This window comes from Equus caballus, chromosome 20 (genome assembly GCF_041296265.1).
Source record: "Equus caballus isolate H_3958 breed thoroughbred chromosome 20, TB-T2T, whole genome shotgun sequence".
Lineage (NCBI taxonomy): Eukaryota > Metazoa > Chordata > Mammalia > Perissodactyla > Equidae > Equus > Equus caballus.
In genome coordinates this window covers 10,257-82,345 of record NC_091703.1, presented here as the reverse complement: position 1 = coordinate 82,345, position 72,089 = coordinate 10,257, and positions in this window count along the sequence as shown.

Below are 72,089 nucleotides of genomic sequence, written 5' to 3'. Positions count from 1 at the left end.
GCCTCCCAAGTTATCACAAGGGACAGTGTGACCAAATGTTTGCTGCTGCCCACCAGGGAGAACCATGCCAGTGGCCTCTGACAGCAGTTTCCAGGCGCCTCATCTTCCAACTGCTAAGCTAATGCTGCATATTTTCAGTTGTTGTTATAAAATCACCCCACTCCTGGTACTAATTTCTGTGTTGCAAAGAGAGCTAGGCTATGTTGTAATAACAAACGAATCCTCAGGTGTCAACTGTCTAATGCAGACAATGCCTACTTCTTGCTCATGCCACGTGCCCAGTGTTGGCTGGCAGGAGCTGTGCTCTGCCCCCACCTCAGGGAGGCTCCACCAGAAAGTGCTTACGGTCCTCTCAGCACATGGCTTCTGGGTGGATGGTGGCTGAGTGACAGTGGGGAGATCACGTGGGCTACTCCCTGCCTCAGCCTGCCTCTGAGCCAGGACTAATGTCCCGGCCCTGTCTACCTGCAGGAAAACGGGACAGAGTCCCCTTGGATGCCCAAAGGGAGGACCAGATATGAGTGAGTACCACAAGTTTCTACCACATTTACTTAATATCGTCTTTCAATTGAATGACTTTTACATAAAAAGCTCTCATTTAAATTAGAACTTGTACTTCTTGAGAGAAATTATATGTAAAAGGAAACTTAACATAACTGGTATCATTTGCCAAAAATAGATGGTAAGCTCAAATATATCAGAAACAGAAACGAAGTACACTTTAAAATTTTACGTAGATATTGTCGATAAAGGGTCCAAGTCGAAAACCACTCTTTCTTTATAAAAAACAAGGAGGTAAGCTAACGATAGAGAGGTGTTAAAGGTACACTAGCCCCAAACTCAGACACTCTCCTTGGCAAAATCAGACAGAAAGAGAAGTAAAATGTGAGTAACATCCTAATTATCCTAATTATGTGACTCGGTGTTATTTAATGCCCTGTCCACGTAGCTTCTAGAATGATGTAGTATATACCAGCCGTACTCACACCTGTGAGCTACTCTGACCTAGAGCATGTCTAGGTGAACAGAATCAGATATTTGGGGCCTGGTCTGACCGCCACATTTGTAGACAGATTCCTATATCCTTACCTATAAGGACGGCCTCATCAGAGTTGCTGTGTTCGCAGGAGCAAGACAGCGTGTGAGAGGGCAAAATCAGTCTGTTCATATTTTGGTAACAGTCGCACCACCTCCCACCACAGTTGTGACAACCAAAAACATCTCTCCTACCTGACAATGTCCCTGGGTGGGATTCCAAGAACTCTTAGCTGAGAAATGTTGGTTTAACTTAAATCCAAAAAATTGGAGAGGCAGCTTGAGGAGTAAGGAATTTGGCCTCTAGAGAGAGGTCTGACCTTTGTCCTCACTCTTGGGAGAATTTCCTGAGTGACTGGAATGTCTCTGTTATTCATGAGGGGCCACACCCGAATAGTTTATGCTAATGAAGTTCCTCAAAGGGGGCCCAGAGATAGTTTATAAACTGTTACCCAACCGCCTGAGAGGGGGCTGGCCCTGCCCGGACCACAAAGACCAACCCTGTGCTCAGAGGCTTTGAGCTTCGCAGCAGCAGCCTGACGTGGGTGGAGGGGAGGAGGGCTGGAGATGGAGCTCAACCACATGGGCAATCATTCAATCAGTCATGCCGAAGTCATGGAGCCTCAATGAAAACTCTGGACAACAAAGCTTGGAGGAACGTCCTGCCTTGGCAATACCACATGGAAAGGCCACACTTGATGTCCGGAGGATGAGGCATCTCTGAGGAGGACAGAAGCTCTGCATTTGGAACTGCCTGCCTGATTCTGCCCTAGACGCCTCTTCCTTTGGCTGGTTCTGATGTCTATCTTTTTGCTTTAATAAAGCACAATCATAAGTATAGCACTTTCTTGAGCTCTTAGAGTCATTCTAGTGAAATATTGCACCCGAGGGTACTTGTGGGAACCCCAAAATTTGTAATCAGCTGGTCTGAAGTGAGAGTGGCCCTGAGGATCCCTGAACTTGTGGCTGGAGTCAGAAATCTTGGGCAGACTGGGCATTTAGAAGACTATATCCTTAACCTCCTGTTTGGCTAACTCCAAGTACAGGTGTAATAGGGTCATCTATTTTTAACCATCAATTTTATTAATTTTGTCTTAAAAATCTTTTCTCTGGTGGCTCAGCATAGCTCCTTTGGGGGAAGGGCTGTGTTCAAGAGCTTTAGCTCACTGTAACAGCCAGGAGTAGTTTCCAACACATTAAGTCACATTGGTGTGGTGGAAATAGCCCGGACCTTGGAATCATGACTATAAATCCTAATTCTGTCCCTTTGCTTATATATAGTGGGCAAGTGACTTCACCTTTTTGAGACATGCTGTCCTCATGTGTAAAATGGTGATGACAGAACTTTCATTCGTCCATTCACTAAGTATTCAGGGAGTGCCCACCATGTGCCAGGCACTGAACTGGCCCCCAGGGTACAGCAGTGAACAACACGAGGTCCCTGCCCTCAGGGAGTTCACATTCCAGTAGGAGAGATGGACCACAAATGAACAACTTCAGATGATGAAAAGTGCCACCAAGGAAATGAAGCAGGTAAGAGAAGAGAAAGGGACAGTAGGAGTGGATGTTCTTTTCAACAGAGCCCTTCAAGAACACCTGAGGAGAAGCATTTGTGCAAAGGTCCTGAGGTAGGAACAAGTTTGGCATATTTGAAGTACAGAAAAACACAGTCATCAAGGATTAAAGAAAATTAAGCCTACAAAATTAATGAACTCAGTACCTGGCACTTAAATGAAAATTCAAGGATCTTTTAGGTATCTGCATAAATGTGTGTTGAATGTTACCAGAAAACACCCCAGGAATAATACTGATTGAATTCTATTGTGTGCTTCCCATAGATTTAATATCAACTAATGTATGTGATGCCCACAACAACCTCCTGAGGGAGATAATGTTCTCTTCACCATTTTGATAGAAGAGGAAACTGAGGCAAGTGTCTTAAGTGAATTGCCCAAATTCACACAGCTTTTAAGTGGTAAAACTAGGAATAGGAACTGGGCAGTTGGCTCTCGATGACCGTGCCCCCGACCACTCTGCTGAACTGCCCGTTTTAACAATAGCTCCAATCTAAGATCTGGTCTCTTTGTTGCGACCTCTCCAAACACACTTGGGCTTTTACTGTGAATTTCTTATTTAATAAATTTATTTATTCAACAAGCATTGATCAAACACCTGCCAGGTTCCCGGCCCTCGAACAGGCACAGGGAATATAAAGAATGTGGCCCAGCCTCTATACCTCCTGGAGTGCAGGGGTAGAGACAAGGGCAAAATTATAATGTACTATTTCAAGCCTCGAAATGCCATTTAACTGTCTCATGCTTTTCAGCTTGTCTTCCCAACAGGGACATGTCAGCCGAGGCTGTGATGTACAAAATTTATTGCTAGGGTACCTGGACATTTTCATAAACAATGGAAAAAATATTAGTGGCTTCTGAGAAACAAAAAGCTATGGTAGTGTAATTACAAATTTCAGGAAATCTCCAATAGCGCTTAGAAAAGATTCCGCTAACCAGGTTTTCTCAGCTGCCTGAATCTTGATTTTCTTCTCCCTGGAGCTTTCTTTATTAGATTTGGCTCATTGGATGAGGAAAAAACCTTCCATTCTTTTTAGTGTTCTTGCATATCATTTCTCCTCTCCCTGCTCCTCAAACTCATACACTTTGACAGGAAAATGCTGAGTCCTTTCCGCAGATGCCACGTGAGAGGAGTTAAGATGTGAATCTGTGTCTTCCTGTTTGACGGTAAAATGGGCTTGTCTGCAAGCCACTCTCTGCTGGCTTATCTGCTGAGACACAGGCCCTGTTGCCTTGGTTAATTAATCCTTGAGACTGACTTGGAACTTGTACATATCTCCTTCACAATCATCAAAAAGGCATTAACTGATTATTCAGGTCTAGAATCTACTCTGTTCTCCAACTTTACAGCCCTCTCAATCTCTTCCAGAAACTCCAAAGGCTCTTTGACCCTGGCCCGGCTTTCATTAATTTTGGTTTGAATAACATATGGGAAGGGAAGCCTGGAATCTATAGATTTCATATCCTCACTTCTGTAACTCAGATCTCAACCTCATATAGCCCTTGTAATTTTGCCTCCCTTTCTATTATAATCCCTCGCATTGTCTCCAGTCCAAGCCCGTTTTCTGCATGCACACGCACACAAGCACACACACTCATGACCACACACATACCTGTTATCAGGCTGTTATTGGCAGTCCACCAGCCAAACCCAGCCTGAAGTCATGATTTATTGTACCTGCTCGTATGTTTTAAACAGTTAAATTTCAATGTTTTTAGGCAATAGGTGGACTCTCCAGTTTGCCATAGTCTCTACCCATCTTTATTCTCTGGTTTCACTTGTTGATCTTACCTGCCTGGCCCCTGGAGGAATTTGAGTTAGCAATCCATAGCTCTAGTCACATTGAACTACTTCCACTTTCCTAACCATGCCAAGCTGTGTCTTAGCTTTCTGCCACTGCACACGTACCTCTATACTTGGACTCTTTTTTCCTTCTCAAGCTGTTAATGATAGCTGCGAATGTGGTATGTGTGCTAACCGTTCTCACAACAGGGAGTGTTGTCATGTCCATTCTTACAGAAGAGAAACCCGGGTTTAGAGAGATTAAGAGAATTGTTTAATATCATGTAGCTGATCAATGGCAAATCCCAGACTAGGAATCAGCTATCAGCTCCAAAACATACTCTCTCTTCTAACAAGTTATCTAGTCATTCTGCCTTCTTCTTCAATACCCAGTTCAGACAATCTCTCCTCTCTGAAGGCTTCTTTCACTTCCCACAGGCAGAATCAGTCATTCCCTCTTGAGTATTCCCTCAGCACTATACATAATGTGTCTTTGTGAAGTCATCAGACTTTGTTGCATTTATTTGATTCCATGTAAATATCCCCCTAGACGAATACTTCTCAGACTTGACAGTGACAGACATCCAAGAATATATCCAGAGATTGCCAGGTTTCCTTGAACCTCAATTTAAAAGCCCTACCTTAACAAACAAAACTATATTTAAAAATTACACTTTCCACACTGTAAAGCCACTTAGACTATAAACACATTAAAAACTCCCACCCATACTAGTCTATAGACCTCTTGAAGGCAGGGACCACGCCTTACTCATCTTTGGCCTCATTGCTCACCTTGGGCCTGGCCCAGAATGCAGTTTCTGAAAATGTTAGTTGAAGGAATGGAAGAATGGATGCTAATGTGGGCTTCCTAAGAACAAGGGAGATGTGGCCCACGCTGCCAGGATAAATTAAGCTAAAATGAAAGGCTGACTTGGCAGAGTTGATTCCCCAAGGTCAGTGGCTGTAGTTCACACAGGTCTTATAGCCAAGATAGTTAAACTGGTTTTTACACAGGAGCATTGCACTTCCCACCCCACTGAGGTTAGGCAAGAACATGTGACCTGCTTTAGCCCATACAATGTGAGTAGAAGTGAAATATGTCACTTCTGGGTGGAAGGCTATTTAAGAGCTGGTGCACATTTGGCCACACTGACCATGCAACAGTCCAGATGGCAGAGGCTGCCTCTGCCTACAGATCTGAACAAGGATGACATGTGGCAGAGGCTGGAGCCTACTGCTGTGGACAAGAAGCGTGCCTGAAGGGGAAAGACCCCTTTGCTGTGTTAAGCCACTGGAATCTGGAGATTGCTACTCCAGGAAAACCTGTTCTCTCATTCACTTGACAAATATTTATTGAGCACCTCATATGTTCTAGGCACTATGCTGGGAGCTAAGGATATAAAAGTGTGCAAAATCAGATATGGCCTTTGACCTGAGAGAAGTGCAAGTCTATTGGGGAAGACAAATACTTATTAAAGAGACTACAGCGTAACAATGACAGATGCTTTGAGAGGAGGAGCATGAGGCCATGAAACAAACTAACAGAATCAGGTGATCAGAAGACATTTCCCTGAGGAATTCACAATTGAGCAGAGAGCTGAAGGAAGGGAACAAGTAACTAGATAAAGGGTTTGGGGGAGAGGAGAGGCACACGTGAGACAGAGGGAACAGCATGTGCAAAGACTCCAGGACAAGACCCCACGGTTTAAGGAGCTGCGTAAAGGCCACTGAAGCACCAGCGAAACTAACTCAGAACGTCCCACTTTCTCTGACCACCAGCAGGACGGAAGCTGCCAAGTGAGACAGTACAGGAGAAATTACTCAGGACCTCAAGCTCCTAGGAGCTAATTCACAGACGCCAGCTGAGTCCGAATCCGTGCTGCATGTCCTGAATGCCTGACTTCCTGCTTGATTTGTGTGTGTGTGTGTGTGTGTGTGTGTGTGTGTGTGTGTGTAACGGGGGCACCGTATCTAACTGCCTTGGTCCCCAGACGTTTGTCCTTGAAGGGAAAGAGAGAAAAGTAGTATTGAAGCAGCTTCCCTTGATATTGCCTCATGAACCCCCATTTCCCCTCATAGTTCATAAAAACAAAGTGTGGCGGCCCTGACGGCCATTGTCAGCTGATGGATAGAGGCTCAGGTCGCCAGGGCCTGAAAAGATGCAAATGAGAAAGGGAGGAAATGGCCTAATCTTATGAGTCTGCGCACCTTTGGAACAGAAGCCCAGGGGCATTTGAAAAAATGAGACAGGGGAGCAACATTTATTAAGTTCTAGGGCTTTCAGATATGGTCCCTTTTAAGTCTCTAACTTCTCTAAATTGAATATGTTAACATTCCCATTTTGCAGATGCTCCTGAGGCTAAACCATACAACAGATAAGGAAACTGAGACACAGAGAAGTCTCAAAAGCGGTAATGGTCAAGCCAAGACCCAAGTTCAGTTCCATCTGATCCCAAATCCTCCTGGCGTGAAGGGATAAGCTTCTGACAGTGCAAAAGTTAAAGCAGGAGTTAGAAAAGCAAATGCCTCAAGGAGCCAGTGCAGGCAAATGAGAGAAGCAGCCTGGGAGAGACACAGCAGAGGGGGGCCTGGACAGCATGTGTCTTTTTGAAAAGGGACAGCTACTAACCACCTCCTGTTGGTAATTACCATGTGGCACTGAGGAAAGATCTCCTCATATTTCAGGAGAACCCCAAAATGCAGATAATTATGTGAAATCTCCAAACTATTAAAATTCTAGCATCTAATAGAAATACATACACACATACATACATGCCTACCTCTGCAGGGACCAAAGCTATATCTGAGCCTCATTTAAGCCAGTGGTTCTCAATCCAGTGTGATGCTGGCTCCCAGGAGATAGTCGGCAATGTCTGGAGACACTTGTTTGTCAAAACTTGGGGCCGGAGTGCTACTTTCCTCTGCTGGAAGGAGGCCAGGGATGCTTCTAAACATCCCCCCCATGCACAGGATAACCCCCACCAAAGAATTATCCAGCCCCAAGTGGCAATAGTGCTGAATTTGAGAAATCCTGGTTTCGCATGTGGTCCCTCGAGCTCTGATGACTGGTTTAAAGTTTTCTTCACCCAGCTAAGTCTTCTCCAGCTCTTATTACCCCTCACAGCTGTCCTATGCCAGGGATGGCATGATACTTGCTTTTCATTTGGTTTGCCTTGTTCCAGACCTGGGCTAATTCTTGAGTTACACTTGCAAATCCAGCTTAACATTCAAGTGTATAAGAAACAGGAGCAATTCAACTCCAGTCAATAACGTAAACAAAGCCTGGTTTAGATAAAGCCCATTACCAGGCCCGAAGTGGCCCGGGCCACCTCTGCTACTGCTGATTAGCCTAAATGCTAAACACAAACCAATTAACACACTCTAAGGCTGCTTATCTCCTGTCACTTACTGTGGAAATAAAGCCCAAGGCTAAATACACATATTGATTTAGCCATTAAATCCAGCATCACTCAAAATAAAACTCATTATATTATTGAGTAAAAACAAAGTCACCTTAGTTTTCAGGATGGGGTATTATTAAGAAATTCCACTTTTACACTTTCCCATTGATTTCCCAAACTGGCCTGAGCACTTCCTTCTACCTGCCACCTTCTGGGTCTTAACCAACCCCAAGGCTAACTTAGAGAGTGGAGTTTTTGTATTCACCTTAAGAGGATCTTTGCTTTTAGCCCTAAAAATACACACTCATATGGGAACCTTTTTCTTTAAAATGCTATTTCAGCATAGGCGGGGAAATTTTATGCTTGAAAGAAAAGACATTAAATGGGAAGATGAGCTCGGATATTAAGTAACAACAACAAATACAAAAACCACAGGCATTATAATAAAAATGGGTTAACTCTGAACATTAACCATAGGCACTGAGCTGATGCTTATGGACAAAAAAACAGAAATATCTTCCCAGTTCAGGTGGAAACCACTGACTGAAGAGTCTGAAAAAACGTAATCAGGAAATCACTTTGACCAGGTATTTTAATTTATTCTGTATAACATGCTATATGTCATATCCCACAGTGGGCATTTTACTATTTTGGCAGCCATCACATTTTACCAAAATATTTTAGTCCTTCTAATGGGAAACAAAGCCCCCGTGGATGCTCTGTTTTATTCACCTTCATATCCCACATGCTTGCCCAAGGTGTTGGCACCTAGAAACACTGTTGCATATGTAACGCAGAGACATTGGCCATGAAATGGATGCTTCCAGAAGTGCCCACAGAAGTTAAGCATCTGCTTCTTGTGTTGAGTTTCCCCACAGATCTCATTTAAGGGCTCTTTTACCTTTATTTATGATTAATAAGACTAGACACATGATCTTAACCATTGTACATCTCTCTACCAAATGCTGTCCTTACCACAGCATCTTTAAGGGTACTTACTAACCAGTTTCTTCACCAGCTGCTCTTAAAGCATAGTTCTGCTGTGCCTCCTATCAATGGTAGAGAAAGAAGCGTCCTCACTGCTCAGGGAAGCAGGCAGAATCCATAGTCTCTCCTATTTATCCAACACATCTTATTGAGGGAAACCGTTAAACTCAAGAACAGTATTTGTCAGCACGGCAGGAATCACCACCTTAAGAAAACTTTCTGTAGGGCATCAAGATTACAAGGTGGAATAAACAGGTGCATTCTTCTCCTTTCTCTCCAGAAAGTCCACTAACATGACTGTAAATACACGTTAAGTAGCGTAAATATACACGGATAAACTGAACTTGAGAGGGGACAAGAGTGGGTGCCAAAACTGACTTGGCAGGATGGAAAAAGCTGGAACTAAGCACCCACACTGGCAGACATGAAAAAGGAGCAAGCAAATTTGTTCCAAAGGAACGTGGAAGGCCTGGGACTTGGGGGTACCAGACACTTGCAAGAGGTGAGTGCATGGCATAAAGCTAAATACAGCAGGATTGGTTAAAAGTCTACTTTTCCTGTCCTGCACTGCCAGGCCATCCCTTCACCTGCTTCCAACCTACCCTCTCAAGTGTCACGATGAAAATACCTTCAATATGAAAGAGAAGCAAACACAGTGCTTGGCTCCAGAGGGAACATTAGTCTAGTTCATTCCACTGCCCATAGTGACCAGTTCAGAGATGGCCGTTTTACTAGTTCCAGTGAAAGTCACCCTCGGAACTTTTTTTTTCTTTTAAAGATTGGCACCTGGGCTAACAACTGTTGCCAATCTTTTTTTTTTTAATTTTTTTTAAGGATTGGCACCTGGGCTAACAACTGATGCCAATCTTTTTTTTTTCCTGCTTTATCTCCCCAAACCGCCCCTGTACACAGTTGTATATCTTAGTTGCAGGTCCTTCTAGTTGTGGGATGTGGGATGCTGCCTCAACGTAGCCTGACCAGCGGTGCCATGTCCGCGCCCAGGATCCGAACCCTGGGCCGCCGCAGCAGAGCGCGCGAACTTAACCACTCAGCCATGGAGCCGGCCCCTCGGAACTTTTGCTGGAAATATTAAGCAAAAGACACATTCCTTCTGCCAGGATTGCTAACCCGGTAGCATCGAGCCTGCAGCTTCTGGTGGTGGTCTTTGCGCAGGGGAGAGCTTGCCTGAGATCAATGTCAACGGAGAGCCAGTCCAAAAACTAGCAGAGGCAGATTCCTGCAGGGCATTGTTGGAACACCAGTTACTCCGGGATAAAATTAGCCAACGCTTACTAGCAGTTACTCTCTGTCAGACCCTGTTCTAAGAGATTTACTGATATTAAATCAATTAACCCTCATGCAGCCTTATGACGTAGGTACTATAATTGTCTTTGTTTTCCTGATGAGAAGACTGTTTCGATAAGTAAGTAGTGGAGCAAAGATTCTAACTCAGGGTGTCAGGTTCCAGAGCCTAAAAGTTTAAACATTATACTGTATAATCCCTGGTGGTGAGTTCCGTGAGTCAACACACTCCTTTAAGTCAGTTGGAGGTGGATTTCTGTCCCTTCTGTCGGAGAGAGACTTAACCAGTCAACTATCTCGTCTACCCAGAAATCTTTACTGATGGGAACCTGACAAGCAGAGAAAGACTATTTGTGTAAAAGCCTTAATAAACACTTCTGTGACTCGTTTTCAAGTAAGGAACTCTAGCGATGCATTTGGGCAGCTAAAGTCCTTTCTCTGGAAATGGAATAATCCAATTCTTGTGTTCTTTCTAAAGGCATATGTTCAACAGCTCTTATTTCTGGATAGCCCCCAACACCTAGGCCCACCTTTCCACCATTCGCCTGGATTTGCCAGCTACTCAGATTTCTGGTCAGCAAGGAATTTAAGTCTTAACCTCTTCCACTATTTCTGAGTTATTTCCTCGATAATAAACAAACTAGGACTTTGCCCAACTTGTCCCACTTGGCTTCATGAGATATATTTCAAGCGTGGTAAATTTTTATTGTCCCAGGAGCTCTGGAGTGATCCATAAAAAACAATGATCCCAGAGTCCTCTCCTTTTTCATGCCTCCACTTTTCCTGAGGAATTCCAGCCATCCCCAAGGCTTTATGACCACCTACGCCCTGAGGACCCACAAACTTCACAGGGCGTCTTGACTCTTCTTCTCAACACCATACCTCTCATTCCAATCTCCTACTCAATACGTGCAACTGGAAATCCCTTAGAGGCAACAACGCCAAAACAACCTCATTCTCTTCCACGTTGCTCCAGAAGCTCCATCCACCCACTTCTCTACCTCTATTTCAGTTCCGCTAACGGCATTATCATTCACTCAGGATTCGACAGCAGACGACTTGGCTTTTTCATCATCCTTGCACCGGCTTCCATGTTCAGTTAGTTACTAAGTCCTGACAACACTCCCTTAAATATCTCCCAGAGACAGTCTCTCTTCTCTTCCCCTCATTATTTCTCGGCAGAAGTATTGCCAAGAGCCCACTAAATACCCTCCCACCTCCAGGTCATCTCCATTCTAATGTGCCCTCGCCATCGTAAACAGCACAATCTCTCTTTAAAAGGTGTTTTTGATTTTTAGAGAAAAGGGTACAGCAGATACAAGCAGTGAGGAAACCCTTTCCTGAATTCCCTTTAAAATGCCCTCAAACAACCAATAAGAGCATGGTGTGATATCTCTGCCAACAAGATGAAATCAATAGCGTTCTGAATCAGGGCTGAGTTGACCTTAATTGCAGTGTCTTTTGAAATAGATTTAAAAATGTATCGTATATCACAAGCTTGTTGAAAAGCTTCAATTACTTTGCTATTGCCTAAAGAAAGACAAATCCCAATATATTTTTAAACGTTCTATTTGGAAATAATTTAAAACTTACAGAAAAATTGAAAGAATAAAAATATTACGAAGAATACCTGTATACGCTTTACTCAGATTTACCTATTGCTAACATTTTATGTTATCATTTGCTCTATGTAAATATTCAGACACACCACACAATTATTTTCCAGAACCACTTTAGAGTATGTCGTATATATCACGGCCTTTTACCTTTAATAGTTCAGTGTGTATTTCTGAGAATAAGAGGTGTTTTTATGTCACCACTGTCCAGTTATCCTCTTCACTAAATTTAACACTGATTCAATACTTTTATCTAATCTACCGTCTGAATTCCAATATCATCAATTGACCCAATAAAGTCCCTTATTGCAGTTTTCTTCCTTCTAGTACAGGACATAGTAGATCACAGATTGCATTTAGTTGCTGTGTCTCTTTGGTTTCCTTTAATCTGGAACATTCCTACAACCTTTCTTTATCTTTTATGACATCGACCTTTTTTTGTAGAGTCCATTTTTTTCTTTTAAATGGAACTTTCCTCATTTGGGTTTGTCTGATGTTTCCTCATGATGAGATTTAAATGAACCATTCCCCGACTGGATGCTACATAAGTAAAACCCTGTCCTCCTTAGGGTGACATGTCTAGGAAGCCCAGATATTTTCAATGTGGCATTCAAGGTCTCTAAATTTTGACTCTTCCTAGAGTCCACACATTCCTCCTTTTGATATTACCCATGAACCCTGTCTGACTGAACACCTAGGGATCAGCCATTGTGGAATCTGTTTGCCTGTCCAACATCCATTCCTTTGGGGAACGCCCCCCCCAACCCTGAATTCCTTACTAATGCTGCTCAATCTTCATTTTTTCCATGGGGTAGATCCCACTTCTGTGGTTCTAGAGATATCATCAGGGACCAGGAATGGCCAATCAAGGTCCTTCCTCTCCTTAGCCACAGAAATGCAAGGATGGGCACATATCCCAAGGTGAGCTGTCCTGGGCTTTCTCCGGACTTCACAGGATGTACCTCTTTTCCTCAAGCCTTGTGAATTATAAGGAGTGCATGTGTGGATCTGTAGAGGAAGGGCAGCTTATTACAATACAGAGAGAGAGGATAATAAGGGAAAACATAGCTACAACTTGAAGTGTGTGTGAAAGAGAAAAAGAGAGGACGAGATATGTGATGACATCATTTAAGCAGCTGATTGCGTCATGCCTGAATCCTTCATTAGCCAGGACTTTTCAGTTGCATGAGTGGGTAAATTCCTGTGTGGATTAAGCTAACTTGTCAACTGCAAGAATCTGACTTGATGCTCTTTTTTCATACTGGCCTGTGTTGCTGAAGTCCAAGCATGGTAACAGACTCAGATGATAATACACACACTTACTCTTCAACGTTGTGCACATTTATCTACAGAACAGATCAACATTTCTTAGATTCTGCGTTCACATATTTCTGTAAACACTGTTCAGCTTTGCTCATGATTAGTCAGGTAGAAGATGTAAGATGTAAGTACATAATTATTTAAAATTATACTTTAAACAGAAAGTTCAATATGAATTCCTGAGAACCCCTAGGATGTATCAAAGGAGGTCTCAGAGGAAAATTCATAGTTCTAAATGTTATGAATTTTAAATTATACAAATGAAAATAAATTATACCTAACTCAAGGAAAACAGACGGCAGCACTTTCCAAAAGATCAAAGCAGAAATTACCCGATTATGAAATAGAAAAAAAAAAAGCTGAAATGATGAATACAACTCCAAACATGGTTTTCTGGGGGGAAAAAAATCTGTTCACTTAATACAGAGAAGAAGAACAAAATTCAAATTCTCAATATTGAAGAATGGAGAAAGAGTCTCAGACACAGAGGCAATCCAACCTTGCAAGAAAAAATACATGCCTAGAAAGCTTCAGAAGTGAATTCTGTCAAATCTTCAAGAAATAGAAAAGTCTTATGTCATTTAATCTGTTATAGAACATTCTTTTAAAGCATAATGTGATAAATGCTCACAGAGAAATATTAAAAACTTATCAGGGCACTTCAGCAGGAGCATTTTTCTACTTCTCAAAATTAGACTATGGATTCATCAAATGGATGGGAGAGGGACTTTCATCCCAGGCAATGGGAATCTGGAGGGCAAAGGCTCGGAGGGATGAATACATGGAGGAAATAAATATTCGTCAAATGACACAAGCCTGAAAAGAATGAAAAAAGGACTAAATGTCAGGACTAGGAATGGAAAATAGTCCAATAATCTGGAGTGATGGAGCTGATTCTAAAAATACCAAATATGGTACTAAACTTTGGTAGATAAGACCGGGAAAGTAGTCACATCTGTGATGTCAGTTATTCAACACTAACTCAAAAGGACTCAGAAATATGATGTGGTTAGCAAAAACGTGAAGAATCTTAGGTTATACTGCAAAAGTATACTGTCTAGAAAGAAGAAGATGATAGTCTCCCTCCACAGTGTTCTGGTCAGTACACTTTAATATAGTACTCAGTTTTAAAGGAATATTAATTTCTTAAAAAGAGAGAGAACATATCCAGAGGAAGACTAGGATAATGAGGAGTCACTCGGTGGAACGTGTTGTTTTGCCGATTCTCATTCTTTAGGGAACAACACTTCATTTTTCCTTAGGGAATCATCTCTCCCATCCCCACTCTTAGCCCATGCTGGGCCTTAAAATCAGCCAGAGCAATAGGCATATAATCCAGGCATGTCCCGTCACAGTTTTATCCTCTGGGCAAAAGCGACTGATTAGTTTTGAGGCTCATGATCACCAAATCAGGTCAGGACTTCAGTTGGAACTATTAGGAAAATGTGCACTTTCTGTTTGGCTTGCTGCATTGACGGGACGTAAGTCTGGGGTTACTAGAGGACAGTGTGGCCATGAAGCCAGTGAAGAAAATATCACAGATGGAGAGAGACAGGTTCCTGATGTCATTAATGAGAACCTTGGTCCAATCGTTCCTGAAGCCAACATGAACTTTTCAGTTATTTGAATTTACAAATGTTCTTTACCTAGTTTAACTTCAGTTTCTGCCATTTGCCGCCATAAGATTTCTACCTAATTCAACCTTAAAACATGTCTTATGAGATACGAGTAAAGGAACTGTTAATTTTGAAATTGAAATGGCACATGGACATCCTGACTGCTCTCCTTAAACTCTCAAAAACCATTTCATTGACATCAAGAACAAGGTAAAGATGCTCTGCACACGAGCATTATTTTTCATTTTGGGGGAGGTTTTATAAAATACAATAAGACAAGAAAAATAAATGATTGCTGAACTATTGTAAAAGAAGAGAAAATTTTTTTATCTTTGCTGATACGATTATAAATATAGAAAGTCTAAGAGTCTACACACAAAAACCATTTTAGCAGCAGTTAGCTCAGGGCTAATCTTCCTCAAAAAAAACAAAAACATTTTAATTTGATAAGTGGCTGGATGTAATATAAATACACAAAAATCAATACATTTCTGAATTGAGCACTCAGAAATAAAAATGGGAAAAACATATTCATAAACATGATAAAAGCTAGGAAATATTTAGAAATGCATTAAACACAAAGATATGGGAATTAAATGAAGAAATCTATAAAATTGTATTTAAGAATATGAATGTAGATACAGTAAGTGGGAAGATAAATGTCCATGGATGGCATGACAACGTATTAAAATATCAACTATTTGAAAATTATCATATTAATTCAATATGATTTCAATTTGGGTACCAAACTTTTGTCAATTTTATAAAATGATGGTAATTTTCATTTGGAGAACTAATTTCCCCAAATAACCAAAAATACAATAAAGAAGAATAGTGAGGAATGACATGCCTTGAAGGTATTACAACATATAATGAAATTATCATAATAAAAAGAATGCAGTATTAACATAAATAAATAAATAGATGGGGGGGTGAACCTTGAGATAAATTGCATTATAGATGACAATTGTAAATAATGAAAAATGCCAGTAACCAAAGCATACTTTTATTTAACAAATAGTGTTGGCACAACTGCCTTTTATCTGGGAAAAAAATGAAATCTGTTACTTTATGCTGTATATTAAATTTTAGATAGATTAAAAATCTAAATGTAAAGAAAAAATAATATAGTTAAATCCTATGTTATAATTTTAAATGATATGCATCTCTCTAGATATTTAAACCACACAAAACAGCTCTAAAATTCTCTCCTAGTACTTTCTCTTGTCCTCAGTCTTATCCCAGCCCTCTGGTAGAAGAGGACGGGTATAAAGCAATCAGTCACACAACAAATTAAGGATTCTCCTGAGAACCTAGGAAGGTATCAGGGTAGAATGTTACCACCACCAATGTCTGCAGAGAATTGCTATAAACAACAATTAGAAAGCATTTTCATCCCAAATCTTATCTGGTTTCGGATCACATTTCTTTTTTGGTTCTCAGCAAGGAAAGAATTTCCTGTATCATTACTTTTACTGATTATCTCCTGCTCCATCTTATCTACAAATATACCATTTTTTATAAGGAGGAAGAACAAATCAACTAAAGCAACTACTCTTCTTACTAAGGTGACACACCATTGCTGTTCCAATACATACTCCTGGGAGAGTCTGGGAAAAATGGAGGTGGAAGCATCAGAAGAGAGTAAGAAAACTCACACTTATTGTTCACCTACTGCATGCAAAATATTTTTGACATCTCATCCAAACCACAAGCAGAGTAAGTATGTCATTCTTCCTGTCTCATAAATAAGGAGACTAAGGCTCAGCAAGGTAAAATAATTTGCTCAAGGTCATTGTGATAACTTTCTTGATGAAGCTTCCTGACTGTTCTCTCCTTTCAGGACTCTTGATTTCTCTTTGAGAAACTATCTACCCACATTCTGAGTCCTTGTGCATCCAGGGATGCGCACATGGCTGAGGCAGAGCCAATCACTGTGTTTCCCTCCCTGGACACAGAGATTGGTTCAGAGATAGGCACGAGACCCAGCAAATGCTACCTTTGAACTCTGCATATACATAGACTGATAAATTCCTCTATTTACTTAAACCACTTTACATTGGGCTGCTGTCCCTGGTATGGAAAATGTCTTGATTAACCGAGTCACCATAGAGCTAAGAAATGATAAAGCCAAGATATAAACGTCTTTCTTCTTGACTCCAAAGGTCATGATCTTTCTACAAGGCCCTGTTTCCTGGTAAAACACTCTTAGCTGGAGGAAAATAGTATAATTCACTCAAGAATCTGCTGTGATACCTGACACGTCCTCAGCCTGCTGTGAACTCTACACTCTCTTTGATTAGTGAAGAACATTCTGGGAAATTTAATGGAAATGAGATTTCAATTGTCCTGAAAAAAACAGTGAAGTCCAGTTCCCAAGGATTTGGCTTTATTCAACAGGTGCATGGTCCTGAAGCAAAAGAACATGTTAACATGGAAAGAACAATGGGCTCTGAGTCAAAAGAAAAGAAAGAGAATTCTGCTTCCACCATTCAGCTATGCAATTTGAGTCAAGAGGGTGTACTTTTCTGAACTTTAATTTTTTCTCTTCCTCCTGGCAGAGCTTTTGTGAGACGAAAATAAGATCTTGGCTATTAAAGTACTTTTATTTATTTTTTTAATTGCAAAGGGCTCTAATGTAATATTGTTAAATGTTGCTGGGGTATCTGGGTACAGCTTAGAGTTCCAGTGCCATTATTACAACAGATAATCACCAAGTATTTAGACCCAGCCTTAAAAACAAATAACATATTTAAAGAAACGAATATTGGTTAAAAAATAAATAAGTAGGATCAACTTAATTGCATTTACTAATAGAAGAAATTCGCTCAAAGGCAGTCTTAGAAAGATAAAAATGGTGACTAGAAAATAAACACTGTATATCATGTTCTCTTTACAATATCGTACGAAATGGTAAGCTATGTAGATAACATAAGATAAAATGGGTAAATAGAATAAGTTATAATAAGATTGAAAAAATAAATCTAAAAGATTAAAAATACCAAACAAGACTACATAGAACAGAAAGAAAAATATGATAAGGTAATAATAGGAAAAAGGAAGATATCATACAGCTAACGGAGTTGAATAACGTACTAAGAGGAGCAGAAGGACTCAAAGCCAGGCAGCTCACTGGATCTGCTGGCGGTTACCGCGTGGACGGTGTGTGACAGGTACTGGGGGTTTTATGTCCCGTATCCCATCTATCCTACCAATAGCACTGCAAACCCAGGATCAACATTCCTATTTCACAAAGAGGGAAGGTGAGGCCCGGAGTGACTAAAAGATGTGCCTCAGGTGTCACAGTGCGTGGAAGTGCAGCTTCGACGGGAACGCCGGTGTTGGGGTTTCTAGAGCAGACTGGCTTCCTTCCACGCGACCCCTGAAACAGCTGGGGCTCCCCCTCAGAGTTTCCCCAGGGCTGGTGTTTGTCATGGGTGTCACTGGGATTTCAAGAGAGGACTGATATCCTTAGGGCATGAGGTAGTCTCGCAAGAGCCAGGGATCCACCACCCATCCTTTCAGTTACAGCCCCATTTCCCCCCACCGGAACCATGTCTTGGACACACGCAGCCCCTGTGCAGCTGGCGTGGAGTGCCCAAGCCCGGCCTCAGCCAATCAGCTTATCGCATTCCCTTCACAACAGCGAGTGTTCCAGGGACAGCAGACGGCTGAAGCCGGCCAATCAGAGCCAGGGGTCTCAGATGGCAGGGCTTCCATTTGAGCTTAGGTTGTCACTCGCATCCCACCCCATCCTGCGTATATGGTCGGGACTTCAACCGACAATATGAAGAATCACAACGGTGAGAGCCATCCACCCCACAAGGGGGAGCACCTGCCTGGGAATGGGCCACATAGGGTGCAAGATGCAGCCAGGCAGTGGAGAAAGAACCACCGTTCTGCTGGCACTGCTTTACCCTCAGTCACGCCAACGCGAAGGCAAAATGCTCCCCGCACCTTACAAGCGCTTGAGCTGGCGAGCCCGGGGATTCCTTCCTCACAGCCTAACATTTACAGAGACATCCCCTTGAAGCCTTAAATCGCTGTGTGAGAAACCATGAAGGAAGCCAAGAACAATTCTCACGCTTCAAAGCCCTAAGATGCTGACTCTCTGGGACCATGGATGTCACTGTCAGACCACCAAGGCACGAACTAGGAGCCGCTGGCATATCTCAGACTACTTGGATGCTTGCTTTGAGGACTAGATATTTTAATTATGTGGCTAAGAAGAACACGGGTTCCCTTTTGTGTTGGGTTTCACTAGAAAGCGTCAGATAAACCTGGATTCAGACATTAGCTTTGTCACATACTAGAGACACGAGCCTTGGGAAGTTAGTGGTTCTGCCCTACTGCTGTGTCTTGGTACATAATATTCCCTCTACCTGGCACACGCTTCCACCCCTCTTCCACCTCCCCTGTTTGCCTGGCTGAGCCCTGGTCATCATCCAGATCTCAGCTTACACATCACTTCCTCCAGGAAGCCCTCCTTAACTTCTCACCCTAAGGTCTAAATGAAGTTTGCCTTTTCCAGGTTCCCAGAGAACCTCCATTCTCTTCTTGTCCCAGCACTTGTTTCACTATTATAATCATCAAAAATAATCATAAATATCTAGTTCCCCCACCAGAATAGAAGCTTCCTGAGGGCAGGGAGTGTACTATAGTATTCACGATCTAAGCCTCGTCGTGAACTAGCAGGGTGCAAAAGTTTTACTGAATGAGCAAGTATCTCAGTCTTTCCATTTCCTCCTCTGTGTAATGGACATCACTGTAGCCAGCCTCACAGGACTGCTTGGAGATTTAATTCAGTATGTAGATAGCCCAGCACACACCTGGCACACAGTAGGTGCTGAATAAATGTTAATTCCCTTCTACTTCGTTTACCCTTTCCAAGAAATGTGCGTGTTAAGGACTCATTCTTTGCTCATCAATAACTTGATCTCCCTGAGTGCCATTAATAAAACTAATAAAATCCTCACTATTTCCTCAAAAGACCAAGGCAACTCAGGGGTTGTCAATCTCAGCTTGACAGTAATTCCTGGGTCACACTCACCGTGGAAAGCTCTTTTTCTCTCAGTAGCTGTCAACATGGAATAAAGTGATTAAAAGTGTTAAAAATCATATATAATCAATGGCGCCAATATAAAACTTAATGCCCCTAATATTTCCTCAGAGTTGCTACCTTTTCATTAATTGAAGCAAGAAATGTTCCACTTAGTTAAAATAGCTACTTAGTATCCTGCTCATAAACACATCTGCAGCCCAAGTTCACTGGTTCAGTGGGTTTAAATTAGTTGGTATCAATGTTATTGATGATACGAGGATTCAGAGCGCATGCTGAGGTTGTGAGGAGGGTGATGCTCTGGGCTTCCGTATTCTCCGCAGGCACAGACTTGGGGCTCTGCTGGGGTGTGCTGGCGAGCTGACCGCAGGGTCTTATAACAAAAGCTACAAGGACCACCACCACAGGCCACCTGATGGAGACCCTGGCATCACAGTGGATCCTTTGCTGCAATGAATGGAAACTGATCCTGCTGTGTGCCTGAGGGAGAACAACACTGTTATTGAACATCTATCTTATATACGAGGCAAGGCAGAGCCCAGTGGTTAAAGGCACTGACTCCAGAGTCAGGCAGCCTTGGGTTTCAATCTGGCTCTGCCACTCCCTACACATCCTTGGGCACAGCACTTAATCTCGCTGAGCTGCTGTCTTTATCTGCAAAATGGAGATAGTAACAGCACCTGAGTCCTGAGGTTATTGTGAGGATGAAGTCCACCTGTCACTTAGCACAGCGCCAGGCACATGCCAAAGGTTAGATATTCTCCTTTTCCTAATACATGTGTGATGTCATTTCATCTTCACACTGGTCCTATTAGATACGCATTATTATCCCACTAGAAGGTTCACTGGATTAAGAGCCAAAACATCTGGGTTCAAAAGTTTTTTAGACTGGCCAAATCCAGACCACTGACACCACCAAATGCAAGTGAGGATGAGGAGCAGCAGGAACTCTTGTTCATTGCTGGTGGGAATGCAAAATGGTCCAGCCACTGTGGAAGACAGTTTGGCGGCTGCTCACAAAACTAAGCATACTCTTACCAAGGACCCACCAAGTGTGCTCCTTGGTATTTACACAAAGGAGCTGAAAACTTATGTCCACACAAAAACCCACACGTGGATGTTTACAGTGGCTTTATTCATAACTGCTGAAACCTGCAGGCAATCAAGATGTCGTTCCACAGGTGAATGGATAAATAAGCTGTGGGACATCCAGACAATGGAATATTATTCTGTGCTGAAAAGAAATGAGGTATTAAGTCATGAAAAGACATGGAGGAAGCTTAAATGCATATTACTAAGTGAAAGGAGCCAATCTGAAAAGGCTACATACTGTATAATTCCAACTATATGACATTCTGGAAAAGGGAACACTACTGAAACAGTAATAAGATGCGTGTTCCACAGGGTTGGGGGAGCGGGAGAGAAACAGGCAGAGTATAGAGATTTTTTAGAGCAGTGAAACTATTCTGTATGATACTACGATGGTGGGTATATGTCTTTAGAAATGTGTCCAAACAAATTTATGTTGTACACAGAATGTACGACACCAAGAGTGAACACTAATGTATACTCTGGACTTCTGATGATTAAAAAACAAACCTGTCCCAGAGATAAAGTAGCTGTGTCACCTTAGCTCATGCATTCAATCTCTCCCAAAGTCATGTTCTTATCCATAAAATGGGAATAAATAACCCAGGTGAGGTCACTATGAGTTTAACTGAGGTCATGCCTTAGAAAGGGTAAGGGGACCAACAGGTCACTGTTAGACCCAAAATAAAAGGCACCCACAGTTCCATGGGGCCTCAGCTTGGGGAGGGCACCTGTTTCAGGAGGCACAGCCTGGGGCTGGGAGACCTGGAGGCAGGCACAGAGCCAGCGCTGATGGGAGGAAGCTGGAGTTGTTTACATTCCTAATTACAGGAACCAAGGCTTCAGCACAGCGAGGTGTCATTCCAACAGACAAGGTTGATAGGATGTGAACGGGCCTAGCTGCCACCACTCTGCTCGCGGATGACAGGCGTGGAGACGAAGTCAGATGAATTAGCCTGCAGCCTGGCCGTGCTGGTCAACTTCAGCTGTTTGGAGGCACAGATTAAAATTCAGTCTTGCAAATTCTATGTTTCTCCCAAAACCTCCTCGTGGTTGCCTTAGGTCTGTTCCCCAGAAAGGGGCCGCCAGGGGGAGCAGTGTGCAAGTCAGACATTTGGCCAGTGGCCTCAAATGCGGTCCCCTTTCCCCCTCCAATGGTGAAGTTCAGGAAGGAGGAATGTACTAAGAGCACCAGCTTCAGAGTCCAAACCTGCCTCGTGCAAGGTGTGTGAACTGCCGCCAATCATTTAACCATTTTGGAATTCAATTTCCTCATCTGTAATATGGGAATAGTCCTTTTAGGGTTGCTGTGAGGATAAAGCACTTACAGGCACATAGGAATCTAGCTCAATAAATATTAGTGAAAATTATTAGCAGTATTGCTTTAATGGGCTACCGGGGCAAGTTCTGAGTCCAGGCATCCATCAATTTGTAGTCCGCGCCATACCAGCCGGCAGCCGCTTTAACTAGACCGATTAACAACCTGTTTCTGATCAATGATTTATGGCTTATGTTTCCCTGTTAATGAAATGTAATTGCCAAGCCCGAGATGTAACGCGGCGGCAAAACAAACCAGCATCTGAAAATTACATCCCGGGTCCCATAAGTAAAGCGGCAGCAACATGCCGGAATGCCTTATGATCAGAGGGAGCGTCACCAGGCCTGGCCTTCGAGGCGCTTGTTCTGTTTGAAGGTGGAAGAGGTACTCCTTGCCAGTGTATTCTTCTCCATAAAAATTAACGCTGTAACAGGACACCAAATGGCTTCAGCTAATGTGCTTTTGAATGAGGACTAAATTTTATTCATAAGCATCAGTGTCAGGACTAAAATAACATTTTTATGGACACTGCAAGCATAAACAGCAGTGCTGACTGAAACAGGACTGCCGCTGAATTGACTTGTTTCGCTCCACGTGGCTGCTCAGACAGCAGGGGACTGGGAACCAGAGACCCTGGCTGTGGGTCTCTCTTCTGGTCTCTCCTGTTTTGTGACATTGGGGGCAAATTGACTAAAAACGAAAATGAAAACAAAGCACTCCCCCTAACCTTCAGCCTCATCGTCTGTAAAGTGGGGTAATAATACAACTGACCTCCCAGAGATATTGTGAATATTAAGCTCATTTATTCATTCATCCATAATGCCAGTTTCCAGGCTTGGTTCTGGGCACACGGAAGTAATCAAAACAGAAACAAGTGCTTGTGTGGAACTTACATCCCAGTGGGAGAAGACAGACACTAGGAAATGAATAATTACGTTGGATGCCACGTTAGGGAGAGGTAACTGTTACTGAGAAAAATTAACTGAAAGAAGGAGACTGGGGATGCTAACGGGCGGTGGAGGATGCAGGCAATTTTCAATAGAGTGGTCAAGAAGGTCATACTGAGAAGGTGACATTTAAACAACCTGGTGGGTCTACATACATCAGGACTTGAGCACAGAGCCAGACTCACACAGTAAATATCCAATAGATGGTAGGTATTGCCGTTCCCAGGAGAATGGTATGAAAATACATATATGAGAGAGCTTTCAAAACGGCAGAGCTGTATAATCCAGATCAGTGGGTTAATGTGTCTGAATGACTGAGTAGACTTCTGACACCCCATCCTGCAATCAAGAGCGACCCTAAGATGGATGCCGTGGGCAGGAAAAGCTGTGTTTGACCCCAGGAAGGCCGGAGGGTCCTGGGTCATGTGTTGAACAACAGGCGGCCTCCTACCTCCTACAGCGTCCACATGTGGTGGGCGCTCAGCTGTTGGCCCAGAGACTGAACGAGGCCAAGGGGTGTGGAGAGACAAGGAGGGGCCTTGGGTTCCCCAAGAGCTACCTGAATTCCTAAGGGCTTTTATGGATGGAGGAGGTTGCTACCGTGTCATTTTAGCCCTTGAATTTCTAGAGATTCCTAGAGTTAAACATCCTGGATTGTGATTTCCCCTGTTGGAATCAGAAGACCAACATTCAAATCTGGGCTTTGAATCTTCTTAACTGTGTGATATTGAAAGATGTCACTTATCCTAAAACGTGCATGGTGAGAGTAGCTCATGAGTCACAAAACCAGTACAGGGTAGAAGTGGGACCTAAAGGCAAGTGTTTCTGACTAAAAACCCCACATTGACATGGATTTGAGATGGTGGGAGCACAGCTCTGTTAGGACAAGGTAAGACTCCACACGATTCAGCCCTGCCTTAGCTATCTAACTGTCTTTCCCCCCAACAAAGAGCTTTCTGATAAGAGGAGGGCCATGTCTCTGGATTCAGAGCACATTACACGTGTTACTTACCTTCATCTGAAAGGGGGGAGTCAAACTAACCTCATGTCACTGAGGGAAATAAAAATAATATGTTTATCGAATATTAATGTGACAGACACAATGCTATGCACTCTCTGGGCATCACTGGCTTTAATTCTTTTTTTTTTTTTTTTGAGGAAGATTAGCCCTGAGCTAACTGCTTCCAATCCTCCTCTTTTTTGCTGAGGAAGCCTGGCCCTGAGCTAATATCCTTGCCCAGCTTCCTCAACTTTATACATGGGACGCCTACCACAGCATGGCTTGCCAAGCTGTGCCATGTCCGCACCTGCCATCCGAACTGGCGAAGCCCGGGCCACCGAGAAGCAGAAGGTGCGCACTTAACCACTGTGCCACTGGGCCGGCCCCCACTGGCTTTAATTCTTACAGCGAGGTGGTACTATTATTCCCATTTTTCAGAACAGGAGACTGAGCCCTGCAACGTGAAGATTTTGCCCAACATGGCACAGCCTGAAAAGGACGATGAAACTCAAGCATCCACCTCCAGAGACTGTGTGATGACTCTCGACTATCCATAGACCTTCGAGGAGCTCGATCACTTGTGGGCACACAGCAGGGACCTAATCAAGAGACACTAGCCCTAACCTTTCTCTGAGGGCAAACCCTCTCCTCAGTGCCCCTGCACACTGATCCTCTTCCCACAGCTAGGTCTTTGCGAAGAAGGGGCTCCCTGCCTGAAATACCTTTCCTGTTTCTCTCCTCACCACAATACCCTCCATGTTTATCAAGGCCAAAGGGAAGATCTACTTCCTCCAGGAAGCCCACAGGGATCACAACAGGACAAATGGGTTAATCTGAAACTCCAAATATTCTATCTGTACTGAAAGTATGTTTTTTGTTTTATTGCCTGCCTATGCCATTAATCACTCCTTCTGGAAGTAACCTCCAATTTTCTTTTGAGGGAGCCAGCACATCCAAATTATCAGTCCAGGTGACTTATCTGAAGCTCAACTCCAACCCCAGGCTCCAAGAATGAGATACCACCCAACCTGGGCCAACTACCGTACCTCAGGATGTTTGTTAAACCTATGTTGGGAAATAGACACAATTTTTATTCTGGGGTGGACAAGCTGGTAGGGTGTAGACCCTGGAGATGCCTGTGCCCATCTTTTCCCTTACCGAGGAGAGACTGGTTAAGAATCAAGAATAAAACAAAAGGAGATATATACCCAATGGCATTATTTGAACTCCTTGATCCAGCCATATCTGAATCAGTTAAGTGTTCCAATACATGTATTCTTTTCTCCTGAAGCCATTTTGAGTTGAGTTTCTACCACTTGCAACTAAAAGACTCTTAATGCACACACATTCTTCAACATTTTAGCCCTGCAGACTCACCCTTTCGTAATTTTCTATTACAAAGAATGTATTCTATTACCCCAGAGATCTTATAGGCTCCTTAAGGACAGCAGCAGATTCCTTTTCTAAGGGACCAAGAACTTATAAGAGAGTTCAGGGTACTTTGTGCCTGATCACGTTAATTAAAATAACCTGTTTAGCACCTATGGCACTATGCACAGAGATGGGGATATAAAGTCAGGTTCTAATACTGATTCTACACTTTACTAACTGGGTGACCTTGGCAAAGTCCTTTCAGCCATCTAAGTCTCAGTGTCCTCATATAAACTGGAGAAAATGATAATGTCCAGGACTTTGGGTGTAAAAGTGAAGTGATCAGACTCATTTCTTGAGAAAGGCAAGCAGTTTCTCCCTCTCCCTTCCCTTTTCCTTGGTCCCCAAGTCTGTCTGTATCCACACAGGCAAATGTACCTACTGTTCCAGGCAAGTGAACGAGTGGGAATGAATCTGCCAGCAGACATGTCAGCTCGCTTGGAAACACAATGGAGGCCTGCTGGACTGGCTCACGTCGCACAAGAGGAAAAGCACCATCACCCCCTCCCACAAGGGGTCCTGCGAGAGTTCAAGGGCATGATGCTTAGGGAACCCCTCTGGAAACTGCCAATCACTATATGGATGTGCCTCAGAGAATCAGGGAATTAAAGGGAATAAGCTTTCTGTAGGTCGGCAAGGGGCTACGGATCCTTCTCAAAGGTCAAAGGAACCCAAGTACACACTCTTCTTCACTGGCCCAGTAAAGTGCCATAAAATGCCAAAAAGTTCATGGGGTGCATTCTAAGTGTTGGAAACGACACTAAACATTTAATACATGTTTCTAACCATCACAATTTATTCAAAAGACATGCACTGAGTCCTGGCTAGATGCGCCTCACCGGGGGGAGGAGGCTAAAGAAATGGCCCCAGGAAGCTCAGACTAGAGCAGGAGGCAGTACACAACTGCACCAAGAGAGGCCGTCCGGGGTCCTGAGTGACGCCCCAGGTAGCAGACGCCATCAGTCCCTGTCCACACTCCGGGACACACTAGCTGTACCAGTGGCTGAAGGGAGGTGGTATACAAATAGCCAAGCTCCCTCGCCGCTTGGGTGGGATCACCTTGAAGATCAAGTTCTCCATTGGCTCCCAGAGCTCCCAGTGGGATGATGAACCCACGGCGGCAACCTACCCATTATTAGATGCCCTCCCCGGCCGATCGCCCCTATCGCTGTCTCCTGGAAACACTTTCTGAATATACTCTCTGCACTTAAGTTGTTGTCTCAGGGTCAGCCACTGGGACAACACGAAGTAAGACATCCGGTGAGGTAAGAATCACCCTGCCTGCTTCATAGATGAGGGAACTGAGGCTCAAGGTCACACGCACGCTTCCCCCACTCTCTCTAGTTGCATGCTGGGGTTCACATGGAGCTTCATGCACACTCGGCAAACCCCGGGGGCAGCTCTGACGGGAGGATCTTTCCTGGCATTCTCCACCATCGACTCCAGTGTTGGCACACTGCCCATGTCGCTACCACAGATGAAACCAAGTAGCAGCAAGGGGTGAATAATACACTTGCCTCATCTTTATTAATATGTATTGAGGTCCATTGAGTGCCAAGTGCTGACCCACGCCGTGCAATAAATATTAACTCAGGACAATGACACGGATCATTACCTCCGAAATGAAGGCGGATATTATCCCCAGATCCCATAGCTCGGAGGAAGCAACTCAAGGGGGTTATAAGAACACAGTTTAAAAAGAAAGAGAGCCGGAAAGCCAGAGTCTTCCCAAGTGTCTTCAGTGTCTTCCCAGGCTCTCCCAGGGCATATCACCAGCCTTGTCCTTCCTCTGCAGTCCCAGCCGCACCCGACTTCTGGGTCATTCTTGAGCGGCCTCGTTTCCACCCACAGTGAGCCTTTGGAACTAGCTTGCTGCTATGGCAGGCAGCCTCTAAGAGCCCCAGTCATCCACGCCTCCTGGTGCTCATGCCCTCATGCAAGTGGAATCCCCTGGCCTTGGGTGTAGACTCCACCCTCTGACTCATTTCTGGCAGAACACGGCAGACGTGATGAGATGTCACCTCTGAGATGAGGATGTGAAACTCTCACTTCCCTCTTGCTGGCACTGTGGCTCTTTCACTCATTCACTCTAAGGAAAGCCACACTGAGAGCTGCCCTGGGGAGGTGTTCCTGTGGCCAGGAACTGAGGGCAACCCTCCAGCCAACAACCAGCGAAGAACTGAGGCTCTCGGCCCAACAGCCTGCGTGGAACGGAATCCCACCAACAACCATGGCAGTGAGCTTGAAAGTGGCCCCTCCCCATCTCGAGCCTGAGATGACCACAGCCCCAGCTGGACCCAGAACGCAGCCTGCAGACTCTGAGATGGAGGACTCGGGTAAGTTGTGCCTGGATTTCTGACCCAGAGAAACTGTGAGCTAATTCATACACGCTGTTTTAAGAAATTTTAGGATAATTATTACATAGCAACAGATAACTAATATAGATGCTTCTCATAATCTTCAGTGTCATCCCACCTGACATGGCCAGGCGAACAGTGCCACATCTAATGCTGTTACCAGTTCTACTTCTCCCAGTTTCACTTCCATTAACACTACAATGCCTGGTGCCCAGGAAGTGCTCAAGAAGTACTGGATGCCACCTGTCTTAGTCTGTTTGGGCTGCTCTAACAACATAGCACAGACTGGCTGGCTCATAGCCAACACAAGTTTATTTCACAGAGTCCTGGAGGCTGGAAGTCCAGGATCAGGGTGTCACCATGCTCAAGTGAGGGCTCTCTTCCAGACTGCAGACTTCTTGTTGTGTCCTCACGGGGCAGAGGGGTGAGGAGTCCTCTCAGGCTTCTTCCTAGGGGCATGAATCCCATTCATGAGGGCTCCACCCCCATGACTTCATCACATCCCAAAGGCCCCACCTCTTAATACCATCACCTTAGGGCTTATGGTTTCAACATATGAATTTTCAGGAGACACAAACATTCAGACCTTGGCCCTACCATCATCAACACCATCATTATCATCAACATCATCATCATCACCGTTGTTACTTAACAATCATTACTGTGAAGAAGCTTCTGTGTATTACGGGTAACAAGCCCTTTACCTACATTATCATATTTAAACCTCACATCTGATCTTTTCAAGATGCAAATCTGACCCCCGACTCCGATGCCCCCATGTTGGCTAAAACATCTTTTTGATTTTCCAGTTGTCTTATGATGTACATCGAAATCCCTGACTCGTTCTAGGCATCCTTCCACTCTCCCTGTGTCAGGCCGCTGGCTTGAGTTCCTCCAAAGCCCCTTGCTTCCTCCTGCCTCAGGCTCCCTACACCTGCTGCCCTGTGTGCAGTGCCCCCTCCCTCCCTGTGCCTCCTGTCTCATGAATTCCACCTCTGAGGTCTCTGCTCCAGCTCTCAGCTCCGCGTGGCTTCAGCTGACGCCTGCCCACCCCAGGTTAAAAGGCCTGTGACAGACTCTCACAAGCCCTATACATCTCTTTACAGCATCTTTCCCAGAGCTGATTTTCTTTATTTGTTGATTCTTTGATGAATTTCTATCTCCCTCCCTGGACCCTGAACCCCATGAGGGTGGAAACTATAGGTGCCTTCTTCCTTGAACACTGTAAATGCCTTGTTGGTGTGCCATTTTTCTCCAGCCCTTTCAATAGGGCTGCACAAAGTAGGCACTCAATAGGTACTGAATGAATGAGGCAACCATATTTTAAAAATGAGGAAGCTCAGAGAGCTTAAGTAACTTACTCCAGATCACAATGCTGATAAATGGCAAAGCCAGACTTGGACTCAAGCAGTGGAAGAGTTAGGATCTTTATGTAACCCTTGCACATAAAAGCACTGCATTCCTCAGGCCTAAAATGTCCCTTTTCTTGATAAACTGGAAGCCACAGAAAGGAGTCTTCCTGGACTCACCTTAAACACCTGATTCTTGAAATGTCCCAAACTGCAGAATGTAAGTATCTATTTGCCCTGAGCTTACTTACCCTTGGGTCATCTTTTCTGTGAACTCAGAATGGTTAACTTCTCCAGACTTTAGACTATCTTTTCTGGAAACTGACAACAATGACCTAATCTTAGTAGCACTACCGTCCCTGTTTCCCACCCTCCCTCCTCATGAACACATAACATCTCTGATAACTGCCAGGAGTCTAGTGTGATGTGAAATCAGGCTTTCTCCCCTGCTACAGTGGGGAGAAAGGTTTCTCTTCTCTCACTGTTTTCTGTCAATCTCACTCTAGCACAGTGGTTCTCAAAATGTGGTACCGGACTAGCAACACCTGTGTTACCTGGGAACGTGTTAGAAATGCAAGTCCTTGGGCCCCATTCCATGCACTGCATTGGAAACTCAGCAGGACGGACCCAGCCATCTGTGTTTTAACAAGCTCTCTAGGTGATTCTGGTACATGCTGGAGTTTGAGAACCACTGACTGACAGCCAGACTGTGTGATTCACCCTATACACTTTGCCTCCCCAAGAAAAGCTTTTCAACAGAAAGTGAGTGAAGTTGGAGCTTCGAGAAAGAAATGAGGCATTAGGCTTAGGATTTGTGGCTCACTCTCAGAGCAGAGAATAAAACCAAGATGATGGGTAAAATTTATGAAAACGACATGAAGGAATGAAAACGGAGAACTATGCCTTAGCAAACGGAGCTTCTAAGAGGAAAGGAAGAAACAAATGGACACCTAAAGAATAGCCAGAGAGTACGAGGAGAAACAGAAGAGTTGTGTCTTATTATGGAAGCTCCGGGAGAAATGAACTTGAAGTAGGAGGACCCGCTTCCTCCCCAGGCTCCACTTCCACCATGACCAATTTGGCGATCTCAGGCCAACAGCTTCGTGTCTCTGGAACATTTTCCACGCTCCGCCATTTCCCTGAAATCACTCTCTGCAGAACTACAAGCATGCATCTCAACACTGGACCTCCAGTCTTGGTACATCTCCCATTCTCCTTGAACTTCCTATCTCCCCCAACCACTGCTACTCTAGCTTCTTTGAGACTCTTCCTTCACATTGTCCCAGGTCACCTGTACTGAGCGACTCTTAAGTGCCGGGCACTTAAGTAGGTATTTTCACGTGTGTCATCTCATCGAATTCCCACAGCTACCATGCCATGTAAGCACGAGATATTCATTTTGTAAACAAGCAGACTGAAGCAGAGAACATTCAAGTGACTGCCCAGTTTTGTAGAACTGGTCATTGGTGGCCCAGGAACGTAAACCCAGTAGCCTAATTTGAGCCAACACTCCTCACCGCTACATTCCACCTCCACAGTATGAAGCCTACACTGCGCTAAGACCCTCTACCCCGAGATTAAGAGTCTCCCCCTCAATTGATGAGGCTGGGAGTTCAGTTAGCAGAATTTACCTGGTACACCTTGCCACCTTGGCCCAAAGCTGAACTGCTGTTCCAGTTCTCTATGAAACATGCTGTGTGTCTCACTAGGATCCTGAGTCACTGTAGGCTGAAGATAACAGAAGCCATGCCACCCCCAGGCCCCCATGTCATCCTTTAATGAACCTCCAGCCCTGAAAGCACCATCTGTGTGAGTCTGTTCCTCCGGATTTCCAGAAACCTGACTCACAGGCTGGTGAATCCTGTGTGTTACACAGTATGTACGTCCCACTTTCATTCATTCAGTCAACACGCTTTGACGGAGCCCTGACTACATATATACCAGACTCTGCTGCGGACTGGGCAGTCAGAGCTGACTAAGAGTCTCTGCTCTCCAGGGACTGTGGCATCCACCACGAATTATAACACACACAGGTGACTGTGGCCAGAAAAACAGTAAAAGGTTGTTTAGAGAGCTCATAAAAGGGAGTGATTACCTGAGGGAGCAGAGGAAGGCTGCTGAAGGAGGCAGAAAAGGAGAGAGGAGGATTCAAGGCACAGGATGTGCATTATGAACACACGTGCACTGCGTGCAAACTGCCAGTCGAGCCTCGCCCTGCAGGTCTGACATGCTTCATCCCATTCATTTTGCACAAAATCCTGGGATGGAGGTCCTGTTATCATCCTCTTTCTACAGCTGAGATGAAGCCAACGGTCACGTAAAGCAGGGAGAGCAGTCCCACCTCTTTCTGAAACCTGGACATGCTTAGGGAAGGGTGGAAAGGTTGGTGAGGCTGGAGCACAGGGGGCTATGGTGGAAAGAGAGCCTAAAGAAGGAAGCTGGGCTGATGGTGAAAGGACTGCAACAGCAGCCTCATCGTCCTGTCCTTCCCTCTCCCTTCCTCTGTGCATTTTTCTTCTAGCACTTACCATCACGCAACGCAGTACATATTTCATCGTTTACTGGTATCATTGACCTCCCTCCACTTGAATGGAGCTCCGTGAGGGCAGGGTTCTTGCCTGTTTCCTTCACTCTTGTATCCTCAGTGCCTAGAACAGTGCCTGCTACCCAGCTGGTGCTCAATAAATATTTGTGGAATAAAGAAGAGATGGTTGCAGACTAACAACTAGGACTTTCAGGTGGACACAGGTTTCTAAATGGAGACTGAAAGCTTTAAACAGAAGGGCCATGATCGATTTTATTTTAATAAGAGAGCTGTGGCTGGGGAGGCATTTGCCTCCAGAAAGTAAAGCCAGGCACCTGTTTGTGACAAGGGAACGGTGGCTGAGGCAACAGAGTCAAGGTGACCCCATGCAGGCTGCCAGATGTTCCTCCAAATCAAGGCCTTATCAGCACACATGGTCTGACTTTTTTCTGGGGGTTTTGGAAGGCAGAGGGATGGCTATTTGTCAAAGAACACCAGGAAATCGGGAACCCAGCTGGGTGAGTGAAGAGCACAGAACACAATGAAAGTGGGTTACCCTCAGTTCATCTCCCCTAACATCCTCCTCCAGCCTCAGCTGTGTCCTGGGCCAAGCAGGATGGTCCTTATTCTTCTAGCAAAGCTTTCCAGAAGGTGGGGTGTGTAGGCACAAACGAGGGCCACTGGGGAGACGGATGGAAACCCCGTGCATGTGTGTGGAAATATACAAACACATGCTGGTGTGCACTCATGTACATTCTTCTAAATTCCCAGGGGAACATGACTGCAGCTGTTGATGAGGTGATGATACCAAGGGTCATTTGTTGAGCACTAACTGTGTGCCACGGCCAGGCTGAGCACGTTCCATTTATGAGACAGGCGTCATTATCATTATCCCCATTTTGTTAATAAGGGATTGAGGCTCCAAGACCGGGCAGTTACTACATGGAGAACCAAGACTGGGAGCTGAGCTGTCCTGCACAGACTGCCTCCCCGTGGGGGCTTGGCCCCTTCATTTCAGTCTTTAATGAAAAGCCTCACTGTCACCTGTAGGATGAGGTGGCAGAGGAAGCCTGTGGACTCTGTGCCCTCCATACAGCAACTCTGGACAGACCACAGGTGAAAGCCCTCTGCTGCATGGGCCCCTGCTCTGGCATTTACCAGGCTCCCTCTGTGGGCCTGGGGTGTGCTCATGGAACAGAGCTTCTCTGCCCTGTAATCTGCGAACAATCGCCACCACAGTGCCACCCTTAACACTCCACTACAGGGGCTGGCAAACTACAGTCCACAGGCCAAATCCAGCCACTTCCTGTCTGTGTCAATAAAGTTTTATTGGAACACAGCCAGACCGATTCATTTCTGTATCATCCATGGCTGCTTACAGGCTACAATAGCAGAGCTGAGTAATTGCTATGAGACTGTATGGCCAGCAAAGCCTAAGATAGTTACTATTTGGCTCTTTACAGACGAATTTGCCAATCTGTAATCTACTGGATAGTCCTTAGGCTGGTTGAAGACAAGGAACCAATATTTTTGAGTACCTACTTTTTGCTATGTCTTTAAAAACTCCTAAGAGAGTTTTTATTTCTTTTACCCAAAGCAAAAGTAACAATCCTATTCTGATAAAATTCCATGTTGAAAATTCAAATTAAAAAAACTGATATTGTGTATATATATACATATATGAGTGTGCGTTTATATGAAATTACTTATCATGTGAATTTTCGCCATCCGGAGATAAACATTGTTAACATTTTGTTGGACACCATTCCAGACACACATAGACACATGTATATGTGTGTATAGATTTACATGTATGTGTGTATATATATTTTTTAAATAAATAAGATCATGCTATACATGCTCTTTTGTAACCTGCTTTTTGCATCGAACAATATATTACAGAACTCTTTCCATGTGAATGAATATAGATATAAATAGGCTAAATAAAAACAGAAGAAAGAAGCAAGATAGAAGCAAAATTCAATAAACTTTTCTTTTCATAGAAGAATGATAGTGCCATTAATCTCATATATTCATTTAGCAAGTATTTATTGAGTGGTTCCTACATGCCAGGCTGGGAACACAATGGAGAGAAATACACCTTGAGCCTCTGTCCACTTGTCTTATAGTCCAATGTGGGATACAGACATTTATCCCAATAATCCCATAATTACATCAGTTGCATGATGAAGATGCATAGCGTGCTATGTATGATTAATAATCTAGCCTGAGGAAGCGATCTAAGCTCAAGTGTGAAGTATGGGGAGGTGAATTGAGTATGTGTTTTTTTTTATTTTACTGCTCTGACATCCTGGGGCCTTGCTGATGCTGGAAGGGACTGCCCCTCCAGGGGTCAGCTAATTCCTAGAGTTAGCAAATGACTCACCCTGGAGCACATCTTTCATATGCAAACCAACATGGGCCCCCCCAGCCCCCCACTACCTCTTACATGCCCAGCCACTATCCCTCTGCCCTAATGACTCGAAAGCCAGGTACCAGACAACCAGGGACAGTCCTGCCGAAAGGATTCAAACTAGGCAATCCCAAACTTGCTAAGCTTGCCTACCCCGCCTGCCTCATTCCTTCCTCCCTGTGCAATCCACAAGAAAGGCTCTCACCCACATTTTCCCCTCGCTCCTTCTGCTTCCTGACCCACACTGATGTTGCTCTGTGTGGCCCTCCGCGGTGTGCCCTGCCTCCTGTTTCTAGGGATCTGTGAGGATAAAAACTTCTTCCTTCATGACAGTCATTTCTATGTCTGTGGGTCTTACCAAACCTGATTAAAATAAATCCCGGGTACATTTTAAAGCAGCAGGGGTCTGTCAGGTGGGTATGCGCAAAAATGGGGAGCTATCGTGGGATGGCAGATGGTTCAGGGATGCCTGAACCTTGGTGGTTGGTTCTGACCATTCCACTGAACTTCTGTTGCCAGGATCCACAGGAGATGGTCACCATGCTGGGTACAAAGAGCATCCAGCAGCGGCTGGCTTCGTGGAACCACTGTTTAATACACTGTGATAAATGGTGTAGTCAGGAAGTACGCGGTGTTCATAGTGCAAAAAGAGGGGGACTTGATCCTGCCTCACAGGAGAAAAAGAGTATCAGAGAAAGTCTCCCAGACAAAATGACACCCACATGGAGTTCCAAAAGGTACAGAAAAGTTACCCAGGAGAAGCAGGAAAAGGTGAGGACGGGTGTGTCCCAGGACAAGAGCAGACAGCATGACGTGTTAGGGAATTAGTGGGCAAAGTGCACAGGCGGAGTGACATGGATGAAGCTGGAGAGGACACAGGGCCTGGAACATCACACCTGTGGTTTAGACTTCATCCTGGAGACAACCTAGAGCCACTGAAGTCTTAGGCAAGGAGCAACAAGTCTGATTTTTGTTTTAGAAACACCTGCTGTGTGGAGAACGGATCAGAGAAGGGCAAGACAGCAGAGAGGAAGACCAGGAAGGAGGCAGGTGGGATGGTCCAAGGGAGAGTTAATGGCGCCTGAAGTGGCAGCAATGGAAACGGAATGGAGGAAGCAGATTCAAGAGAGTGGCTGGAGAGAGGTTGAGGGTCAAGGACGACATGGGGTTATGATCTGCACCTCTGGAAGGTGGTACCACCGTCCACCGAGGAACGAGCCACAGAAGAGAGGAAGCCAGTCGCAGGTGAGGAGAGGGGAAGTGCCAAGTTCAGTTTCAGAGTCTTACAGGACATCCAAAAAGACATACCCCACGGAAAGCTGCAAGCAGGATCCAGAGCTTAAGAAAGACGGCAAGTCGGAGACCTCATTTAGACACAGTTGTACACTCTCTTCATCACTATCATTTGGTACATATGTCTCCAGGTCCTGAAGTATCTCATTCAAAACTTCTTCCGGGCTTTGTCTGAGCCTTGCTGTGGTTTTTTCTGCCTTTTTTCTACATTTTCTGTTTCTAATCCTGAGGAAGTCAGTCATGCAAGACATAATGAGAATGCTGAGACTTGCCTGTGTTGATCTGAATTTTGGCACAAGATTCATAAAGAGAATAGTGACTTTTATGCTCAGATGAGGAAATTGAGGTTTCGCCAGGTCAGAACCACCCACTGGACCAAGAAAAGACATGAGATGTGAGCTATATATATGTGTGTGTATATAATATACAGATCTTCTTTGACTTATAATGGAGTTAACATTTTGACAAACCCATCATAAGTTGAAAATATCATAAGTTCAAAATGCATTTAATACATCTAACCTACCGAACACCATAGCTTAGCCTAGCCTGCCTTGAATGTGCTCAGAACACTTACATTAGCCTATGGTTGGGCAAAATCATCTAACACAAAGACTGTTTTATAATAAAGTCTTGAATATCTCCTGCAATTTGTTGTGAGTATCTCAGTCTTCGCCCCGGGATCACATGCATCATACTGTCTAGAGCTAGCTTGGGAAAAGATCAAATTTCAAAATTCCAAGTATGGTTTCAACTGAATATGTGTCATTTTTGCACCATTGTAAAGTTGATCAACTGTAAGTTGAACCATTGTAAGTCAGGGGACCATCTGTATATATATTTATTTATTATAAGGAATTGGCTCACATGGCTACGGAGGCTGAGAGCCCTAAGACCTGCAGTCTGAACACCTGCGACCCAGGAGAGCTGATAGTGTAAGTTCAATGCAAGTCCAAAGGCAAGACAGGACCAGCATCCCAGCTGGAAGACTGACAGGCAGAGAGGGAAAATTCTCTCTCCCTCTGCCATTTGTTCTATTCCTGCCTTCAATGGACTGGATGAGGCCCACCCACAATTAGGGAGGGCAATCTTCTTTCCTGACTTTATCAATCAATATGTTAATCTCATCCTGAAACTCCCCCACAGACACACCCACAATAATGTTTAGCCAAATATCTAGGCACCCCATGATCCAGTCAAGTTGACATGTAAACTTAACCATCACTGAGGGGAACTACGGCCCCAGGCCAAATCTAGTGGCCATCTAGTATTTCTCAACACTCAACACAAAATTGCCTTTACGTATCTCCTAGGTAATTGGTTGCTGCCTGTCTGTCCTTTCCAACCAGGCTGTGAGGTCCAGTACGTCAAACACCCTGTCAGTCTTGCTCACCAAGTGTCCAGGCCACCGAACACGCACCGACCAGAGGAAAGGAAGGACTTGTCCCAAAGTCAACTCTCCAGACTTTCTGTGCAAGGAGGGAACGAACGGAGCACCCTCCAGCCTCACGCTTTCTTTGCCAGACTTTCAAGTGTGGGGCACATACCTGTGCTCACAACGCTCCCCGGACAGCCCCCACTGCACCCCTAACAGGTAGACTTCTGCACAGTCAAGGGCTTTGGAAAGCACTGGCCTCTGCACACAAATATTACGTGGCCCTCGACAGGCCACTTCCCCTGAACCGGCCTGAGCTTCAGGCCCACAACAGGCTTCGTGAAAACCCCAACGGAACGTAGCCTCGAAAAGAGGGAGACCCGCACTCCTCAGAACGCCTCGAGACCAGTGTCCTTATCGACTTCGCGTCTGTCCTTCCAAGAAGCCGAGACCACGGGTGGCGCTTCAGCGCCCGACTCCCGGGCACCGCACGCCCAGGCTGGCCCCGTGCCCGGCACACACCGCCCGTTCCACGAACGCCTCAAGCGCACGAAGAGACCCCCCTCGCTCCCCGCGCCGCACAGCTGTCCCGCGACCTGACGGGCACCTCTCGGCGCACAAGCCTATTCCTCGGGGACACGCTCGCCTCCCACCAGCCGCCAGGCCCACGCCCCCCAGGTACCTCTCTCAGATGGAATCCTCTTCGCAGGCGCCCTGGTCCTCCGTGTCCGGCGAGCAGGAAGAGCGGGAGCTGAAGGACGGCCTCCTCAGGCTAGCGGCCGTGGCTGTGGAGGGCCCGGGCTGCTGTGCCCAGCGGGGACGCGGAGCGGCGTCCACGGACGCCGGGGGAACGGACGAGCCCGGCCCGGGAGAGAGCAGCACAGCGCGGCCGGACTCCGCCGGGCTCGGCTCTGGGCAGGCAGGCGCGGCTCGCCGACGCCTCCCACGCCTCCCAGGACGGCGGCCCAGCAGCCGCGCGCTCCTCTCCTCTCCTCTCCTCGCGCGCGCGCGCCGCCGCCCAGACGCTGTCCGGCCGTTGCCCCGCCCCCCCCTCGGGCGGTGGACTGCGGACAGCGACGGGGACACCCTCCTGGGAGAACTCCTGCGGCCCCGCCCACACGCTTCGGACCTTCGCGCAGCGGGAAGGTGCGCTGACAGGGACGCAGGGTCCCCGCTACGCTCGCTCTCGGGGAACTGCAGCCTCCTCCCTCGGCTTTCACTTGAATGTCAGACCCGAAACCATGCAACGTCTACAAGCAAACATAGGCAGTGTGCTCTTTGACATCAGTCTTAGCAGCCTATTTTCAAGTACCACGTCTGACTGGGCAAGGGAAACAAAATACAAAATGAACAAACGGGACTACATCAAAGTCAAAAAACATCCTCTGCACCGCAAAGGAAACCATCCACAAAACCAAAACACAACCTAACAACTGGGAGAAGATTCTTGCAAACCGTATATCGGATAAGGGGTTAATATCCAAAACACAGAAAGAACTCATACATCTCAACAGCAAAAAAAATCAACAACCCAATTGAAAAGGCGGGCAAAAGATCTGAGCAGTGATTTCTCCAAAGAAGGTATACGGATGGCCAACAGGCATATGGAAAGGGACTCAACATCCTTAGCGATCAGAGAAATGCAAATCACAACTACAAGGAGATGTCACCTTACTCTGGTCAGAATGGCTCTAATTAACAAGACAAGAGACAAGTGTCGGAGAGGATGTGCAGAGAAGGGAACTCTCCTGCACTGCTGGTGGGAGGGCAGACTGGTGCAGCCACTATGGAAAGCAGTATGGAGTATCCTCAGAAAACTAAGAACACATCTACCATATGTAGGATCCAGCTAGCCCACTGCTGGCTATTCATCCAAAGAACTTGAAAACACCAATGCAGAAAGACACATGCACCCCTGGGTTCACTGCAGCATTATTCACAACAGCCAAAACTTGGAAGCAACCTAGGTGCCCATCAAGGGAAGAATGGATAAAGAAGATGTGGTATGTATACACAATGGAATGCCACTCGGCCCTAAGAAATGATGAGATCCGCCCATTTGTGACAACTTCGATGGACCTTGAGGGTATCATGTGAAGTGAAATAAATCAGAGGGACAAAGTCAAACACCGTGTGATCTCACTCATAAGGAGAAGATAAAAACAACGACAAACGCGCACAGAGCAAAGGAGATTGCATTGGTGGTTACCATAGGGGGAGGGGGGAGGGGAGAGAGCCAAAGGGGCGATGAGGCTCACATGTGAGGTGACGGACTATCATTAGTTTTCGGGTGGTGAACACGATGTAATCTACACACAGAATTCAAAATATATTACAACGCACATCTGAAAGCTATATCATCTTAGGATCCACTGTTACTGCAATAAAATAAAATAAAATAAAATAAAATAAAAAAGTGTAGGAGCCTCAAGAGGCTAACAGGCTTTTGAAAAGTTATTCCAGGGAATTTTATGGCTTAGCTCAGGGCGGCAGACACCAGCCTGAGACACAGCTGTGACACAGCCACTAACTTCAACTCAACTATATTCCGACTGGAGGGAAATCAAAACTACTGTCATCATAATTGATTGAAGGCTGCACTTTGTGCCAGATCCTGTGCCGACTGCTTTGCACCAACTGTCTCATTTAATCCTCACATCCAAAAGGTAGGTTACCGTTATTCTCCCCATTGGCAAGGTGAGGAGGCGGAAGCAGAAAGATGGCAATCTGCCTGGAATTCACAGAAGGATTCTCTAGGTAATGACATGACTTTTGGACAAGATTTCAAGGTTTAACACATTACAGTGCAGATGCAGATCCCAGTATCACAGAACGTGAAAAACACTGAGTCCCGCCAAATGTATTAAAACACTAACTATGGAGCCTCACAATCTCTTGGCCTGTTTTCTCAGATGAGGGAAAGCCCAGCGTGAAAAACCGTTGATGAGATGTCTGCAGAGGCGGACTACGTCTGGTCTTTAAAGCCGGGAACTATCCCAGTAGATTCTGAGTCAGTGGGTCCAGACTAGGCCTTGAGCGTCTCTGTTCTTTTCCAAAGCCCCACAGGCTACACTTCCGTGCCCTTGGAGTTGGGAAGTACAGTCATGCCCTACATCGGGACGTTTCAGTCAACAACGGGGGTCCCATCAGATTAGTCCCACATGGCCTAGGTGTGTAGGAGGCTCTGCCATCCAGGTTTAGGAACTCCGTGGTGTCGGCACAGTCTCGAGATTGCCTGACCATGACACACTCCTCAGAACTTATCCCCACCGTTAAGCAAAGCATGACTATACTGCCTTGGATTCTCCACGGTCCCAGACCCTGCACTGTTTAGATGACTGCACACGCAGAGGGCACCTCGTCTGAGGCAGAGAGCAGCTGGAATCACAAAAGCTCTCGACAGAGAGTCAAGGAAAGGCGTGCTCTGCTTACACGACTCTCTACTTTTCCCTGGGTCTGAACCCTTTCATAGCTAATCTGCTTTTTTTAACCGAGCAGCTTTGCCAAAAAAAAAAAAAAAAAAAAAAAAAAAAGGTTACCAACAAACACTAAACAAACCAATATAAAGAATACATATTAAATAAGCCTAACCCTACTATACTACTGGCTTTTATTTCCCTGGGATAATTTGGACAGCATTAGGTGGTTTTACTAAGAGCAGCCTCGTCGAGGGAGATTATTTCTAATTCCACAGTGCTGCAGATGCGGTCAGTAGCAACGGCAAGCTGCAAAGGAAACAAAACAAAGTTGGGTGTAATCCATTCAAGTTCACACGTTTCACCAGGGACAGCCTCCAAGCCTTTCATACTTAGGTATGCATTTACCCATTTCTTTAATCAACCACTACTAACGCCTACTAAAGGCCAGACACTGCTCTAAGTACTCTACGGATATGAAATATCCTCTCACCTTTACACTCACCTATGGAGTGTGTATGATAACCATCCCCGTTTTACAGATCAGGAAACTGACACACAGAATGGCACAGTAACTTGCCCAAGTTCACACAGCCCGTAGGTGGCAGAGCCAGGACCCATTTGACAGAGTCTGGCTCCAGAGGCCACGTTCTGAATCACCACGCTTAGTCTCCAAAAACCTAGAGAAAGCGCCAGCCTCAATGGAAAAGTTTTGTCTTCCCCACCCTACAGTCCCTACGCGGCGGCCCCAGTCTCCAGGGCATTCTTTCAGCTCCTCTGACAGGCCATCCTCCTCCCTTGCCCTGTCCCAACACTCTCCCGCACAAGTCCTCCTTGTCTTTTAGGCCTCTGCTCTCAGCTTCAACATCACTGCCTAAGTCACAAAGTCTAACAGTAAAATGCCGTATTTCTCAACACTCAACACGAAAGTGCCTTTACGTATCTCCTAGGTAATTGGTTGCTGCCTGTCTGTCCTTTCCAACCAGGCTGTGAGGTCCAGTACGTCAAACACCCTGTCAGTCTTGCTCACCAAGTGTCCAGGCCACCGAACACGCACCGACCAGAGGAAAGGAAGGACTTGTCCCAAAGTCAACTCTCCAGACTTTCTGTGCAAGGAGGGAACGAACGGAGCACCCTCCAGCCTCACGCTTTCTTTGCCAGACTTTCAAGTGTGGGGCACATACCTGTGCTCACAACGCTCCCCGGACAGCCCCCACTGCACCCCTAACAGGTAGACTTCTGCACAGTCAAGGGCTTTGGAAAGCACTGGCCTCTGCACACAAATATTACGTGGCCCTCGACAGGCCACTTCCCCTGAACCGGCCTGAGCTTCAGGCCCACAACAGGCTTCGTGAAAACCCCAACGGAACGTAGCCTCGAAAAGAGGGAGACCCGCACTCCTCAGAACGCCTCGAGACCAGTGTCCTTATCGACTTCGCGTCTGTCCTTCCAAGAAGCCGAGACCACGGGTGGCGCTTCAGCGCCCGACTCCCGGGCACCGCACGCCCAGGCTGGCCCCGTGCCCGGCACACACCGCCCGTTCCACGAACGCCTCAAGCGCACGAAGAGACCCCCCTCGCTCCCCGCGCCGCACAGCTGTCCCGCGACCTGACGGGCACCTCTTGGCGCACAAGCCTATTCCTCAGGGACACGCTCGCCTCCCACCAGCCCCCAGGCCCACGCCCCCCAGGTACCTCTCTCAGATGGAATCCTCTTCGCAGGCGCCCTGGTCCTCCGTGTCCGGCGAGCAGGAAGAGCGGGAGCTGAAGGACGGCCTCCTCAGGCTAGCGGCCGTGGCTGTGGAGGGCCCGGGCTGCTGTGCCCAGCGGGGACGCGGAGCGGCGTCCACGGACGCCGGGGGAACGGACGAGCCCGGCCCGGGAGAGAGCAGCACAGCGCGGCCGGACTCCGCCGGGCTCGGCTCTGGGCAGGCAGGCGCGGCTCGCCGACGCCTCCCACGCCTCCCAGGACGGCGGCCCAGCAGCCGCGCGCTCCTCTCCTCTCCTCTCCTCGCGCGCGCGCGCCGCCGCCCAGACGCTGCCCGGCCGTTGCCCCGCCCCCCCCCTCCGGCGGTGGACTGCGGACAGCGACGGGGACACCCTCCTGGGAGAACTCCTGCGGCCCCGCCCACACGCTTCGGACCTTCGCGCAGCGGGAAGGTGCGCTGACAGGGACGCAGGGTCCCCGCTACGCTCGCTCTCGGGGAACTGCAGCCTCCTCCCTCGGCTTTCACTTGAATGTCAGACCCGAAACCATGCAACGTCTACAAGCAAACATAGGCAGTGTGCTCTTTGACATCAGTCTTAGCAGCCTATTTTCAAGTACCACGTCTGACTGGGCAAGGGAAACAAAATACAAAATGAACAAACGGGACTACATCAAAGTCAAAAAACATCCTCTGCACCGCAAAGGAAACCATCCACAAAACCAAAACACAACCTAACAACTGGGAGAAGATTCTTGCAAACCGTATATCGGATAAGGGGTTAATATCCAAAACACAGAAAGAACTCATACATCTCAACAGCAAAAAAAATCAACAACCCAATTGAAAAGGCGGGCAAAAGATCTGAGCAGTGATTTCTCCAAAGAAGGTATACGGATGGCCAACAGGCATATGGAAAGGGACTCAACATCCTTAGCGATCAGAGAAATGCAAATCACAACTACAAGGAGATGTCACCTTACTCTGGTCAGAATGGCTCTAATTAACAAGACAAGAGACAAGTGTCGGAGAGGATGTGCAGAGAAGGGAACTCTCCTGCACTGCTGGTGGGAGGGCAGACTGGTGCAGCCACTATGGAAAGCAGTATGGAGTATCCTCAGAAAACTAAGAACACATCTACCATATGTAGGATCCAGCTAGCCCACTGCTGGCTATTCATCCAAAGAACTTGAAAACACCAATGCAGAAAGACACATGCACCCCTGGGTTCACTGCAGCATTATTCACAACAGCCAAAACTTGGAAGCAACCTAGGTGCCCATCAAGGGAAGAATGGATAAAGAAGATGTGGTATGTATACACAATGGAATGCCACTCGGCCCTAAGAAATGATGAGATCCGCCCATTTGTGACAACTTCGATGGACCTTGAGGGTATCATGTGAAGTGAAATAAATCAGAGGGACAAAGTCAAACACCGTGTGATCTCACTCATAAGGAGAAGATAAAAACAACGACAAACGCGCACAGAGCAAAGGAGATTGCATTGGTGGTTACCATAGGGGGAGGGGGGAGGGGAGAGAGCCAAAGGGGCGATGAGGCTCACATGTGAGGTGACGGACTATCATTAGTTTTCGGGTGGTGAACACGATGTAATCTACACACAGAATTCAAAATATATTACAACGCACATCTGAAAGCTATATCATCTTAGGATCCACTGTTACTGCAATAAAATAAAATAAAATAAAATAAAATAAAAAAGTGTAGGAGCCTCAAGAGGCTAACAGGCTTTTGAAAAGTTATTCCAGGGAATTTTATGGCTTAGCTCAGGGCGGCAGACACCAGCCTGAGACACAGCTGTGACACAGCCACTAACTTCAACTCAACTATATTCCGACTGGAGGGAAATCAAAACTACTGTCATCATAATTGATTGAAGGCTGCACTTTGTGCCAGATCCTGTGCCGACTGCTTTGCACCAACTGTCTCATTTAATCCTCACATCCAAAAGGTAGGTTACCGTTATTCTCCCCATTGGCAAGGTGAGGAGGCGGAAGCAGAAAGATGGCAATCTGCCTGGAATTCACAGAAGGATTCTCTAGGTAATGACATGACTTTTGGACAAGATTTCAAGGTTTAACACATTACAGTGCAGATGCAGATCCCAGTATCACAGAACGTGAAAAACACTGAGTCCCGCCAAATGTATTAAAACACTAACTATGGAGCCTCACAATCTCTTGGCCTGTTTTCTCAGATGAGGGAAAGCCCAGCGTGAAAAACCGTTGATGAGATGTCTGCAGAGGCGGACTACGTCTGGTCTTTAAAGCCGGGAACTATCCCAGTAGATTCTGAGTCAGTGGGTCCAGACTAGGCCTTGAGCGTCTCTGTTCTTTTCCAAAGCCCCACAGGCTACACTTCCGTGCCCTTGGAGTTGGGAAGTACAGTCATGCCCTACATCGGGACGTTTCAGTCAACAACGGGGGTCCCATCAGATTAGTCCCACATGGCCTAGGTGTGTAGGAGGCTCTGCCATCCAGGTTTAGGAACTCCGTGGTGTCGGCACAGTCTCGAGATTGCCTGACCATGACACACTCCTCAGAACTTATCCCCACCGTTAAGCAAAGCATGACTATACTGCCTTGGATTCTCCACGGTCCCAGACCCTGCACTGTTTAGATGACTGCACACGCAGAGGGCACCTCGTCTGAGGCAGAGAGCAGCTGGAATCACAAAAGCTCTCGACAGAGAGTCAAGGAAAGGCGTGCTCTGCTTACACGACTCTCTACTTTTCCCTGGGTCTGAACCCTTTCATAGCTAATCTGCTTTTTTTAACCGAGCAGCTTTGCCAAAAAAAAAAAAAAAAAAAAAAAAAAAAGGTTACCAACAAACACTAAACAAACCAATATAAAGAATACATATTAAATAAGCCTAACCCTACTATACTACTGGCTTTTATTTCCCTGGGATAATTTGGACAGCATTAGGTGGTTTTACTAAGAGCAGCCTCGTCGAGGGAGATTATTTCTAATTCCACAGTGCTGCAGATGCGGTCAGTAGCAACGGCAAGCTGCAAAGGAAACAAAACAAAGTTGGGTGTAATCCATTCAAGTTCACACGTTTCACCAGGGACAGCCTCCAAGCCTTGAATACTTAGGTATGCATTTACCCATTTCTTTAATCAACCACTACTAACGCCTACTAAAGGCCAGACACTGCTCTAAGTACTCTACGGATATGAAATATCCTCTCACCTTTACACTCACCTATGGAGTGTGTATGATAACCATCCCCGTTTTACAGATCAGGAAACTGACACACAGAATGGCACAGTAACTTGCCCAAGTTCACACAGCCCGTAGGTGGCAGAGCCAGGACCCATTTGACAGAGTCTGGCTCCAGAGGCCACGTTCTGAATCACCACGCTTAGTCTCCAAAAACCTAGAGAAAGCGCCAGCCTCAATGGAAAAGTTTTGTCTTCCCCACCCTACAGTCCCTACGCGGCGGCCCCAGTCTCCAGGGCATTCTTTCAGCTCCTCTGACAGGCCATCCTCCTCCCTTGCCCTGTCCCAACACTCTCCCGCACAAGTCCTCCTTGTCTTTTAGGCCTCTGCTCTCAGCTTCAACATCACTGCCTAAGTCACAAAGTCTAACAGTAAAATGCCGTATTTCTCAACACTCAACACGAAAGTGCCTTTACGTATCTCCTAGGTAATTGGTTGCTGCCTGTCTGTCCTTTCCAACCAGGCTGTGAGGTCCAGTACGTCAAACACCCTGTCAGTCTTGCTCACCAAGTGTCCAGGCCACCGAACACGCACCGACCAGAGGAAAGGAAGGACTTGTCCCAAAGTCAACTCTCCAGACTTTCTGTGCAAGGAGGGAACGAACGGAGCACCCTCCAGCCTCACGCTTTCTTTGCCAGACTTTCAAGTGTGGGGCACATACCTGTGCTCACAACGCTCCCCGGACAGCCCCCACTGCACCCCTAACAGGTAGACTTCTGCACAGTCAAGGGCTTTGGAAAGCACTGGCCTCTGCACACAAATATTACGTGGCCCTCGACAGGCCACTTCCCCTGAACCGGCCTGAGCTTCAGGCCCACAACAGGCTTCGTGAAAACCCCAACGGAACGTAGCCTCGAAAAGAGGGAGACCCGCACTCCTCAGAACGCCTCGAGACCAGTGTCCTTATCGACTTCGCGTCTGTCCTTCCAAGAAGCCGAGACCACGGGTGGCGCTTCAGCGCCCGACTCCCGGGCACCGCACGCCCAGGCTGGCCCCGTGCCCGGCACACACCGCCCGTTCCACGAACGCCTCAAGCGCACGAAGAGACCCCCCTCGCTCCCCGCGCCGCACAGCTGTCCCGCGACCTGACGGGCACCTCTTGGCGCACAAGCCTATTCCTCAGGGACACGCTCGCCTCCCACCAGCCCCCAGGCCCACGCCCCCCAGGTACCTCTCTCAGATGGAATCCTCTTCGCAGGCGCCCTGGTCCTCCGTGTCCGGCGAGCAGGAAGAGCGGGAGCTGAAGGACGGCCTCCTCAGGCTAGCGGCCGTGGCTGTGGAGGGCCCGGGCTGCTGTGCCCAGCGGGGACGCGGAGCGGCGTCCACGGACGCCGGGGGAACGGACGAGCCCGGCCCGGGAGAGAGCAGCACAGCGCGGCCGGACTCCGCCGGGCTCGGCTCTGGGCAGGCAGGCGCGGCTCGCCGACGCCTCCCACGCCTCCCAGGACGGCGGCCCAGCAGCCGCGCGCTCCTCTCCTCTCCTCTCCTCGCGCGCGCGCGCCGCCGCCCAGACGCTGCCCGGCCGTTGCCCCGCCCCCCCCCCTCCGGCGGTGGACTGCGGACAGCGACGGGGACACCCTCCTGGGAGAACTCCTGCGGCCCCGCCCACACGCTTCGGACCTTCGCGCAGCGGGAAGGTGCGCTGACAGGGACGCAGGGTCCCCGCTACGCTCGCTCTCGGGGAACTGCAGCCTCCTCCCTCGGCTTTCACTTGAATGTCAGACCCGAAACCATGCAACGTCTACAAGCAAACATAGGCAGTGTGCTCTTTGACATCAGTCTTAGCAGCCTATTTTCAAGTACCACGTCTGACTGGGCAAGGGAAACAAAATACAAAATGAACAAACGGGACTACATCAAAGTCAAAAAACATCCTCTGCACCGCAAAGGAAACCATCCACAAAACCAAAACACAACCTAACAACTGGGAGAAGATTCTTGCAAACCGTATATCGGATAAGGGGTTAATATCCAAAACACAGAAAGAACTCATACATCTCAACAGCAAAAAAAATCAACAACCCAATTGAAAAGGCGGGCAAAAGATCTGAGCAGTGATTTCTCCAAAGAAGGTATACGGATGGCCAACAGGCATATGGAAAGGGACTCAACATCCTTAGCGATCAGAGAAATGCAAATCACAACTACAAGGAGATGTCACCTTACTCTGGTCAGAATGGCTCTAATTAACAAGACAAGAGACAAGTGTCGGAGAGGATGTGCAGAGAAGGGAACTCTCCTGCACTGCTGGTGGGAGGGCAGACTGGTGCAGCCACTATGGAAAGCAGTATGGAGTATCCTCAGAAAACTAAGAACACATCTACCATATGTAGGATCCAGCTAGCCCACTGCTGGCTATTCATCCAAAGAACTTGAAAACACCAATGCAGAAAGACACATGCACCCCTGGGTTCACTGCAGCATTATTCACAACAGCCAAAACTTGGAAGCAACCTAGGTGCCCATCAAGGGAAGAATGGATAAAGAAGATGTGGTATGTATACACAATGGAATGCCACTCGGCCCTAAGAAATGATGAGATCCGCCCATTTGTGACAACTTCGATGGACCTTGAGGGTATCATGTGAAGTGAAATAAATCAGAGGGACAAAGTCAAACACCGTGTGATCTCACTCATAAGGAGAAGATAAAAACAACGACAAACGCGCACAGAGCAAAGGAGATTGCATTGGTGGTTACCATAGGGGGAGGGGGGAGGGGAGAGAGCCAAAGGGGCGATGAGGCTCACATGTGAGGTGACGGACTATCATTAGTTTTCGGGTGGTGAACACGATGTAATCTACACACAGAATTCAAAATATATTACAACGTACATCTGAAAGCTATATCATCTTAGGATCCACTGTTACTGCAATAAAATAAAATAAAATAAAATAAAATAAAAAAGTGTAGGAGCCTCAAGAGGCTAACAGGCTTTTGAAAAGTTATTCCAGGGAATTTTATGGCTTAGCTCAGGGCGGCAGACACCAGCCTGAGACACAGCTGTGACACAGCCACTAACTTCAACTCAACTATATTCCGACTGGAGGGAAATCAAAACTACTGTCATCATAATTGATTGAAGGCTGCACTTTGTGCCAGATCCTGTGCCGACTGCTTTGCACCAACTGTCTCATTTAATCCTCACATCCAAAAGGTAGGTTACCGTTATTCTCCCCATTGGCAAGGTGAGGAGGCGGAAGCAGAAAGATGGCAATCTGCCTGGAATTCACAGAAGGATTCTCTAGGTAATGACATGACTTTTGGACAAGATTTCAAGGTTTAACACATTACAGTGCAGATGCAGATCCCAGTATCACAGAACGTGAAAAACACTGAGTCCCGCCAAATGTATTAAAACACTAACTATGGAGCCTCACAATCTCTTGGCCTGTTTTCTCAGATGAGGGAAAGCCCAGCGTGAAAAACCGTTGATGAGATGTCTGCAGAGGCGGACTACGTCTGGTCTTTAAAGCCGGGAACTATCCCAGTAGATTCTGAGTCAGTGGGTCCAGACTAGGCCTTGAGCGTCTCTGTTCTTTTCCAAAGCCCCACAGGCTACACTTCCGTGCCCTTGGAGTTGGGAAGTACAGTCATGCCCTACATCGGGACGTTTCAGTCAACAACGGGGGTCCCATCAGATTAGTCCCACATGGCCTAGGTGTGTAGGAGGCTCTGCCATCCAGGTTTAGGAACTCCGTGGTGTCGGCACAGTCTCGAGATTGCCTGACCATGACACACTCCTCAGAACTTATCCCCACCGTTAAGCAAAGCATGACTATACTGCCTTGGATTCTCCACGGTCCCAGACCCTGCACTGTTTAGATGACTGCACACGCAGAGGGCACCTCGTCTGAGGCAGAGAGCAGCTGGAATCACAAAAGCTCTCGACAGAGAGTCAAGGAAAGGCGTGCTCTGCTTACACGACTCTCTACTTTTCCCTGGGTCTGAACCCTTTCATAGCTAATCTGCTTTTTTTAACCGAGCAGCTTTGCCAAAAAAAAAAAAAAAAGGTTACCAACAAACACTAAACAAACCAATATAAAGAATACATATTAAATAAGCCTAACCCTACTATACTACTGGCTTTTATTTCCCTGGGATAATTTGGACAGCATTAGGTGGTTTTACTAAGAGCAGCCTCGTCGAGGGAGATTATTTCTAATTCCACAGTGCTGCAGATGCGGTCAGTAGCAACTGCAAGCTGCAAAGGAAACAAAACAAAGTTGGGTGTAATCCATTCAAGTTCACACGTTTCACCAGGGACAGCCTCCAAGCCTTGAATACTTAGGTATGCATTTACCCATTTCTTTAATCAACCACTACTAACGCCTACTAAAGGCCAGACACTGCTCTAAGTACTCTACGGATATGAAATATCCTCTCACCTTTACACTCACCTATGGAGTGTGTATGATAACCATCCCCGTTTTACAGATCAGGAAACTGACACACAGAATGGCACAGTAACTTGCCCAAGTTCACACAGCCCGTAGGTGGCAGAGCCAGGACCCATTTGACAGAGTCTGGCTCCAGAGGCCACGTTCTGAATCACCACGCTTAGTCTCCAAAAACCTAGAGAAAGCGCCAGCCTCAATGGAAAAGTTTTGTCTTCCCCACCCTACAGTCCCTACGCGGCGGCCCCAGTCTCCAGGGCATTCTTTCAGCTCCTCTGACAGGCCATCCTCCTCCCTTGCCCTGTCCCAACACTCTCCCGCACAAGTCCTCCTTGTCTTTTAGGCCTCTGCTCTCAGCTTCAACATCACTGCCTAAGTCACAAAGTCTAACAGTAAAATGCCGTATTTCTCAACACTCAACACGAAAGTGCCTTTACGTATCTCCTAGGTAATTGGTTGCTGCCTGTCTGTCCTTTCCAACCAGGCTGTGAGGTCCAGTACGTCAAACACCCTGTCAGTCTTGCTCACCAAGTGTCCAGGCCACCGAACACGCACCGACCAGAGGAAAGGAAGGACTTGTCCCAAAGTCAACTCTCCAGACTTTCTGTGCAAGGAGGGAACGAACGGAGCACCCTCCAGCCTCACGCTTTCTTTGCCAGACTTTCAAGTGTGGGGCACATACCTGTGCTCACAACGCTCCCCGGACAGCCCCCACTGCACCCCTAACAGGTAGACTTCTGCACAGTCAAGGGCTTTGGAAAGCACTGGCCTCTGCACACAAATATTACGTGGCCCTCGACAGGCCACTTCCCCTGAACCGGCCTGAGCTTCAGGCCCACAACAGGCTTCGTGAAAACCCCAACGGAACGTAGCCTCGAAAAGAGGGAGACCCGCACTCCTCAGAACGCCTCGAGACCAGTGTCCTTATCGACTTCGCGTCTGTCCTTCCAAGAAGCCGAGACCACGGGTGGCGCTTCAGCGCCCGACTCCCGGGCACCGCACGCCCAGGCTGGCCCCGTGCCCGGCACACACCGCCCGTTCCACGAACGCCTCAAGCGCACGAAGAGACCCCCCTCGCTCCCCGCGCCGCACAGCTGTCCCGCGACCTGACGGGCACCTCTTGGCGCACAAGCCTATTCCTCAGGGACACGCTCGCCTCCCACCAGCCCCCAGGCCCACGCCCCCCAGGTACCTCTCTCAGATGGAATCCTCTTCGCAGGCGCCCTGGTCCTCCGTGTCCGGCGAGCAGGAAGAGCGGGAGCTGAAGGACGGCCTCCTCAGGCTAGCGGCCGTGGCTGTGGAGGGCCCGGGCTGCTGTGCCCAGCGGGGACGCGGAGCGGCGTCCACGGACGCCGGGGGAACGGACGAGCCCGGCCCGGGAGAGAGCAGCACAGCGCGGCCGGACTCCGCCGGGCTCGGCTCTGGGCAGGCAGGCGCGGCTCGCCGACGCCTCCCACGCCTCCCAGGACGGCGGCCCAGCAGCCGCGCGCTCCTCTCCTCTCCTCTCCTCGCGCGCGCGCGCCGCCGCCCAGACGCTGCCCGGCCGTTGCCCCGCCCCCCCCCTCTGGCGGTGGACTGCGGACAGCGACGGGGACACCCTCCTGGGAGAACTCCTGCGGCCCCGCCCACACGCTTCGGACCTTCGCGCAGCGGGAAGGTGCGCTGACAGGGACGCAGGGTCCCCGCTACGCTCGCTCTCGGGGAACTGCAGCCTCCTCCCTCGGCTTTCACTTGAATGTCAGACCCGAAACCATGCAACGTCTACAAGCAAACATAGGCAGTGTGCTCTTTGACATCAGTCTTAGCAGCCTATTTTCAAGTACCACGTCTGACTGGGCAAGGGAAACAAAATACAAAATGAACAAACGGGACTACATCAAAGTCAAAAAACATCCTCTGCACCGCAAAGGAAACCATCCACAAAACCAAAACACAACCTAACAACTGGGAGAAGATTCTTGCAAACCGTATATCGGATAAGGGGTTAATATCCAAAACACAGAAAGAACTCATACATCTCAACAGCAAAAAAAATCAACAACCCAATTGAAAAGGCGGGCAAAAGATCTGAGCAGTGATTTCTCCAAAGAAGGTATACGGATGGCCAACAGGCATATGGAAAGGGACTCAACATCCTTAGCGATCAGAGAAATGCAAATCACAACTACAAGGAGATGTCACCTTACTCTGGTCAGAATGGCTCTAATTAACAAGACAAGAGACAAGTGTCGGAGAGGATGTGCAGAGAAGGGAACTCTCCTGCACTGCTGGTGGGAGGGCAGACTGGTGCAGCCACTATGGAAAGCAGTATGGAGTATCCTCAGAAAACTAAGAACACATCTACCATATGTAGGATCCAGCTAGCCCACTGCTGGCTATTCATCCAAAGAACTTGAAAACACCAATGCAGAAAGACACATGCACCCCTGGGTTCACTGCAGCATTATTCACAACAGCCAAAACTTGGAAGCAACCTAGGTGCCCATCAAGGGAAGAATGGATAAAGAAGATGTGGTATGTATACACAATGGAATGCCACTCGGCCCTAAGAAATGATGAGATCCGCCCATTTGTGACAACTTCGATGGACCTTGAGGGTATCATGTGAAGTGAAATAAATCAGAGGGACAAAGTCAAACACCGTGTGATCTCACTCATAAGGAGAAGATAAAAACAACGACAAACGCGCACAGAGCAAAGGAGATTGCATTGGTGGTTACCATAGGGGGAGGGGGGAGGGGAGAGAGCCAAAGGGGCGATGAGGCTCACATGTGAGGTGACGGACTATCATTAGTTTTCGGGTGGTGAACACGATGTAATCTACACACAGAATTCAAAATATATTACAACGTACATCTGAAAGCTATATCATCTTAGGATCCACTGTTACTGCAATAAAATAAAATAAAATAAAATAAAATAAAAAAGTGTAGGAGCCTCAAGAGGCTAACAGGCTTTTGAAAAGTTATTCCAGGGAATTTTATGGCTTAGCTCAGGGCGGCAGACACCAGCCTGAGACACAGCTGTGACACAGCCACTAACTTCAACTCAACTATATTCCGACTGGAGGGAAATCAAAACTACTGTCATCATAATTGATTGAAGGCTGCACTTTGTGCCAGATCCTGTGCCGACTGCTTTGCACCAACTGTCTCATTTAATCCTCACATCCAAAAGGTAGGTTACCGTTATTCTCCCCATTGTCAAGGTGAGGAGGCGGAAGCAGAAAGATGGCAATCTGCCTGGAATTCACAGAAGGATTCTCTAGGTAATGACATGACTTTTGGACAAGATTTCAAGGTTTAACACATTACAGTGCAGATGCAGATCCCAGTATCACAGAACGTGAAAAACACTGAGTCCCGCCAAATGTATTAAAACACTAACTATGGAGCCTCACAATCTCTTGGCCTTTTTTCTCAGATGAGGGAAAGCCCAGCGTGAAAAACCGTTGATGAGATGTCTGCAGAGGCGGACTACGTCTGGTCTTTAAAGCCGGGAACTATCCCAGTAGATTCTGAGTCAGTGGGTCCAGAGTAGGCCTTGAGCGTCTCTGTTCTTTTCCAAAGCCCCACAGGCTACACTTCCGTGCCCTTGGAGTTGGGAAGTACAGTCATGCCCTACATCGGGACGTTTCAGTCAACAACGGGGGTCCCATCAGATTAGTCCCACATGGCCTAGGTGTGTAGGAGGCTCTGCCATCCAGGTTTAGGAACTCCGTGGTGTCGGCACAGTCTCGAGATTGCCTGACCATGACACACTCCTCAGAACTTATCCCCACCGTTAAGCAAAGCATGACTATACTGCCTTGGATTCTCCACGGTCCCAGACCCTGCACTGTTTAGATGACTGCACACGCAGAGGGCACCTCGTCTGAGGCAGAGAGCAGCTGGAATCACAAAAGCTCTCGACAGAGAGTCAAGGAAAGGCGTGCTCTGCTTACACGACTCTCTACTTTTCCCTGGGTCTGAACCCTTTCATAGCTAATCTGCTTTTTTTAACCGAGCAGCTTTGCCAAAAAAAAAAAAAAAAGGTTACCAACAAACACTAAACAAACCAATATAAAGAATACATATTAAATAAGCCTAACCCTACTATACTACTGGCTTTTATTTCCCTGGGATAATTTGGACAGCATTAGGTGGTTTTACTAAGAGCAGCCTCGTCGAGGGAGATTATTTCTAATTCCACAGTGCTGCAGATGCGGTCAGTAGCAACTGCAAGCTGCAAAGGAAACAAAACAAAGTTGGGTGTAATCCATTCAAGTTCACACGTTTCACCAGGGACAGCCTCCAAGCCTTGAATACTTAGGTATGCATTTACCCATTTCTTTAATCAACCACTACTAACGCCTACTAAAGGCCAGACACTGCTCTAAGTACTCTACGGATATGAAATATCCTCTCACCTTTACACTCACCTATGGAGTGTGTATGATAACCATCCCCGTTTTACAGATCAGGAAACTGACACACAGAATGGCACAGTAACTTGCCCAAGTTCACACAGCCCGTAGGTGGCAGAGCCAGGACCCATTTGACAGAGTCTGGCTCCAGAGGCCACGTTCTGAATCACCACGCTTAGTCTCCAAAAACCTAGAGAAAGCGCCAGCCTCAATGGAAAAGTTTTGTCTTCCCCACCCTACAGTCCCTACGCGGCGGCCCCAGTCTCCAGGGCATTCTTTCAGCTCCTCTGACAGGCCATCCTCCTCCCTTGCCCTGTCCCAACACTCTCCCGCACAAGTCCTCCTTGTCTTTTAGGCCTCTGCTCTCAGCTTCAACATCACTGCCTAAGTCACAAAGTCTAACAGTAAAATGCCGTATTTCTCAACACTCAACACGAAAGTGCCTTTACGTATCTCCTAGGTAATTGGTTGCTGCCTGTCTGTCCTTTCCAACCAGGCTGTGAGGTCCAGTACGTCAAACACCCTGTCAGTCTTGCTCACCAAGTGTCCAGGCCACCGAACACGCACCGACCAGAGGAAAGGAAGGACTTGTCCCAAAGTCAACTCTCCAGACTTTCTGTGCAAGGAGGGAACGAACGGAGCACCCTCCAGCCTCACGCTTTCTTTGCCAGACTTTCAAGTGTGGGGCACATACCTGTGCTCACAACGCTCCCCGGACAGCCCCCACTGCACCCCTAACAGGTAGACTTCTGCACAGTCAAGGGCTTTGGAAAGCACTGGCCTCTGCACACAAATATTACGTGGCCCTCGACAGGCCACTTCCCCTGAACCGGCCTGAGCTTCAGGCCCACAACAGGCTTCGTGAAAACCCCAACGGAACGTAGCCTCGAAAAGAGGGAGACCCGCACTCCTCAGAACGCCTCGAGACCAGTGTCCTTATCGACTTCGCGTCTGTCCTTCCAAGAAGCCGAGACCACGGGTGGCGCTTCAGCACCCGACTCCCGGGCACCGCATGCCCAGGCTGGCCCCGTGCCCGGCACACACCGCCCGTTCCACGAACGCCTCAAGCGGACGAAGAGACCCCCCTCGCTCCCCGCGCCGCACAGCTGTCCCGCGACCTGACGGGCACCTCTTGGCGCACAAGCCTATTCCTCAGGGACACGCTCGCCTCCCACCAGCCCCCAGGCCCACGCCCCCCAGGTACCTCTCTCAGATGGAATCCTCTTCGCAGGCGCCCTGGTCCTCCGTGTCCGGCGAGCAGGAAGAGCGGGAGCTGAAGGACGGCCTCCTCAGGCTAGCGGCCGTGGCTGTGGAGGGCCCGGGCTGCTGTGCCCAGCGGGGACGCGGAGCGGCGTCCACGGACGCCGGGGGAACGGACGAGCCCGGCCCGGGAGAGAGCAGCACAGCGCGGCCGGACTCCGCCGGGCTCGGCTCTGGGCAGGCAGGCGCGGCTCGCCGACGCCTCCCACGCCTCCCAGGACGGCGGCCCAGCAGCCGCGCGCTCCTCTCCTCTCCTCTCCTCGCGCGCGCGCGCCGCCGCCCAGACGCTGCCCGGCCGTTGCCCCGCCCCCCCCCTCTGGCGGTGGACTGCGGACAGCGACGGGGACACCCTCCTGGGAGAACTCCTGCGGCCCCGCCCACACGCTTCGGACCTTCGCGCAGCGGGAAGGTGCGCTGACAGGGACGCAGGGTCCCCGCTACGCTCGCTCTCGGGGAACTGCAGCCTCCTCCCTCGGCTTTCACTTGAATGTCAGACCCGAAACCATGCAACGTCTACAAGCAAACATAGGCAGTGTGCTCTTTGACATCAGTCTTAGCAGCCTATTTTCAAGTACCACGTCTGACTGGGCAAGGGAAACAAAATACAAAATGAACAAACGGGACTACATCAAAGTCAAAAAACATCCTCTGCACCGCAAAGGAAACCATCCACAAAACCAAAACACAACCTAACAACTGGGAGAAGATTCTTGCAAACCGTATATCGGATAAGGGGTTAATATCCAAAACACAGAAAGAACTCATACATCTCAACAGCAAAAAAAATCAACAACCCAATTGAAAAGGCGGGCAAAAGATCTGAGCAGTGATTTCTCCAAAGAAGGTATACGGATGGCCAACAGGCATATGGAAAGGGACTCAACATCCTTAGCGATCAGAGAAATGCAAATCACAACTACAAGGAGATGTCACCTTACTCTGGTCAGAATGGCTCTAATTAACAAGACAAGAGACAAGTGTCGGAGAGGATGTGCAGAGAAGGGAACTCTCCTGCACTGCTGGTGGGAGGGCAGACTGGTGCAGCCACTATGGAAAGCAGTATGGAGTATCCTCAGAAAACTAAGAACACATCTACCATATGTAGGATCCAGCTAGCCCACTGCTGGCTATTCATCCAAAGAACTTGAAAACACCAATGCAGAAAGACACATGCACCCCTGGGTTCACTGCAGCATTATTCACAACAGCCAAAACTTGGAAGCAACCTAGGTGCCCATCAAGGGAAGAATGGATAAAGAAGATGTGGTATGTATACACAATGGAATGCCACTCGGCCCTAAGAAATGATGAGATCCGCCCATTTGTGACAACTTCGATGGACCTTGAGGGTATCATGTGAAGTGAAATAAATCAGAGGGACAAAGTCAAACACCGTGTGATCTCACTCATAAGGAGAAGATAAAAACAACGACAAACGCGCACAGAGCAAAGGAGATTGCATTGGTGGTTACCATAGGGGGAGGGGGTAGGGGAGAGAGCCAAAGGGGCGATGAGGCTCACATGTGAGGTGACGGACTATCATTAGTTTTCGGGTGGTGAACACGATGTAATCTACACACAGAATTCAAAATATATTACAACGTACATCTGAAAGCTATATCATCTTAGGATCCACTGTTACTGCAATAAAATAAAATAAAATAAAATAAAATAAAAAAGTGTAGGAGCCTCAAGAGGCTAACAGGCTTTTGAAAAGTTATTCCAGGGAATTTTATGGCTTAGCTCAGGGCGGCAGACACCAGCCTGAGACACAGCTGTGACACAGCCACTAACTTCAACTCAACTATATTCCGACTGGAGGGAAATCAAAACTACTGTCATCATAATTGATTGAAGGCTGCACTTTGTGCCAGATCCTGTGCCGACTGCTTTGCACCAACTGTCTCATTTAATCCTCACATCCAAAAGGTAGGTTACCGTTATTCTCCCCATTGTCAAGGTGAGGAGGCGGAAGCAGAAAGATGGCAATCTGCCTGGAATTCACAGAAGGATTCTCTAGGTAATGACATGACTTTTGGACAAGATTTCAAGGTTTAACACATTACAGTGCAGATGCAGATCCCAGTATCACAGAACGTGAAAAACACTGAGTCCCGCCAAATGTATTAAAACACTAACTATGGAGCCTCACAATCTCTTGGCCTTTTTTCTCAGATGAGGGAAAGCCCAGCGTGAAAAACCGTTGATGAGATGTCTGCAGAGGCGGACTACGTCTGGTCTTTAAAGCCGGGAACTATCCCAGTAGATTCTGAGTCAGTGGGTCCAGACTAGGCCTTGAGCGTCTCTGTTCTTTTCCAAAGCCCCACAGGCTACACTTCCGTGCCCTTGGAGTTGGGAAGTACAGTCATGCCCTACATCGGGACGTTTCAGTCAACAACGGGGGTCCCATCAGATTAGTCCCACATGGCCTAGGTGTGTAGGAGGCTCTGCCATCCAGGTTTAGGAACTCCGTGGTGTCGGCACAGTCTCGAGATTGCCTGACCATGACACACTCCTCAGAACTTATCCCCACCGTTAAGCAAAGCATGACTATACTGCCTTGGATTCTCCACGGTCCCAGACCCTGCACTGTTTAGATGACTGCACACGCAGAGGGCACCTCGTCTGAGGCAGAGAGCAGCTGGAATCACAAAAGCTCTCGACAGAGAGTCAAGGAAAGGCGTGCTCTGCTTACACGACTCTCTACTTTTCCCTGGGTCTGAACCCTTTCATAGCTAATCTGCTTTTTTTAACCGAGCAGCTTTGCCAAAAAAAAAAAAAAAAGGTTACCAACAAACACTAAACAAACCAATATAAAGAATACATATTAAATAAGCCTAACCCTACTATACTACTGGCTTTTATTTCCCTGGGATAATTTGGACAGCATTAGGTGGTTTTACTAAGAGCAGCCTCGTCGAGGGAGATTATTTCTAATTCCACAGTGCTGCAGATGCGGTCAGTAGCAACTGCAAGCTGCAAAGGAAACAAAACAAAGTTGGGTGTAATCCATTCAAGTTCACACGTTTCACCAGGGACAGCCTCCAAGCCTTGAATACTTAGGTATGCATTTACCCATTTCTTTAATCAACCACTACTAACGCCTACTAAAGGCCAGACACTGCTCTAAGTACTCTACGGATATGAAATATCCTCTCACCTTTACACTCACCTATGGAGTGTGTATGATAACCATCCCCGTTTTACAGATCAGGAAACTGACACACAGAATGGCACAGTAACTTGCCCAAGTTCACACAGCCCGTAGGTGGCAGAGCCAGGACCCATTTGACAGAGTCTGGCTCCAGAGGCCACGTTCTGAATCACCATGCTTAGTCTCCAAAAACCTAGAGAAAGCGCCAGCCTCAATGGAAAAGTTTTGTCTTCCCCACCCTACAGTCCCTACGCGGCGGCCCCAGTCTCCAGGGCATTCTTTCAGCTCCTCTGACAGGCCATCCTCCTCCCTTGCCCTGTCCCAACACTCTCCCGCACAAGTCCTCCTTGTCTTTTAGGCCTCTGCTCTCAGCTTCAACATCACTGCCTAAGTCACAAAGTCTAACAGTAAAATGCCGTATTTCTCAACACTCAACACGAAAGTGCCTTTACGTATCTCCTAGGTAATTGGTTGCTGCCTGTCTGTCCTTTCCAACCAGGCTGTGAGGTCCAGTACGTCAAACACCCTGTCAGTCTTGCTCACCAAGTGTCCAGGCCACCGAACACGCACCGACCAGAGGAAAGGAAGGACTTGTCCCAAAGTCAACTCTCCAGACTTTCTGTGCAAGGAGGGAACGAACGGAGCACCCTCCAGCCTCACGCTTTCTTTGCCAGACTTTCAAGTGTGGGGCACATACCTGTGCTCACAACGCTCCCCGGACAGCCCCCACTGCACCCCTAACAGGTAGACTTCTGCACAGTCAAGGGCTTTGGAAAGCACTGGCCTCTGCACACAAATATTACGTGGCCCTCGACAGGCCACTTCCCCTGAACCGGCCTGAGCTTCAGGCCCACAACAGGCTTCGTGAAAACCCCAACGGAACGTAGCCTCGAAAAGAGGGAGACCCGCACTCCTCAGAACGCCTCGAGACCAGTGTCCTTATCGACTTCGCGTCTGTCCTTCCAAGAAGCCGAGACCACGGGTGGCGCTTCAGCGCCCGACTCCCGGGCACCGCACGCCCAGGCTGGCCCCGTGCCCGGCACACACCGCCCGTTCCACGAACGCCTCAAGCGGACGAAGAGACCCCCCTCGCTCCCCGCGCCGCACAGCTGTCCCGCGACCTGACGGGCACCTCTTGGCGCACAAGCCTATTCCTCAGGGACACGCTCGCCTCCCACCAGCCCCCAGGCCCACGCCCCCCAGGTACCTCTCTCAGATGGAATCCTCTTCGCAGGCGCCCTGGTCCTCCGTGTCCGGCGAGCAGGAAGAGCGGGAGCTGAAGGACGGCCTCCTCAGGCTAGCGGCCGTGGCTGTGGAGGGCCCGGGCTGCTGTGCCCAGCGGGGACGCGGAGCGGCGTCCACGGACGCCGGGGGAACGGACGAGCCCGGCCCGGGAGAGAGCAGCACAGCGCGGCCGGACTCCGCCGGGCTCGGCTCTGGGCAGGCAGGCGCGGCTCGCCGACGCCTCCCACGCCTCCCAGGACGGCGGCCCAGCAGCCGCGCGCTCCTCTCCTCTCCTCTCCTCGCGCGCGCGCGCCGCCGCCCAGACGCTGCCCGGCCGTTGCCCCGCCCCCCCCCTCTGGCGGTGGACTGCGGACAGCGACGGGGACACCCTCCTGGGAGAACTCCTGCGGCCCCGCCCACACGCTTCGGACCTTCGCGCAGCGGGAAGGTGCGCTGACAGGGACGCAGGGTCCCCGCTACGCTCGCTCTCGGGGAACTGCAGCCTCCTCCCTCGGCTTTCACTTGAATGTCAGACCCGAAACCATGCAACGTCTACAAGCAAACATAGGCAGTGTGCTCTTTGACATCAGTCTTAGCAGCCTATTTTCAAGTACCACGTCTGACTGGGCAAGGGAAACAAAATACAAAATGAACAAACGGGACTACATCAAAGTCAAAAAACATCCTCTGCACCGCAAAGGAAACCATCCACAAAACCAAAACACAACCTAACAACTGGGAGAAGATTCTTGCAAACCGTATATCGGATAAGGGGTTAATATCCAAAACACAGAAAGAACTCATACATCTCAACAGCAAAAAAAATCAACAACCCAATTGAAAAGGCGGGCAAAAGATCTGAGCAGTGATTTCTCCAAAGAAGGTATACGGATGGCCAACAGGCATATGGAAAGGGACTCAACATCCTTAGCGATCAGAGAAATGCAAATCACAACTACAAGGAGATGTCACCTTACTCTGGTCAGAATGGCTCTAATTAACAAGACAAGAGACAAGTGTCGGAGAGGATGTGCAGAGAAGGGAACTCTCCTGCACTGCTGGTGGGAGGGCAGACTGGTGCAGCCACTATGGAAAGCAGTATGGAGTATCCTCAGAAAACTAAGAACACATCTACCATATGTAGGATCCAGCTAGCCCACTGCTGGCTATTCATCCAAAGAACTTGAAAACACCAATGCAGAAAGACACATGCACCCCTGGGTTCACTGCAGCATTATTCACAACAGCCAAAACTTGGAAGCAACCTAGGTGCCCATCAAGGGAAGAATGGATAAAGAAGATGTGGTATGTATACACAATGGAATGCCACTCGGCCCTAAGAAATGATGAGATCCGCCCATTTGTGACAACTTCGATGGACCTTGAGGGTATCATGTGAAGTGAAATAAATCAGAGGGACAAAGTCAAACACCGTGTGATCTCACTCATAAGGAGAAGATAAAAACAACGACAAACGCGCACAGAGCAAAGGAGATTGCATTGGTGGTTACCATAGGGGGAGGGGGGAGGGGAGAGAGCCAAAGGGGCGATGAGGCTCACATGTGAGGTGACGGACTATCATTAGTTTTCGGGTGGTGAACACGATGTAATCTACACACAGAATTCAAAATATATTACAACGTACATCTGAAAGCTATATCATCTTAGGATCCACTGTTACTGCAATAAAATAAAATAAAATAAAATAAAATAAAAAAGTGTAGGAGCCTCAAGAGGCTAACAGGCTTTTGAAAAGTTATTCCAGGGAATTTTATGGCTTAGCTCAGGGCGGCAGACACCAGCCTGAGACACAGCTGTGACACAGCCACTAACTTCAACTCAACTATATTCCGACTGGAGGGAAATCAAAACTACTGTCATCATAATTGATTGAAGGCTGCACTTTGTGCCAGATCCTGTGCCGACTGCTTTGCACCAACTGTCTCATTTAATCCTCACATCCAAAAGGTAGGTTACCGTTATTCTCCCCATTGTCAAGGTGAGGAGGCGGAAGCAGAAAGATGGCAATCTGCCTGGAATTCACAGAAGGATTCTCTAGGTAATGACATGACTTTTGGACAAGATTTCAAGGTTTAACACATTACAGTGCAGATGCAGATCCCAGTATCACAGAACGTGAAAAACACTGAGTCCCGCCAAATGTATTAAAACACTAACTATGGAGCCTCACAATCTCTTGGCCTTTTTTCTCAGATGAGGGAAAGCCCAGCGTGAAAAACCGTTGATGAGATGTCTGCAGAGGCGGACTACGTCTGGTCTTTAAAGCCGGGAACTATCCCAGTAGATTCTGAGTCAGTGGGTCCAGAGTAGGCCTTGAGCGTCTCTGTTCTTTTCCAAAGCCCCACAGGCTACACTTCCGTGCCCTTGGAGTTGGGAAGTACAGTCATGCCCTACATCGGGACGTTTCAGTCAACAACGGGGGTCCCATCAGATTAGTCCCACATGGCCTAGGTGTGTAGGAGGCTCTGCCATCCAGGTTTAGGAACTCCGTGGTGTCGGCACAGTCTCGAGATTGCCTGACCATGACACACTCCTCAGAACTTATCCCCACCGTTAAGCAAAGCATGACTATACTGCCTTGGATTCTCCACGGTCCCAGACCCTGCACTGTTTAGATGACTGCACACGCAGAGGGCACCTCGTCTGAGGCAGAGAGCAGCTGGAATCACAAAAGCTCTCGACAGAGAGTCAAGGAAAGGCGTGCTCTGCTTACACGACTCTCTACTTTTCCCTGGGTCTGAACCCTTTCATAGCTAATCTGCTTTTTTTAACCGAGCAGCTTTGCCAAAAAAAAAAAAAAAAAAAAAAAAAAAAGGTTACCAACAAACACTAAACAAACCAATATAAAGAATACATATTAAATAAGCCTAACCCTACTATACTACTGGCTTTTATTTCCCTGGGATAATTTGGACAGCATTAGGTGGTTTTACTAAGAGCAGCCTCGTCGAGGGAGATTATTTCTAATTCCACAGTGCTGCAGATGCGGTCAGTAGCAACGGCAAGCTGCAAAGGAAACAAAACAAAGTTGGGTGTAATCCATTCAAGTTCACACGTTTCACCAGGGACAGCCTCCAAGCCTTGAATACTTAGGTATGCATTTACCCATTTCTTTAATCAACCACTACTAACGCCTACTAAAGGCCAGACACTGCTCTAAGTACTCTACGGATATGAAATATCCTCTCACCTTTACACTCACCTATGGAGTGTGTATGATAACCATCCCCGTTTTACAGATCAGGAAACTGACACACAGAATGGCACAGTAACTTGCCCAAGTTCACACAGCCCGTAGGTGGCAGAGCCAGGACCCATTTGACAGAGTCTGGCTCCAGAGGCCACGTTCTGAATCACCACGCTTAGTCTCCAAAAACCTAGAGAAAGCGCCAGCCTCAATGGAAAAGTTTTGTCTTCCCCACCCTACAGTCCCTACGCGGCGGCCCCAGTCTCCAGGGCATTCTTTCAGCTCCTCTGACAGGCCATCCTCCTCCCTTGCCCTGTCCCAACACTCTCCCGCACAAGTCCTCCTTGTCTTTTAGGCCTCTGCTCTCAGCTTCAACATCACTGCCTAAGTCACAAAGTCTAACAGTAAAATGCCGTATTTCTCAACACTCAACACGAAAGTGCCTTTACGTATCTCCTAGGTAATTGGTTGCTGCCTGTCTGTCCTTTCCAACCAGGCTGTGAGGTCCAGTACGTCAAACACCCTGTCAGTCTTGCTCACCAAGTGTCCAGGCCACCGAACACGCACCGACCAGAGGAAAGGAAGGACTTGTCCCAAAGTCAACTCTCCAGACTTTCTGTGCAAGGAGGGAACGAACGGAGCACCCTCCAGCCTCACGCTTTCTTTGCCAGACTTTCAAGTGTGGGGCACATACCTGTGCTCACAACGCTCCCCGGACAGCCCCCACTGCACCCCTAACAGGTAGACTTCTGCACAGTCAAGGGCTTTGGAAAGCACTGGCCTCTGCACACAAATATTACGTGGCCCTCGACAGGCCACTTCCCCTGAACCGGCCTGAGCTTCAGGCCCACAACAGGCTTCGTGAAAACCCCAACGGAACGTAGCCTCGAAAAGAGGGAGACCCGCACTCCTCAGAACGCCTCGAGACCAGTGTCCTTATCGACTTCGCGTCTGTCCTTCCAAGAAGCCGAGACCACGGGTGGCGCTTCAGCGCCCGACTCCCGGGCACCGCACGCCCAGGCTGGCCCCGTGCCCGGCACACACCGCCCGTTCCACGAACGCCTCAAGCGCACGAAGAGACCCCCCTCGCTCCCCGCGCCGCACAGCTGTCCCGCGACCTGACGGGCACCTCTTGGCGCACAAGCCTATTCCTCAGGGACACGCTCGCCTCCCACCAGCCCCCAGGCCCACGCCCCCCAGGTACCTCTCTCAGATGGAATCCTCTTCGCAGGCGCCCTGGTCCTCCGTGTCCGGCGAGCAGGAAGAGCGGGAGCTGAAGGACGGCCTCCTCAGGCTAGCGGCCGTGGCTGTGGAGGGCCCGGGCTGCTGTGCCCAGCGGGGACGCGGAGCGGCGTCCACGGACGCCGGGGGAACGGACGAGCCCGGCCCGGGAGAGAGCAGCACAGCGCGGCCGGACTCCGCCGGGCTCGGCTCTGGGCAGGCAGGCGCGGCTCGCCGACGCCTCCCACGCCTCCCAGGACGGCGGCCCAGCAGCCGCGCGCTCCTCTCCTCTCCTCTCCTCGCGCGCGCGCGCCGCCGCCCAGACGCTGCCCGGCCGTTGCCCCGCCCCCCCCCTCTGGCGGTGGACTGCGGACAGCGACGGGGACACCCTCCTGGGAGAACTCCTGCGGCCCCGCCCACACGCTTCGGACCTTCGCGCAGCGGGAAGGTGCGCTGACAGGGACGCAGGGTCCCCGCTACGCTCGCTCTCGGGGAACTGCAGCCTCCTCCCTCGGCTTTCACTTGAATGTCAGACCCGAAACCATGCAACGTCTACAAGCAAACATAGGCAGTGTGCTCTTTGACATCAGTCTTAGCAGCCTATTTTCAAGTACCACGTCTGACTGGGCAAGGGAAACAAAATACAAAATGAACAAACGGGACTACATCAAAGTCAAAAAACATCCTCTGCACCGCAAAGGAAACCATCCACAAAACCAAAACACAACCTAACAACTGGGAGAAGATTCTTGCAAACCGTATATCGGATAAGGGGTTAATATCCAAAACACAGAAAGAACTCATACATCTCAACAGCAAAAAAAATCAACAACCCAATTGAAAAGGCGGGCAAAAGATCTGAGCAGTGATTTCTCCAAAGAAGGTATACGGATGGCCAACAGGCATATGGAAAGGGACTCAACATCCTTAGCGATCAGAGAAATGCAAATCACAACTACAAGGAGATGTCACCTTACTCTGGTCAGAATGGCTCTAATTAACAAGACAAGAGACAAGTGTCGGAGAGGATGTGCAGAGAAGGGAACTCTCCTGCACTGCTGGTGGGAGGGCAGACTGGTGCAGCCACTATGGAAAGCAGTATGGAGTATCCTCAGAAAACTAAGAACACATCTACCATATGTAGGATCCAGCTAGCCCACTGCTGGCTATTCATCCAAAGAACTTGAAAACACCAATGCAGAAAGACACATGCACCCCTGGGTTCACTGCAGCATTATTCACAACAGCCAAAACTTGGAAGCAACCTAGGTGCCCATCAAGGGAAGAATGGATAAAGAAGATGTGGTATGTATACACAATGGAATGCCACTCGGCCCTAAGAAATGATGAGATCCGCCCATTTGTGACAACTTCGATGGACCTTGAGGGTATCATGTGAAGTGAAATAAATCAGAGGGACAAAGTCAAACACCGTGTGATCTCACTCATAAGGAGAAGATATAAACAACGACAAACGCGCACAGAGCAAAGGAGATTGCATTGGTGGTTACCATAGGGGGAGGGGGGAGGGGAGAGAGCCAAAGGGGCGATGAGGCTCACATGTGAGGTGACGGACTATCATTAGTTTTCGGGTGGTGAACACGATGTAATCTACACACAGAATTCAAAATATATTACAACGTACATCTGAAAGCTATATCATCTTAGGATCCACTGTTACTGCAATAAAATAAAATAAAATAAAATAAAATAAAAAAGTGTAGGAGCCTCAAGAGGCTAACAGGCTTTTGAAAAGTTATTCCAGGGAATTTTATGGCTTAGCTCAGGGCGGCAGACACCAGCCTGAGACACAGCTGTGACACAGCCACTAACTTCAACTCAACTATATTCCGACTGGAGGGAAATCAAAACTACTGTCATCATAATTGATTGAAGGCTGCACTTTGTGCCAGATCCTGTGCCGACTGCTTTGCACCAACTGTCTCATTTAATCCTCACATCCAAAAGGTAGGTTACCGTTATTCTCCCCATTGGCAAGGTGAGGAGGCGGAAGCAGAAAGATGGCAATCTGCCTGGAATTCACAGAAGGATTCTCTAGGTAATGACATGACTTTTGGACAAGATTTCAAGGTTTAACACATTACAGTGCAGATGCAGATCCCAGTATCACAGAACGTGAAAAACACTGAGTCCCGCCAAATGTATTAAAACACTAACTATGGAGCCTCACAATCTCTTGGCCTGTTTTCTCAGATGAGGGAAAGCCCAGCGTGAAAAACCGTTGATGAGATGTCTGCAGAGGCGGACTACGTCTGGTCTTTAAAGCCGGGAACTATCCCAGTAGATTCTGAGTCAGTGGGTCCAGAGTAGGCCTTGAGCGTCTCTGTTCTTTTCCAAAGCCCCACAGGCTACACTTCCGTGCCCTTGGAGTTGGGAAGTACAGTCATGCCCTACATCGGGACGTTTCAGTCAACAACGGGGGTCCCATCAGATTAGTCCCACATGGCCTAGGTGTGTAGGAGGCTCTGCCATCCAGGTTTAGGAACTCCGTGGTGTCGGCACAGTCTCGAGATTGCCTGACCATGACACACTCCTCAGAACTTATCCCCACCGTTAAGCAAAGCATGACTATACTGCCTTGGATTCTCCACGGTCCCAGACCCTGCACTGTTTAGATGACTGCACACGCAGAGGGCACCTCGTCTGAGGCAGAGAGCAGCTGGAATCACAAAAGCTCTCGACAGAGAGTCAAGGAAAGGCGTGCTCTGCTTACACGACTCTCTACTTTTCCCTGGGTCTGAACCCTTTCATAGCTAATCTGCTTTTTTTAACCGAGCAGCTTTGCCAAAAAAAAAAAAAAAAGGTTACCAACAAACACTAAACAAACCAATATAAAGAATACATATTAAATAAGCCTAACCCTACTATACTACTGGCTTTTATTTCCCTGGGATAATTTGGACAGCATTAGGTGGTTTTACTAAGAGCAGCCTCGTCGAGGGAGATTATTTCTAATTCCACAGTGCTGCAGATGCGGTCAGTAGCAACTGCAAGCTGCAAAGGAAACAAAACAAAGTTGGGTGTAATCCATTCAAGTTCACACGTTTCACCAGGGACAGCCTCCAAGCCTTGAATACTTAGGTATGCATTTACCCATTTCTTTAATCAACCACTACTAACGCCTACTAAAGGCCAGACACTGCTCTAAGTACTCTACGGATATGAAATATCCTCTCACCTTTACACTCACCTATGGAGTGTGTATGATAACCATCCCCGTTTTACAGATCAGGAAACTGACACACAGAATGGCACAGTAACTTGCCCAAGTTCACACAGCCCGTAGGTGGCAGAGCCAGGACCCATTTGACAGAGTCTGGCTCCAGAGGCCACGTTCTGAATCACCACGCTTAGTCTCCAAAAACCTAGAGAAAGCGCCAGCCTCAATGGAAAAGTTTTGTCTTCCCCACCCTACAGTCCCTACGCGGCGGCCCCAGTCTCCAGGGCATTCTTTCAGCTCCTCTGACAGGCCATCCTCCTCCCTTGCCCTGTCCCAACACTCTCCCGCACAAGTCCTCCTTGTCTTTTAGGCCTCTGCTCTCAGCTTCAACATCACTGCCTAAGTCACAAAGTCTAACAGTAAAATGCCGTATTTCTCAACACTCAACACGAAAGTGCCTTTACGTATCTCCTAGGTAATTGGTTGCTGCCTGTCTGTCCTTTCCAACCAGGCTGTGAGGTCCAGTACGTCAAACACCCTGTCAGTCTTGCTCACCAAGTGTCCAGGCCACCGAACACGCACCGACCAGAGGAAAGGAAGGACTTGTCCCAAAGTCAACTCTCCAGACTTTCTGTGCAAGGAGGGAACGAACGGAGCACCCTCCAGCCTCACGCTTTCTTTGCCAGACTTTCAAGTGTGGGGCACATACCTGTGCTCACAACGCTCCCCGGACAGCCCCCACTGCACCCCTAACAGGTAGACTTCTGCACAGTCAAGGGCTTTGGAAAGCACTGGCCTCTGCACACAAATATTACGTGGCCCTCGACAGGCCACTTCCCCTGAACCGGCCTGAGCTTCAGGCCCACAACAGGCTTCGTGAAAACCCCAACGGAACGTAGCCTCGAAAAGAGGGAGACCCGCACTCCTCAGAACGCCTCGAGACCAGTGTCCTTATCGACTTCGCGTCTGTCCTTCCAAGAAGCCGAGACCACGGGTGGCGCTTCAGCGCCCGACTCCCGGGCACCGCACGCCCAGGCTGGCCCCGTGCCCGGCACACACCGCCCGTTCCACGAACGCCTCAAGCGGACGAAGAGACCCCCCTCGCTCCCCGCGCCGCACAGCTGTCCCGCGACCTGACGGGCACCTCTTGGCGCACAAGCCTATTCCTCAGGGACACGCTCGCCTCCCACCAGCCCCCAGGCCCACGCCCCCCAGGTACCTCTCTCAGATGGAATCCTCTTCGCAGGCGCCCTGGTCCTCCGTGTCCGGCGAGCAGGAAGAGCGGGAGCTGAAGGACGGCCTCCTCAGGCTAGCGGCCGTGGCTGTGGAGGGCCCGGGCTGCTGTGCCCAGCGGGGACGCGGAGCGGCGTCCACGGACGCCGGGGGAACGGACGAGCCCGGCCCGGGAGAGAGCAGCACAGCGCGGCCGGACTCCGCCGGGCTTGGCTCTGGGCAGGCAGGCGCGGCTCGCCGACGCCTCCCACGCCTCCCAGGACGGCGGCCCAGCAGCCGCGCGCTCCTCTCCTCTCCTCTCCTCGCGCGCGCGCGCCGCCGCCCAGACGCTGCCCGGCCGTTGCCCCGCCCCCCCCCTCTGGCGGTGGACTGCGGACAGCGACGGGGACACCCTCCTGGGAGAACTCCTGCGGCCCCGCCCACACGCTTCGGACCTTCGCGCAGCGGGAAGGTGCGCTGACAGGGACGCAGGGGCCCCGCTACGCTCGCTCTCGGGGAACTGCAGCCTCCTCCCTCGGCTTTCACTTGAATGTCAGACCCGAAACCATGCAACGTCTACAAGCAAACATAGGCAGTGTGCTCTTTGACATCAGTCTTAGCAGCCTATTTTCAAGTACCACGTCTGACTGGGCAAGGGAAACAAAATACAAAATGAACAAACGGGACTACATCAAAGTCAAAAAACATCCTCTGCACCGCAAAGGAAACCATCCACAAAACCAAAACACAACCTAACAACTGGGAGAAGATTCTTGCAAACCGTATATCGGATAAGGGGTTAATATCCAAAACACAGAAAGAACTCATACATCTCAACAGCAAAAAAAATCAACAACCCAATTGAAAAGGCGGGCAAAAGATCTGAGCAGTGATTTCTCCAAAGAAGGTATACGGATGGCCAACAGGCATATGGAAAGGGACTCAACATCCTTAGCGATCAGAGAAATGCAAATCACAACTACAAGGAGATGTCACCTTACTCTGGTCAGAATGGCTCTAATTAACAAGACAAGAGACAAGTGTCGGAGAGGATGTGCAGAGAAGGGAACTCTCCTGCACTGCTGGTGGGAGGGCAGACTGGTGCAGCCACTATGGAAAGCAGTATGGAGTATCCTCAGAAAACTAAGAACACATCTACCATATGTAGGATCCAGCTAGCCCACTGCTGGCTATTCATCCAAAGAACTTGAAAACACCAATGCAGAAAGACACATGCACCCCTGGGTTCACTGCAGCATTATTCACAACAGCCAAAACTTGGAAGCAACCTAGGTGCCCATCAAGGGAAGAATGGATAAAGAAGATGTGGTATGTATACACAATGGAATGCCACTCGGCCCTAAGAAATGATGAGATCCGCCCATTTGTGACAACTTCGATGGACCTTGAGGGTATCATGTGAAGTGAAATAAATCAGAGGGACAAAGTCAAACACCGTGTGATCTCACTCATAAGGAGAAGATAAAAACAACGACAAACGCGCACAGAGCAAAGGAGATTGCATTGGTGGTTACCATAGGGGGAGGGGGGAGGGGAGAGAGCCAAAGGGGCGATGAGGCTCACATGTGAGGTGACGGACTATCATTAGTTTTCGGGTGGTGAACACGATGTAATCTACACACAGAATTCAAAATATATTACAACGTACATCTGAAAGCTATATCATCTTAGGATCCACTGTTACTGCAATAAAATAAAATAAAATAAAATAAAATAAAAAAGTGTAGGAGCCTCAAGAGGCTAACAGGCTTTTGAAAAGTTATTCCAGGGAATTTTATGGCTTAGCTCAGGGCGGCAGACACCAGCCTGAGACACAGCTGTGACACAGCCACTAACTTCAACTCAACTATATTCCGACTGGAGGGAAATCAAAACTACTGTCATCATAATTGATTGAAGGCTGCACTTTGTGCCAGATCCTGTGCCGACTGCTTTGCACCAACTGTCTCATTTAATCCTCACATCCAAAAGGTAGGTTACCGTTATTCTCCCCATTGGCAAGGTGAGGAGGCGGAAGCAGAAAGATGGCAATCTGCCTGGAATTCACAGAAGGATTCTCTAGGTAATGACATGACTTTTGGACAAGATTTCAAGGTTTAACACATTACAGTGCAGATGCAGATCCCAGTATCACAGAACGTGAAAAACACTGAGTCCCGCCAAATGTATTAAAACACTAACTATGGAGCCTCACAATCTCTTGGCCTTTTTTCTCAGATGAGGGAAAGCCCAGCGTGAAAAACCGTTGATGAGATGTCTGCAGAGGCGGACTACGTCTGGTCTTTAAAGCCGGGAACTATCCCAGTAGATTCTGAGTCAGTGGGTCCAGACTAGGCCTTGAGCGTCTCTGTTCTTTTCCAAAGCCCCACAGGCTACACTTCCGTGCCCTTGGAGTTGGGAAGTAGAGTCATGCCCTACATCGGGACGTTTCAGTCAACAACGGGGGTCCCATCAGATTAGTCCCACATGGCCTAGGTGTGTAGGAGGCTCTGCCATCCAGGTTTAGGAACTCCGTGGTGTCGGCACAGTCTCGAGATTGCCTGACCATGACACACTCCTCAGAACTTATCCCCACCGTTAAGCAAAGCATGACTATACTGCCTTGGATTCTCCACGGTCCCAGACCCTGCACTGTTTAGATGACTGCACACGCAGAGGGCACCTCGTCTGAGGCAGAGAGCAGCTGGAATCACAAAAGCTCTCGACAGAGAGTCAAGGAAAGGCGTGCTCTGCTTACACGACTCTCTACTTTTCCCTGGGTCTGAACCCTTTCATAGCTAATCTGCTTTTTTTAACCGAGCAGCTTTGCCAAAAAAAAAAAAAAAAGGTTACCAACAAACACTAAACAAACCAATATAAAGAATACATATTAAATAAGCCTAACCCTACTATACTACTGGCTTTTATTTCCCTGGGATAATTTGGACAGCATTAGGTGGTTTTACTAAGAGCAGCCTCGTCGAGGGAGATTATTTCTAATTCCACAGTGCTGCAGATGCGGTCAGTAGCAACTGCAAGCTGCAAAGGAAACAAAACAAAGTTGGGTGTAATCCATTCAAGTTCACACGTTTCACCAGGGACAGCCTCCAAGCCTTGAATACTTAGGTATGCATTTACCCATTTCTTTAATCAACCACTACTAACGCCTACTAAAGGCCAGACACTGCTCTAAGTACTCTACGGATATGAAATATCCTCTCACCTTTACACTCACCTATGGAGTGTGTATGATAACCATCCCCGTTTTACAGATCAGGAAACTGACACACAGAATGGCACAGTAACTTGCCCAAGTTCACACAGCCCGTAGGTGGCAGAGCCAGGACCCATTTGACAGAGTCTGGCTCCAGAGGCCACGTTCTGAATCACCACGCTTAGTCTCCAAAAACCTAGAGAAAGCGCCAGCCTCAATGGAAAAGTTTTGTCTTCCCCACCCTACAGTCCCTACGCGGCGGCCCCAGTCTCCAGGGCATTCTTTCAGCTCCTCTGACAGGCCATCCTCCTCCCTTGCCCTGTCCCAACACTCTCCCGCACAAGTCCTCCTTGTCTTTTAGGCCTCTGCTCTCAGCTTCAACATCACTGCCTAAGTCACAAAGTCTAACAGTAAAATGCCGTATTTCTCAACACTCAACACGAAAGTGCCTTTACG